Raw genomic sequence first — 69,304 nt, 5'->3', positions numbered from 1 at the left:
ATGGGGCAGGGTGGGGAGAGAAAGCTTACGAAGAACCTACTCTGCGCCGGGCACCTGGGATGCAGACAGCAGCAGCAAGCTTCGGTCTCTGCCCTCGAGAAATGAGGTAAGTCACTGCAAGGCAAACTGAAAAGGAAAAGAATATCTGATTTTATTGAACTCTTATTATGTGCCAGACACCGTTCTAAGCACTTTATATGGAGTAAATCATTTAATTATCTCTATATTGGGCTGCTATTCTCTTCACTTCTCTTATACAATCTGCCCAAAGTCATGCAGACGCCGACGGTGGACCAGAGGATTTGAACTCAGAGGAGCAGGCAGATGACATTAGCAACTAACTCTGCCTGTTTTAAGTTTGGGCCAGAGTTTCACTTTTCAATTTAAAGCTTTTCTGTTTTCCATCATCTCCAAAATACAAAATGCCTCTTCTCCCCAGGACACCCAAGCAGGTGGGAAGAGGCACAGTCCCGTGGCGCCATCTAGGGACAGATGCGTGCATTGCAGAGGTTTCAGTGCAGCAGCGCAAGACCATCTGGACCCAGAGGGACTGATGGGAAGAAAAAGATCCTGTTAGAATCCCAAACGCCCACCACCTCGCCCCCCACGAGCGTGCCGTTCGGTGCTCTACTGACTACTGCGCACCTGATCTGCTTTATAAAGTTACCAATCAGAATAGTGTCACTAAAACTTTTTTTGTTGGAAGGCCACAGTGCCTTTTTAGTAAGAACACAAGTGACTTTAAGAGCTCTGAAACCTGGTGGTCCAGCAGAAGGCTTCATACAGTCCCTGAGCACTGTTAAGTTGTACCTGTTCCTGGTGTCAGTGACCTTATGGGGACGTGCAAGGGAGGGATGTCACCCACAACGTTGGCAACGTTCTTTTTCTTAAGCTGAGTGGTGGGTACATGGATATTCATTTTATTATTTTTAAACCTTATATATAATGTTTTTATAAATATGACGTATAGTGCTTAAAGTTTATTAATTCTTTAAGTCAAACTTTGCAACATTTCAGACCAACTCTGTGTTACACAGTTGCACAGAGCACCCATGATGAACCACCTGTTGGAGAGAGAGGACCCTCAGGGAAATCTGTTTGTGCTCCCCACACCACCTGCCAGGAATAAAATCAAGCCCCGAGGTCAGGAAGCTGCCTGCGGCTCCATCCTTGAATCCCTGCCCCCTGAGCCAGTGGAGTTCAGTGTGCGAGAACTATAACAGGGGCTTTACTTATGTGAAAAATATTTAGTGAACACTCACTAGGTGCTAACCCCGTGTGAGGTGCCGGTAATCCAAAAGGGAGCTGGTCGTGGCTCCTGCCAACAGAGGATGCCCTCCATGTTGGAAACAAATCCTGTCCATAAACAGCAAAGGAACAAGAGAGAAAGTAGGAGGTGTCATAAGAGAGAGATGGGGGGTGCACGGTGGCTCACACCTGTAATCCTAGCACTCTGGGAGGCAGAGGCGGGAGGATGTGGTGGTGCACACCTGTAGTCCCAGGTACTTGGGAGGCTGAGGCAGAAGGATTGCTTGAGCCCGGGAGTTTTAGGTTGCTGTGAGCTAGGCTGACGCCATGGCACTCTAGCCAGGGCAATGAAGTGAGAATCTGTTTCAACGAAAGAAAGAAAAGAGAGAAAGAGAGAGAGAGAGAGAAGAGGAGAGGAGAGGAGAGGAGAGGAGAGGAGAGGAGAGGGAAAGGGAAAGGGAAAGGGAAAGGGAAAGGGAAAGGGAAAGGGAAAGGGAAAGGGAAAGGGAAAGGGAAAGGGAAAGAAAAAGAGAGATATGGGGGACAAAATGATCATGCCCACCTTGGGAAATCTGGAAAGGCTGCTTGGAGGAGGAGGCATAAAGCTTTAAAGACAGCCAGAATTTGGATTTACTAGAAGGAAGAGACTCATGTCAGAAAGAGGGAACAGCGTCATGAAAAGCCCAAAGGGAGAGGATCCAGGGGTAAGTTGAGGGAACTGTCATGGGGGAGGGATTTGAGAGAAGGAATCCTGAATTATTGGCTGGAGAAGTAGCCAAGTTTCCCATAATGGCAAACCTTGAAGGAGTTTAGACTTTACTCAGCAGGAGTGGGGAGCCATGGGAAGTGTTTGAGCAGAAGAGTGCCCCAATCAGAGTTGCAGCTGTGTACTGGATGGCCGAAGCAGGAAGCCCTAGTGCTGACCAGTGAGCTGACAGTGTGTGCCTATGCTGGGAGGGAGCTAGCAGAGGAAGAAAGGGGTCCCACCACGGACCTATCTCTGCCAGTCAGTCTGTCCAGGGTGAAGAGTGTTTCTTGGCAGACCCTCCCCAGTCAGAGCAGGTGGGAGCCCAAAGCCAAGGATGCCCATCCCTTCCCTGCCTGGCTGCATTCACCCCCATTCCTCAGTCATCTCTCAACACCTTTCTTGGCCCCCGACTTTATGCTTCCTCCAGCCCTCTGAGCACCCTCCAAGAGAGACAGACATTTCAGCATGCATTGAGTGCCTTGCGTGTGCACAGCACGCACTGGGCCCTGAGATAGCCGCAAGAGAAGCAGCAAGAGAAGCTTAGGCCCTGTCCTTAGGAGCTTGCATTGGAACGGGCCAGAGGCAGCTGTATGGGAAAACTACAATCTACAAGGTGATTTTAGGAGCCCACAACGCCCTCTTCTCCCACTCAAAAAAAATTCTCCCCACCCTTAAGAGATGCATTGCTTAGATTCAAAACTTTAGTCCTTGTACTGGGTTGATTCGTGGCCCCAAAAAGATATGTCCATATCCCAGAACCTGTGGATTTGACCTTATTTGGCAAAAGTGTCTTTGCAGATGTAATTAAGTTAAGGATCTTGAGGTGAGATCATCCTGGGTTATCCAAGTAGGCCCTAAATCCAGTGACAAGTGTCATTAAGAGACAGTAGAGAAGAAGACATGGACACATAGAGAGGAGAAGGTGATGTAAGACAGAGACAGAGGCCAGAGTGATGCGGCCACAAGCCAAGGAAAGCCTGCAGCCACTAGCAACTGGAAGAGGCAAAGAAGGATTCTCCTCCAGAGCCTTCAGAGGGGCACAGCCCTGCAGAGCCCTGGATTTGGGACTTCTGGCCTCTAGAACTAAGAGACTCAATTTCTGTTGGCTTTAATTTTGTTCTGTTTTTCAGTTTGTTTGTTTGTTTTGGGGGGGGGTGTTGGTTTTGTTTTGTTTTGCTTTTGAAACAAGGTTTTGCTCTGTTGCCTGGGCTAGAGTGCAGTGACGTTGTCACAGCAACCTGCAACTCCTGACCTCAAGCGATCCTCCCGAGTTGGCCTCCCAGAGTGCTAGGATTACAGGCGTGAGCCACCGTGCCCGGCCCATCCCAATTAACTTTTTTTTTTTTTTTTTTTTTTTTTTTTTAAGACAGTGTGTCACTCTGTTGCCTGGGCTAGAGTGCTGTGGCATCAGCCTGGCTCACAGCAACCTCAAACTCCTGGGCTCAAGCAATCCTCCGGCCTCAGCCTCCCGAGTAGCTGGGACTACAGGCATGGTCACCATGCCCGGATAATTTTTTGATATATATTTTTAGCTGTCCATATAATTTCTTTCTATTTTTGGTAGAGACGGGGTCTCGCTCTTGCTCAGGCTGGTCTCGAACTCCTGAGCTCAAATGATCCGCCCACCTCGGCCTCCCAGAGTGCTAGGATTACAGGCGTGAGCCACCACACCCGGCCCAATTAACTCTTCAATGAACTCCTTCTCAGACCTCAATCCAAGGCCACATCTCACTTCCCAGTTGCCTGTGCTCCCCTCTAAGTCTGTGCCTCTCCACTGTAGCTCTTGTCGCAATATTTCATCGTTTGAGGGATTAGTCAACTAATGTCCATCTCCCTGCCAGACTGTAAGTCCATGAGGGCAGGGACTGTTCCATTGTATCCTCGGTGCCTAGCAAGGTGTTGGGTGCACGAAATGTGCTCAAACAAGATTTGTTAAAGGAATGAACGAATGATCGAGCCAGCCAACAGCTGAATGGATGTTCTGGCCGAGAAGCACAGAGGCCGCAACTGGAAGTACACGGCAAAGCGGAAGCTGGCAGGGAGAAGCCTCAGGCTGCCTGGGCTCCTGAGCTGTCTGGGAGAAGGTGGCCTTCCAGGGTGTGTTTGCAGAGAGGCTGGAGGAGACGCGTTTGTGCAGGGCCACCTGAAACTCACACAGGGGCCAGGGAGGTGACCAGCATGGTGAATCAGAACTGGGCAGGCGTGTGGGGACACACTGAGGGCTGTGGGCCAGCCCAGCACTTGGATCCAGCCCCTCCCTCCCTGTGCCCCCCAGTGAGATACCAGACTGCTGAGTCCCCTTCTCCCAGAGAAAGGTGGGCAACTCCTCCCAGCCTCTCTCTTTTATGTACATATTTATATACATATATATGTATACACACATATATTTAAATTTGTTTATTTTTAACTTTTATTAAGAAGTATAGCAACATACAAAATATATATCTATAAACATATACACAAACACAAAAAGTAAATGTGCTTAATAAATTATAACAATGCAAATACCTGTGTAACCCCCACCCTGGTGAAGAAAAAGAGCAAAGTCACTGCCCCAAAAGTCTCACACCCACCCTCTATTTCTACATAGAAATTCCTCAAAATTGACTATTATTTGACTTCTAATGCTATGGTTTAGCTTTGCTTGATTTTGAACTTTATCTAACAAAAACCATACAATATTTTTTTGTGTGTCTGGTTTCTATTACCCATTCATCTTGTTAAATGTACCTGTAGTTCATAAATTTTCATTGCTGCATAATATTCCATTATCTGCATGCACCACAATTTATTCATGTATTTTACTATTGATGGGCACTTGGGTTGTTTCAGTTTGGGATATTACAAAGAAAGTTATGGACATCTTTGGCCATGTCTCTTGGGGCTCATACACATGCATTTCTGTTGGGTATGTGACATGTGCCTAGGTTATAGGATATGAGAACCTTCATCTTTAATGCTTAATGTCAAAATATTTTCCAGAGTGGCCGTACCAATTTCTGTACCCACCAGCAGTGTGTGAGAAATTCTGTTGCTCCAGATCTTTACCAGAACTAATTATTTTTAGTCTTTTTTAGCTCTAACCATGCTGGTGGAAATGTAGAGCTAGCTATGTCATTGTGGTTTTATTTTGCATTTCCTTGATAACTAGTGAAAGTGAACAACTTTTCATACTTATTGGCCATTTGGATATTATCCTCTCTAAAGTGTCTGTTCAAATCTCTTTCATATTTTCCTATTGGGATCTCTATTATTTTCTTACTGATGTGTAAGAGTTCTCTTTTCTTAACACCTTTCCTGAGGCATAACTGATGTACAAGAAAACTGCACATAATTGACATATACAATTGGATGAGTTTGGACATATGCATACAGCTGTGATATCGTCACCACAATTACGATAAAAAAATCCATCACCTCCAAAAGTTCTCGTGTCCCTTCTTCTCAGCCTCCCTTGATCTACTCCCTAACCTCTCTCCCACGGTCCCACACCTATCTCAAAGGTCTCAACATCTCTGATTTTTAGAGTTCCTGTTTGTGCCTCATGCCCAAATAATAATGGTCCAATAGTTGTACGTGGTGAACAGGGCAACCAGCCTTTTCCAGGCCCCACCCCAAAACCCTCTGGGAGGTCCTGGAGAAACTCTCCCATTCTCAGCCTGGGCTCACATCAAAAGCGCAGGCTACCTCCCTTTGGGACCACCCTCGGTCAGGGTCAGCCCCAGGCCCTCAAAGCCAGAGAGCCAGCACATACCCAACTCCCAGGAATCAAGACCTGCCTCCCAAGGAATCCAGAAGGTCCCCAGGGACACACCTCTGCTCACAGAGAGGGTAACCTTAGTCATGTCTGTGCAAAGCAGCCCGGCACCCACCCTGAATCCCTCCATCCCAGTGAATCCCAGTCTCCGCCTTCAGAGAGACAGAACAGCTGGCAGCTTTACATCAAGACTTAGTACACCCACACTCCACCTTCATGGTTTTGTTGGGTCCACTCCAAGCTAGAGGTCTCCATGATACTCACTCCTCCTTCTCCCCGTCCTTCCTCCACCCATACTGCACAAAATGCATGCTCATATTTATTGAGCTCTAAGTGCAGGCTCTATTCTGACCCTTTGCATGTATTAAAGTAAACACCCAACCCTCCCAGCAGCCCGTGTGGCAGTCACTATTGCTGTCCCAATGCACAGGGAGGTTAAGAGACTCTCCCGGGGCCACACAGCTCCTGAGTGGTAGCAATCAGTGCCCAGGTTCCCCGTCTGTCTGCACCCTGAACCCCTGCAGGGGCTTCTCCCGCAAGCTCGGGGCTGGCTGCTCTGCTTCTCTCACAGTATCGCTCCTTCCGAGACAGCCTTGCCACTCCTCCCTGTCTGCCCAGCCGCTGAGAAACTAGAGACTACACTGATACCCAAGAGCAGCGATGGTACCACCCCTCGTGGCCACCAGTTTTGTCTTCCTCCTAATTAGGGGGCCCTCGTGTTCTATTTTATCTGTAATGATAGCCTGCTTCTTTCCAGAGACAATGTGGGAGGCGACATGCTTCCAAGACGTAAAATGCTAGGCCACAGAAAACAGAGATTGTGAAAGGCTGACCTGAGCGGCAACAGATGCTGTGATTAAGCCTCAAGGCAGCCAGGGCGGAAGAAGACATCTGATCCGTTACTATCTGCAGGAAGCAGACTGTTTGTTCTGTGGGGACAAAGTTTTCCCTTACAATACATTCTAATAAACACTGCTCACTTGGGCCTTGATATAAGGAATGCTGGGTGATGCGATTGATTGGCCATGTCCTTAAGAAAACACTTCTGCAGCAAAAGGAAAGTCTATTTCATGTGACTGTTGACTAATGCTGAGGACACCACACCGACAACACTCAGGGACGCGAAGTCCTCCAGAAGAGACACCAGTGTGGTCCAAGGACAGGCTCTCCCGGGGCAGTGTGGCCCAGTCAGGGCCAGAACTCGCCGTACCCAGCAACTGGCTGGACAGCTCAGCCCTTCAGAGCCGTGCCCTAAACACCCTCCACCCGCTTTTATTTGCCCAGGAACTGGCTGTTCCTTGAGGACAGGGCCAAGTCTTTCCATCTCTGCGACTCAGCCCCTGGTCCCCTCCCCTGCCCTCAACAGCCGAGGTGACTGGAAAGGGAGGGTGGATGGAGGTCAAGGCCTCCCCTTCTCTGAGTGTGGCAGACACTTCTTTTGTCCCCTAGCATCTGCTCTCTCCTGCTGCAGAAGTCATGGAGCCCTCGTCTTTAGCTGGGCATGTGGCCACCCATGGTGTTTCCCCGCAGCTGCAGAGTGTGGCGATCATGCGAGGGAGCCCTGGGCAACAGGAAGTGAGTGGAAGTGATGAGGGTGGCACACCCTCTCCTCACTTTGTCCCCTCTCTCCAGAGGGCTGGGACATGGAGGTGGTGGCGGCTGGCCATCTTGGATCCAACTTGCCGGCAGCCTTCGGAGCAATGAGATGGGAAAAGCCCAAGACACTGACTCCGTGGAGTTGCTGTTCCAGTCCTGGACGGCTCCTGCCAGCACTGCTATGTGAGAGAAAACTAAGGCTCCATCTTGCTTAAGCCACTATTATTTTGAGTCTCCAATGCAATAGGCAAGTGTATAGATGAACCAATATCCCAAGAACTACCAATGACATGCCATTTCCTTCCCTCCCAGAAGCCACCTGGCCAGCACGTGGGCATCGTGTCCAACTGCACAGTCTTCCCCTGAGGCCATTTCACTATCAACAGTTCCCAAAGGGAGGACAGCACCCCTGCAAGGGACTTCACACTATCCCTGTTTTACAGATGGGGAAACTGAGGCTCGGAGATGTGACCAAACCTGCCCAAGGGCTGGGAGGCAGTAACTGGTGGAGCCAATCTCAGATCCAGGTCTGCCTGCCCCACGGGGTTTCCCTGAGGGAAAGGGCACTGTTGTTCACCTACTCATCCAGACACAGACTGCTTGTTCTCCTAGTGGGAGAGACCCGTGCATGTGGGGAAATGCTCTGATACATCTGCCTAGAGTTGAAGCTCTGGCCCCCAAGGTCTGTGTGACACACTGTGACAGCTATCAAAGGGAAGCTCCTCTGCATTATAGAGGGGGGACACGAGGGATGGAGAGGGAAAGAGGCTGGAAGGGAGAGAGGGACGGGGGAGATTGGGAAGACCAGTGAGGACAGTGGCAGGCTGCTGCCCACCCCACTACATCTCAGTAGGGTTGTCCCGAAAATCACAAAACACTGGCAGTCACGGGATTCCTCGTGGAGCTGGGCGAAGACACTGAGCCCTGTCATGGGGAAGACTTGGGCTCAGGAGGCCCCAGCTGTGCCATGTGAGGGCAGCACAGAGGATGTGCGCACAGGAATTGGCAGGTCTCGCAGAGTACACTGGGCTTTGGGACGCTAATGAGGGCTTGGCCCTGCCGCAGCCCTCTGAGTGCTAGACTTGACAACGATGCCCCTGGGCTTTTGCAGGGACAGGGACCCACTGAGCTGCTACTGTGTTTGGAACCCCTTCCAACTTGGTGGCATACAACAGCCACTGTTCCATTATGTTCAGGGTCTTTGGGGGTCTGGGGTTTGGGACAGGGTGTGACAGGGCTGGAGCTCGCAGCCTCAGCTGGGAGCACTTGAACGGCTGGTGGTGACTGGGATGTCTGGGGCTGGCTCATGCCTCCGGCTTCCTGACTCACAGATCTGTGCAGGATGATGGCTCAGACAGGACTGTCAGCAGGAGCATCCGCAGAGTCCTCTCCACGGGCCATGGCTTCTCATGGCTCACCAGGGGGGCTCCAGAGGGCGTGTCCAGAGGGCGACATCTGAGGAACAGCATTCCAAGAGACCCAGGCCAGAGCCGCCTGGCCTTTCATGACCTAAGAAGTCACATGGCCTTGCTTCCACTGTACTCTATTGGTGGCAGCAGTCACAGGTCTGCCCAGCTGCAAGGGGAAAGCACATAGACCCCACTTTCATGGGAGAAGAGTCAAAGAATGTGGGGCCTGTTTCAAACTGCCACACCCCATATCACCATAAATGACACCCCCTTGAGGTCTCTCCTCCACCAGCTTATACGATGTCAGGGTGTTCTAATATCAAAAAAGGACTCCCCTTCCCACCATTCATGCCTGGAATTCCCAGTGAGAGATCACTGATTTTAAGGGGACTTTCATTCTGAAACAGCTCCCCCAGCCCCTTCCCCGCCACCCGCCGGGACTGGCACTGCAGGCCTTGGGTGTCCTCCTCACCTGGGCCATCCTCACCCGATGCCTGGAAAGGCAGGGAGAGAAGGGGTGTCTGGGGTCCTGAAAGTCAACTTGGCCAATGTCACCATTTAGCCAAAGCCTGGTCTTTCCCAGGAGCTTCTGCTGCAGCCCAGGCCTACAGTCCCTGCCCCATCACACTGGCTTCTGCAGAACAGGACTCCACCCAGCCCTATGCCCTGAGGGGTCTTCCCCACCTGCCACCGCCCAATCTAGTGTGGCCCCTGTTAGAGCCAATGTCCCCAGAGATCTGTTTTAGAAGCAGATCCCACATTCTGTTTCGCCCATTCATGCCAGCGTTCACCGTGTGCCTACTGCACCAGCAGTGAGGAAACACCATTCTAGGTTTAAAAAAAAAAGGGACTCAACACAGGAAATCAGGTGCTTATAAAATCACGGGGGCGGGGGCGGTAGGCGGCAGTGGGGGCAGTAGGCGGCTTTCAGTGGGGCTGTCAAGCTCAAGGACACATGGACACACCACCACAGCTACCACTGGATGCCCAAGACGCCGGTGACCAGACATGGGAGCACAGAGTCCAAGCCACAGCCACGTCCCCCCGCCTCGCTGGTCCTCAGAACCAGTAGCGGGAAGACAGCCCCCACCCCCACACCTCCACCTCGCAAATCCTGCCAGGCACATGCGGTAGAAGAACGCAGTCCCCCCAGCTGCAGGGCGTTGGAGAAGCGCGGCGCGGCCTTTGGCTTTCTGGTCTGGACAGCACAGAAGGGCGCAGGGAAGGAGGAGATGGCCGCCCAGGGCCGGCGCACCGCACTCCGCACGGACGAATTCGGCAGGTGTTCGCTAGACCCTCTTCCCCGCACCGGGGGTGGGAGCCAGAGCTCTCTGGCCATTTGCCCCCTCTAGAGCCACCATCCCCCGAAACCTCTTGGCCTTTCAGCGGGCCGATACCTTCTCTGCTGGAAAGGAGAAAGAGATGGGAGAGGTTTCTTTGTCACCATATCCCTTAAATCTCCCCTCGGGCACATTTGCCATCTATGCAAATTTCTTTACTGAAGTGTTTATGAAATTTCAAAGGGAATTACCTCTTCTGAGAGGAAAATGCTGAAGTCCCAACTCACTTGGACTTTCCCTTGAGTTTCACAAAAGAATGTACCTAAATGTCTGGGCCTTTCCAAGGAAGGGACACCCCACACATGGTGTGCCCGCTCCCCCTGCTCTCTTGCCGCAGGGGTCCCAGCAAACCCCAACAACTCCTTCCCCCTCCCTCCCTCAGGAAACGTGCTCCAGCACCCCTCCCTCCACCCTCCTTCCTAGCGTGCCTCCGCTCCGAGTACCGAGTCCCGCCGCCCGAAATAGCATCCCCAGCGGGGCGCAGGGTGGGGAGGAGGCCACTCCCTGCCGCCCACCCTCGGGAGCCCCAGGGCTTGGAGGAGGCGGGTGCAGTCCCGTGGCCACAGTGAACCGGACCCTCCCGTTTGGTTCCTTTTCAGGACGCCCACTAGAGGGCGTGACAGCCCCGCAGGTTCCTCCTCAGGTGGCACGAGCCTCCAGGAACACCAGGGCATCTCCCGGGGACCAGCCATTCAGACTAATGAGATTGAGGAAAGAGCATTTCCACATCTGCAAGGCGCCTGTCCTGCTCCAGAGGGCCCCATTATTCTGTCTGGAATCCTGTATTTCTTCCTGGTCCCCCAGGGCCTGCTGGCATCAGAATGAGAGAAGGCTCTGCCCTGGATTGCCTCGGGAATTCAAAGCTTCCCGGTTAAGAATTTCGTGGTCTCTCCAACTCCCTTACCACACTGTCAGAGCGCCTTGAGCGTCTACATGGGCATGTTTATGCTGAGACAGATGCCTCCACATAAAAGCAAATAAGTGCAGTGTCTGAACGGAGCCTGAGGTGACCCAGGTGAAACGGTGTCAGGAGGTGCTCCAAGCTTCAGGACCAAGGGTGCCCACGCAGGAAGGTAGGGAGGGTCAGCACAGTCAGGGAGCCAGCGTGGCTGGAGCCAGGCTGCATGTGGGGACAGGATGGGAGTGGCAGCTGGAGGGGTGCAGTGGGGTGGGGTGTAAGCCAGCCCAGGGAGACCGGACTTCATCCGCAGGGAAATGACCACCTGAGAGGGCTTTGGGGAAGTAAGCATGATCACGGCAACACGGTCCAACACAATTTTCTACAGTAGGGGAAACGTTCTCTATCTGTGCTGTCCAATATGGAAGCCACTAGCCACATGTGGCTATTAAGGCTAGAAAGACTAAGGAACTGATTTTGAAGTGTCATTTGATTTTAATGCATTCGAATTTAAATAGCCATGGTGGCTAGCGGCTTCTGTATTGGCCAGCGCAGCTCTAGAGCAAAGACAGGAAAAGAAGGCTGGAGGCAGGAACACCAGTTGGAGGCCATGGAAATGGTCCAGGTGAGGGAGGCTGAGGGCCTGACGTCCGTGGGGAGGACGTGGAGAGGAGGACGGAGATGGCCGATTGCCAATAACTAGAACCAGGTAGTCGTGGAGACCCACTGAAAGTGGGGAGGGAAGGAGGGGCTCTAGGAGGACTCCCAGGTGTCTGGCCTGCTTTTTATATCCTCACTAAAATCAGGGACCCAGGACTGGCCAGCTTGGAGGAGGTGACAAGTGCAATTTTGGACACATGGAAACTGAGAGGCCTTGGGACATCCAGTGGAGACATCTGCACGTGGCTCTGAGGAGCAGGAGGGAACCCAAGCCAGCGTCAGAGGTGACTGACCCACGGGCCAGCTTCAGGTCACAGATGGAAGTTTAGATTGGCTCATACCATTTTTTTCTCATGGAGCCTACAATTTAAAATTAGTAGAATTTATGTAAAAACCTGGATTCCCATCGCCTCTTGAAAACTCAGAAGATCTTTAATCTTCAGTTCTCCATACCAACAAAAGAAAAAAACAGAAAAATCAGAAGATCTGACAACAGTGGGCCTGAATTTGCTCATGCGACAGTGGCCTAGATTTGCTTAGCAGCCCCTCCCCAGGCAGACGCGGCTTGTGGGCACGTGTTTGACGGCCCCCTTCATATATTTGGGAGTTGTGGTAGATTCTTTCAAAAGAGACAGTACCTACGCACACACTCGAGGGCCCCTTTACAGTGTGAGTTTGCCACTCATCAAAAGGTGCAGTCAGTGCTCCTGCCTCGAATCTGGGCTGGCCTCGTAACCTGCTTTGACCTATATATTGCATTGGAAGTGACACCGAGTAACTTCTTGGGACCCAGCGCCAAGTGCAGACACTCAAGCTAGACTATAAAATGAGAGACCAAGAGCAGAGAACGGAGCCCCAGCCTGCCCAGCTGCAGCGCCAACGTGGGAGCAAAGGCATCTTGGCTCCTCCAGCCGCAGGGGAGCCCCTGCGGAGCCCTGGCAGCCCATGACTGCAGAATCACAAGTGAATCAATGGCGGTGGTTGTTTCAAGACACCATGTCTGGGGGTGGTTTGTTATGCAGCAATAGAAACTGGAAATGTAGTTAAAAACATGGGCTGGGCAGGACCATCCAGGGAAAAGACGGAGGGTGAGGACAGCATGTGACCCGGCTCAGGTGGAGGCAAGTGAGGCAGAGTCATGCAAGTGCAGGGCCAGACTCTGTCTTTTTCCACCACTGATATGTGTTCATCGTGGGGGGTTTTGCATTAATTTTTATTTTTAAAAATACTGCATTAATATATTCTTTATCTTGATTAATGAGTATTTTCTGTACAAGGCAAGTTCTTTCTTCACTTCACCCAGGTCCCAGCTCTGGAAAGGGGACCACACTCTAAACCCAGAGAACACCTACACTGATTGACAGCAAAGGAGGTGGGGTCAGCAAAGAGCGCTGCAGGGGCCCAGCGGCAGAGCACAGAGCCCGGGAGGGAGGCGCATTCAAAGAGTGGGCAGTGTTCAACGCCACTCCCAAGCACCTTTGGAGGTCAAGCCATAGCACAACCAACATTCCAGGGGGTGGCAAAGGCACGGGTTACCTGGACGTGCTAGGGAGAGATCCCTCTTTGAGTGAACCTTAACTCAACAAGAAAAAAAGCTTTGAAGGAAATTTTCAAGTTAGATTTTTCCAAAAGGGTTACTCTTGTTTGGTAATGGCATGGTTTCATAAAGAAAATCTGTCAATTTACATTATGTAAATCCAGCAATAGAGCCAACATGACAACTTCCAGGCATAACTATAGAGGCCAGACTACAACTCAAAAATTAAAGTTCAGAATGTATAACATGATAAAACATACCGACGTTAAGTTCAATTAATTTAGTAAAACAGGCTGGTTGAGGTGGCTCATGTCTATAATCCTTGCACCCTGGGAGGCCGAGGCGGGTGGATTGTTTGCGCTCAGGAGTTCGAGCCCAGCCTGAGCAAGAGCGAGACTCCATCTCTACTAAAAATAGAAGGAAATTATCTGGACAACTAAAAATATATAGAAAAAATTAGCTGGGCATTGTGGCGCATGCCTGTAATCCCAGCTACTCGGGAGGCTGAGGCAGGAGGATCACTTGAGCCCAGGAGTTTGAGGTTGCTGTGAGCTAGGCTGATGCCATGGCACTCTAGCCCAGGCAACAGAATGAGACTCTGTCTCAAAAAAAAAAAAAAAATTTAGTAAAACATTACCCGTCTCTAAGCCAATGCAGCCAACTTCCCAGCAGAGCCGGCAAGTCAGGCTTTTGGGCTCCTTCGGCTTGGCCCGAGTCCCCACTCCTCAGCCAACAGCCTAGGCCACTGACCCCCGTCTCCGGGTCAATTCATCTCAGACAACAAGCTTGCCGGGCTGCCACAGAGATTAGCCAAACCAAAGCAAACAAAACAGCCCTGCGAGGAACGAGGAACGGGCTTTCTTTGTGATAACCACGCCAAAGGAAAACCAGCCAAGATCTACGTGCTGCCAGAACCACAGAGCACAATGAGCTTTGGGTAAAAGGGTTACGGCAGAAATGAAATCTGGGACTACATTTCCATCCTGTGTAAAATTCTTGAACATATTTGGCCATTGCTCCATGTAGAAGTTTGTTTCACATAAGTTGTAGTTATGAAATGTGTTTTTTAAATCACTCTTTGGGGGAAAAAATGTGCATTTAAATTTAGTAATGTGGCATTACAATCCTTGGAAATAAAATTAATTTTATACTGTCGTTCTGACGAAGTAAAGGAAATGCACTATCTCAAGCGGCATGATTTAATTTTTTTCTCCAATTCTTCTTCTCTTCCAAAGGGAATGTTTTAGAACGTGTCCAAAAGCATGTCTATTGGAATGGTGGTACCGTGAAATGTACCTTTTTAAAAAAGGAGGGAAGGGGGGGAGGAGGAAAAGAAAAAATTTCTTTGGTTAAATCTGTTTGAAAATCCTCTGTTCCTCTCGTTTGGATTCATAATATTGGCATAGTAATGCCTCTTAAAATCTGCAATAAAGAAGCCTTTTTTCTTTGCTTAACACAATAATCCCCAAATTTATTATATTAGGCCACGGAACCCTTTTTTCAAATAACACCCATTAAAGTCCCTTGGGGCTAGAGGGCCTTGGAACCCACCTAAAGAAACACTGCCTCAGCCTCCAGGGAAGAGTAAGTGGCACATCATCTCCTGCTTTCTGCCAAATGGTTTTGAAATGGTCCTCATTTTCTCAAAGGACAAAGGATGAAACATTGCTTCTACTGTTAATTCATTTCCCTTATGATTCTTGTAGCATCAGGTATATGATAAAGACATTTTAAGCAAAAAGATATTAATACATTCAATATTGGGAACCAACAGGCAGCAAACTGTTCTTCCATTCACCAGCTACCTGTGCATTTGAAGTGGTTGGTTCTGCTCCCAGCATTTCCGTAACTTCTGAAACCATCTCCCAGGTACAAGAGCATGCTGTTCAAATTTTCAACAAATTACACAGCTGTGTCCCTCTCCCCGCTACTTGCACACTAGAGGAGATGTGCTGATCAATTGCTGCAAATCCATGAGGAGTGGTGTCTAAAGAACTGACAGTATTGAAACACTTTGGAGTTATTTCCTCATAAAACTTCATTATTGCTAACTGTGAAATATGAGCACGACAATATCTCTAAGTCTACCAACTGTTCTTGAACTTTGCTGTGACATCTCTCTGAATCTTCTGTTCATGCCATCGGCGTATCATACAATCCACTCCAATGTGCCTCCGTTAGATTCTAGCACATTTCTGGGCGTTAACACGTTTCTTGTTTGAGAAAGCTGAGGGGCTATGATGCACTTACAGTTCCCCCTCCTCCCGCTGCATGATCAAAGCAGAAATTTAAGGGACAACACCATTTGTTCAAAAATATATTTCCTAATGGCCCTCTCTACATGTCGTGCAAAACAGCAAAAATCCCCATCTTAATGGAGTTGACATTTGAGCAGATGGCTCAGGCAGAGACGTTTCCAGCTGATGTAGTAGCTCTCATGAAAACCAGTCCAAGAAGGAGACATATCCATCTTGAGCCAAGTGGTTTTGCAAGGAATGGGTTCAAAGTCATGAAAATAGGAGGATTCCCATAGACTGTCATCTTCAAACCAAGAGTGGCTGTGGTGGGGGTGAGGAGGCTGAGGTTGCTCATGAAGAGAGAGACTCCGGTAGAGAAAGATGAGGCCGGAGTGGAAACAGCAGAGACCTAGGCCAAGGATGCCCCCCTGGATGGGTGCCTGAAGCCTGAGGAAGCAGATTTGCTCGAGGCAAAGTGACTTTGAGGGGACTTCAGAGGGGACAGTGAAGCAAAAGTGTTGGGAGCCTCATATGGTGGAAGGAATGGGCTGGCTGAGCCAAGCGGCCCCTCCCGCTCTGGAACTCTTACTTGATCCTTCACTAAAATACGTCTTACGTGTCCAGTGCAGTGTGTATTGGGCCAGGTGAGGATGGAAGCCAGGGATGGGGACAGCACTCAAGAAGGAGCTGCCCCATCCCCCATAGGCCATCTGTGGATTCCTGGGTGTGAGGGTCCCCAGCCAAAAGACACTCTGGCCCAAGAGCTCATGAGACCAGCTGCCCGGCCTTTCCTCCTCTCCTAGAGCATGAAGAGAGACCCAGGCCACCAGTTTACCCTCTGGTTTGGGTAGAGCACACTGTAGTGGCTTCCTGAGAAAACCGATGACAGAGGTCAATTTTCTAACTCTCCATGAAAGACTGGTTCCGACTGCAGGGGTCTCTAAGGGTCAGGTCTTTGCTCAAGTGCCACCTTCTTGGTGACAGCTTCCCTGATGACACCACTTAAAAATCCCAACCTTCCCCCTACTCTCTCCATGCCCCCTCCCCATTCCACCTTTCTGAATAGGTTGAATTGTGTCTCCCCCAAAAAAGAAAGGTTGAAGTTCTAACCCAGCACTTCAGAATGTGACCGTATTTGGAAGTAGGGTCACTGTGGTTGGAGTTAGTTAAATTCAGATGAGATCATACTGGGCTGGAGTGGCGTGGGCCCCTAAATCCAAAATGACTCCTGTAAGAAAGAAACCTGGAGACACAGACACACAAGGAGAATGTGACAAGGAGACAGATTGGAGGTGTGCAGCTGCAGACCAAATATTGCCAGCCACCACCAGAAGCTAGGAGGAGACAAGGAAGGATCCCCTACAAGTTTTAGAGGGTGCATGGCCCTGCGGACACCGGGACTTCCGACGTGTAGCCTCCAGAACTGTGAGAGAGCGAATTTCTGTTGTTTTAAGCCGCCCAGCTGACTCAGAGCTACAGTCTGCGGTATTTGTTATGGCAGCCCTAGGACACTAATACACCATCTGATATGCTCTATTTTTAAATTGCATATGCAGGTTCGCACCTGTCTCATTTCACAAGAAATCAAGCAGCACAGGGGCAGGGATCTGTCTGTCTGTTCTCTGCTACGTTCTCAGTGCCTGGAGCAGTGCCTGGCCCACGGTAAGTGCTTTCTAAATAGCAGAATGAATGAGGGAGTGAATGAATGAAGCCCCGTGTGCCTCCACAGCCACGGAAGACCCATACCTGGCTGACAGCCTCCTGCTCTCTGCCACTTCTAGGTCTGTCCGAGGAAGCATGGGTGACCCCCAACAACACACTGTGCTTCAGTGAGACGCCAGCCACTTTCCTCTCTGCTCGACCTCACCCCTTTGAACTTTGGCATCACCTGGAACTGGTCCACACGGGCCAGTACTGGGGCTGGACCCAGGACCTGGCTACCTTGGGTGCAGATGTCTCCCAGAGATGCTGGAGAGCAAACAGTAGTCACAGATAGAACCCAAGGCCTGTGCCAGGGAGCAGCGGATTCAATCCCGGGTCGGAAGGGCAGACAAAGACCCCTGGGGAACAGGAACAGGATGGGACTCAGAGCTACAGGGGACTTGAGCTGTAAAGAAATCCAGTGGACTGGTCTCATCTCATTGTGTGAGGGCTGATGAGCGTGGTGGGTGAGCCAGCTTCCAGGGGGCAGCGGCAGGCCAGGGAGACGCCTCTCCATCCTCCCCTCCCAGGGCCTCTCGGAAGAACTTGACCCTCTGTTCATTCAACACACGTTTACTGAGCACCTGCGATGTGCCCAGTGCCACCGGCGAGCACAGGGGCCTTACGTAGCTCAGAGAACAGACACCGGATGTGCACCTAAGCACTGCAGGGACACGCACAGGTGCAGCCCTGGGTGCCACAGTAATGCCCCACAGGGCCCATGAGTCTGGAGGGTGTCAGAAAAGGCTTCCCTGAGGAAGGGGCCTCTCAGACCCAGAGGGGGAGAGAGGGCCAGCCAGACAATGGGCAGAGGGGGCAGGAATAACATCCTCAAAGGCCCAGAGGACTTGAGATGGAGCACATGGGGACAGCCGTGAGAGCTGCAGAAGAGTAGGACCCAAGAGGGCAACAGCTTGGGGACCATCGGACAACGCTGGGCTCCATCCTGTGAGCAAAGGGAAGCCGTGTCGGGGGCGTGTCAAACAGGGAAGTGGCTCGACAGGATATTCCTTCCTCACAACTCTGACGACAGCGTGGAGAATGGGTGGGCTGAGAAGCACCAACAGACATGGGGAGCGGGTGACAGGTGAGGGTGGCAGCCGGGGAGGTGGAACAGAGCTTTCTAAGGACAGAATGGACCATATCTGGTGATGGGCTGGCACGGAGGGAATCGAGGAAGAGGCTGGGGAGGTGGTGGCTCCATTCGCTGGAGAGCATGCAAGGGAAGACATGCCGAACCAAAGCCGCTCGGGCCGTGGGTGTGCCCTGGCACCTTCCGCCCCGGCCGCGGCGTGGGCTCTCCCTCCCGCTCCGTGGGCCCCTGCCACGCTAGCCTCTCGGTGGCCCCTCGCACGCACCAGGCTCATGCCCACCGAGGGACCTTCTTGTCCCTGGGCTGGAACACCGTGCCCCAGCTCTTCCTGGCTAGATCCTCCTCACAGGTCAGGTCTCGACTCAAATGTCACCTTCTTGGAGAGGCTTTCCCTGGCCGCCTTCACAAGTCTTCATCCCATTATCCTGTTTTATCTTCTTGCGCACAGTCACTGTCTGCAATCACCACAGGCATCTGTTCCCAGGTCCCACCAGAATGTCCGTAGGCTCCTGGGGTAGGCACCTCTCTGCCTCACGCACAGTGTGCTCCCCAGTGCCTGGAACGGTGACCGCCCAGGGTGGCTGCCCAGTAAATCTTTGTAGAGTGGACGAATGAATGAACATGGCCTTCAGGGCCAGGTCAGGCTGGGGCTGCTGATTTCGGGACATGGAGGTGGCAGTTTCCGCTCCAGGAGAAGGGGAGAGCGACAGGGGAAGGCCTAGGACAGAACCCTGAGGAACTCAGCCCCTGAGTTTTGGGAGAGGAAAGAGGAGATGCTGGCACAGGACTCTCAAGCAGAGGGGGGGACAGGCAATTGGCAAAAGGCTGCCCAAGGGCACAGACCCTGAAGTGCACATCACCAAGTATCACCACGTGGGTGTTATCATTGCCCCATTTTCCTAATGAGGAAGACAATTCAGAGTACACAGTCGGTGGCAGACCCAGGGATGGGCCCAGACAGTATTGTTCATGCGCCCACAGTCTCAGCGTCTCCCGTCCACGTCACCAAGCATGTTCGAGAGCTGTTCGGAAGCGGGGTGGGGGAGAGCTGGGAGGAGGAGGGGTTGGTGACAGAAGTGGCCAGCGGGAGAGCAGCCTTGGAGCCCCTGGCCCAGGGGCTGCAGCAGGTGGAGACCAGGCTGGAGAGGACTGAGGCCTAAGTAGGAGGCAAGGAAGCAGGGCCGGCAGGCGTGGGGGACTCTTCTGAGAAGCTTGGCAGTAAAGACAAGCGAGACATAGGATAGTAACTGGAGGAGGCCGTGGGTGCAAAAGGGGGCTATTTTAAGGCGGCAGAAACCTGAGTGTGCTTCGCGGGAGTCAGCAGAGCCCAGCTGAGCACCGGCGGCGGCAGTGGCAGGGGCTGCAGGGTGGGGGCGCTCGTCCTCTCCTGCCTCCCTGCTGTGAGGAGGAGGCCGGGCACGGGAGCAGAGGTGGGGAGAGTGGAGGAGGCTTGCAGCAGCGCAGCAGCAGGGGCAGAGACAGCTGGCTGGAGTGCTGGCCAGGCAGTGCCCAGGGTCCAGTGGGGCCTGGTGACTACTCCTGGTGCCCTTGGTCTGCCCGGGGGTTGATGTTCTTTGGGGGCGCTTGGCAGCTCAGGTGCAAGCTCAGAGAACAAAGAGCTGCTGTCCCCCAGGGCTGAGGTTTCCCAGGACGGCTCTGTGGGAGGAGCGAAGTTAGAATAAGGGCAAGAAAGCAGCTGAGGCCATGGGCCCCGCCACCTGAAAGGAAGAGGACGAAAGGGGGGTGGGAAGGGTCTGGGCAGTGAGGAAGAGGAGGGCAAGAGACCACAGTGGAAGTGTCTGGAAGCAAAGAAGTCATGACCTGGAGCACAGAGTCACAAGTGGGGCTCTCAAGGATGGCAGTTCTGACCGGGGACAGGTAGACAGAGGCCCACGGCGGGGAGCATGTGGCTGACGGCTCCAAAGCACTCCAAAGCCTCGCGTGGCTTGGAAGGGAAGCCCGGCAGGCGTGGAGCAGGGAGTGGCTCCTTTTACGTGTTTGTCTCACTTTTTATTGTCTTGTGCACAGGCGAGACACGTGCATGGTAAAGCACTCACACCGTACAGAGGGGGGTGCGAGAAAAACCAACCTGCCCCTCTACCTACGACAGGTCTGCAGGCCCAGAGGGAGCCGTGTCACCACTTTCTTCTGCGTGGGGCTCCTTCTTTCTCGGGCTGAGGGGGAGTAGGGGGTAGCTCACACGGGCTAAGCCTCCCCCACGGTCTCCCTCCAAGGTCCAAGGCTGCGGGCCCCTTCCCAGCACCCCAGAACTGCCGGGGACACGGGTTCTCCTGGTCAACCCCTCAGTTTCCAAAATCCCTCCTCCCTGACTCCAGGAGAGCCCACCCCTCGGCCTCCCTCCCGGCTCTCCGCGTGCCCCCCTCCTGCCCTGCTTTAGGTGCTGGGGGCTACCAGGGCTGCATCCTCAGCTCCCACCTTCTTGCCTCATTCTGATCCATCCCCACAGCTTCATTTTTCCATCTCTTGCAACACCACGGCTCAGAGCACTCTCTCTGCAGAGCTCTGGCCCGACATACCGACTGTCCACCTGTCGGCTCCCCTCACGCTCTCATGCTCGGCGCACCACAGCTGCACTCACCGGCTGCCCGGCCCCGTCTGCAGCAGCCACGGGTTGGTCCATGGCCACCCCAGGACTGAACAGCCCTGCTTTGGGCCCTGTGGTTTGGGGTCGCCCCCCACCTCCACTCCCAACCCAAGTAGAGCATGTGCCCGAGACCCAGAACATTCTATACTGTCAGGATAACACTGCTTCAGAGCTAGCACAGAGTCAAACAGGCCCACTCAAGGTTTGGCCTGCATGACCTGGGGGGTGACCCCCTCTTTCCTAATAGATTTGAACCTGAGAAGCCATAAAGCCAATGTCCTGCCTTGTGTGGAGGCTGAGAACTGACAGCATCAACACTGTGCATTTGCTCTGTGCCAGGTGCTGGGCCGAGGACCCCACACGTGTGATCCTCACAGCCAACCGCACGAGCCACTGCTGCTTTTCCCCACTCTAAAGATGAGGGAACTGGGCCACAGAGAGGTTAAGGACCTTACTCGGGTCACACGGCTAATAGCTACGGGGGCAGAGTTCAAATCCGGGCAGTGTGATCCCAGAACCCTTGCCCTTGGCCAGAAGCTGACACAGTGGCAAGCAGAACAAAGCCAAAGAAGGGGGAGAAACTGAGGCTGCTGCCAGGCCTGCAGCCAGAACCACCCCTAGGCTTTTTAGTTCCATGGGCCAATAAATTCCCTTCGGCCTAAGCCAAATATAGTTGGGGTTTTCTGTAAAGTCAGACCAAAAAAAGTCCTCACTGATAACACATCCTCTCAGTGGGTGGCATTACCGCCAGTTAATCAGGCCAGAAAGCAGGACATCATCCTCCCCCTCCCTCTCCCTCCTCCCTCACGTCCCTCTAGTGACCAAAGCCTGTATTTCCAGCCTGGCCCCTCTCTTGGCCCCTAGTTCAGGTGACCATCATTTTTGCTGGGTTTTGACAACAGCCTCCTGGCTGACTCTTCCAACCTGCTCCCACCCACAGATTGACCCCCCAGTTCTCTAAGATCCAGAGCTTTCCATGTTACTGCCTGCTTGAAACCCTGCAGACACCTCACTACTCCCAGGGTAAGCGTCTGCTTCCAAAGGTCCCCTGCCCCGGTGCTCCGGGGGCTGCGAGAGTGCCCTTACTCCCTTCCACCAGGCGGACGCCCCCTGCTACGCCACCTCCTCTGTGGAGGTGCTGTGCCGACTCCCCAGCAGACTTCTCACTCTGCTCTTGGCTCTTTCCACCTGGGCACTTGTCATTGTCTAGTTTAACTTCAGTTTCACTCTTTCCTGGACTGTGAGCTCTTTGAGGGCAGGGGCTCTGTCCCGTTTATCTCCTCATCCCCACTTCCCAGGGTGTGCCTGGCACAGAGCAATCACTTAATACTCATGGAAAGACGAACAAATAGCGTTCCCAAGAACAGGGTGGGTAGTTCTATGCCCCTACGCCTCTCCTCCTCTCCCCTCTCCTCTTCTCTGGGGATGGTAAGATTCGGGGAAAATAATATGTCACGTGATAATTATAGTGTAGAAATCCTTTTATCGATGGACAAGCACATTACCTATTTGATCAATGACAAACCAACACTGACACCTGCATCTTATGAATGAAGAGACTGAGGTTTAGGAAGGTTTGCAATCTAGAATTCAGTGCATTCACTCACAAAATCCACTCTCCTCTCAAGGCCAGGGTTGCTGGACTCCGAATGAAGCGGTGCTCTTGCCCACACTGGCCACAGCGGGGCAGCCGAGTGCCAGCATGAGTCGCTTTCTGCCCCACCTCACACCGGCTCAGAAAGATCTGGATCTGTGGGTGGAAGAGGAATGGCCACAACCGAGGAGAGACGGGGAGAGGGGCCGTGCTAGGGCTGCTATTTCAGTGTCTGCTAGAAGCAGGTCAAACTGGAGGGGAGTGGGGCACAAACCACTAATTCCAAGAGTCAAGGGCTGGAAACAGACTGGACACTCGAAGCCTCTATCACCAGCATATTTAATAACAAGCCATAGAAAGCGATGGGACATTGCTGGATGGCTGGGGCACCCCAGGCCTCCACATGGGTGACACTGACCCACAGCCCTCAGCAGGGACAGGTAACTGGCCTGTCAGATCCTTGCTGCCCCGCACCAGATGGGAGAGAGGCCCAGCAGGCAGAGGGCACAGCCAGCATCTCTCCCTGCAGCCCCTGCCCCCCAAGCATGCAGGGTGGGGGGCCACTTCAGTGGCTAGGACATGCAGCAGTCACCAAGTGGGCTCCTTCCCTCTGGCAGCGTGGCCCTCCCAAGAGCCCCCCTCCCCCACAACAGGAGTACTCCAGGGTCGCATGGAGCAGGTCAGAGGCAAGAGCGGGGCGCGAGGATTCCAGGTTGAGGTCTCACACAATCCAGGTGTCTCCCAGTCTGTCATCTGCACCAAGAATGCATTGAAGGTGGCAGGGGTTCCCCGGTACGGCAGCTGGAGAGAGAGCTCTCTGGTAGGCAGATGATGCAAGGCCCAGGAATCTGTAAGAGATAGCGCCCCGTCTTTGCTGGAAAGCGAGTTGTGCTATGTGGACACCGAGGCACAGATTGGATAAACCCCTGACAGCCTTTTCCAGCTTAGGGTAAAATTCAAGGGCTGCAGGAAGGTTAAGACCTTAACCCCTCAGCAGCCCAGCACCCCCAGGGACAGTGCAGGCTAACGGAGCTGGGAGTCCTGCTGCCTGGCTTCTCTCCCCATCCCCCACCTCTCACTCCCAGCTGGAGCCTGAAAGGTGAAGAGACAACATCACCACTTCCCAATTTCCCAAATTCTTTCCTCCCCACTCAGTCTGACAGCCTTGACCAGGGTCAGAGTTCCATGGCAAACGTCTCAGTATCTTCCCAAGGAACACTGAGCTCCCCAGCACACCCCACACGCGGCTCTCCAAGCACAGGGCTGAAGGGACAGCAAAGGCAGGAAGTTGGATGACGAAAGCCTTTGCCTACCCCTCTACCCCACCCTGCGCTTCCTGGGTGTGAGCAGACCCGACAGTGCTGGGGGCACGGCCCTTCCCTCCACCAAACCACTCTACACCCCTAACTCCACCGGAACTTGAGCCCAAAGGCCAAGGTTGTCACCCTTCATCTCTGATCCCTCTGCTCTGAGCACTTGGATTTTTTTCCACAGATGGTTATTCCAGCTGACCCTCTGCAGCCCTCTCCACTCAGGGTCAGGCCAGGAACGCTGAGCCCAGCTGGCCGGAGAGCTGCTGCCCAGCATCTGGAAGATGCTGCTATTGCCAGGAGCAAGAAGGTATCTAATGAGGCTGCTGGGGAAGTGGGGACCGGAAGGGGACAGTGGCACAGGGCTTGGGGTTCGAGTCCCTGGCTTGACCTGTGAACTGCACAACAAATGCATCAGCATCTCAAGAGTGACGGGAAGGCAGAGGAAGGGAGGGTGGATGGAGCAAGATGGGAGACCCAAGCATGGCGGGAATGAGCCTGGACTTGGAATCAGAAGCCCCAGGGCCCATCCAGCTCTGTCACTCACTTGAGCATGTCACTTACTTTTCTCTGAGCTTCGCATTTGTGAAATGAAGGGGTTCAGAGTGATCCGGACACCCTCCATCCCAGCTGGGGAAGGGGAGGCGAGCACGGGGTGCAAAGGGTATCAGGGAGAGGGCTGGAGACCCTCAATGCTATAAGGGGAAGGAGTCCCCCCACCCTCAGGACACAGCAAAGTGGGGAGAATGCCCCTGGGCCCAGACCACCACCCTGTGCCAGGAGCAGTAACCACACACCCCCTCGCTGCCCTGGACAGCTTTCTCCAAGGGGGCAGGGGTGGCATCCCCGAGGTGAGAAGTCCGAAGCTCAGCAAGGCCTTTGTGGCACAGCCACCCGGGATTAGCGCCAAATCCTGGGCCGCTCAGCAGGGATCACACGTCGTAGTCGGCTTCACAGCTGCTTCGCTGCACCTGCCCACACCCTCCCCTGCCCATCACCAGCCCCTCCTCACACACACCCTGCCTGGCTCCCTCTCAGGGGAAATGGGTACCCTGCCTGTGCCCTCGGCAAGCAGGGGAGGGGCTCCCGAATGGGACGGTCAAGAGTGATCAGAGTCACCCTCAACAACACCCACCCCCAGAAACCCCCGGGAGCTCCTAGGTACAAAACTGAACAGAGGCGAGGGACAGTGGAGACTTCTCCCTGCCTCCCTGACCCAGCCCCTGTGGCTCTGCCCAGGAGGCCTTGGCCTGGAGTTACCTTGTCCTTGGGGCCACCCAGGCCCTTCCCTCCAGATGGTTCCTGTCCTTGGAGAGACAGAGGCAGGAGACCCAGACATTGTTAAAATGGCCCCACAGCTGGGAATCCTCAGCTCCACTCTTGGAGCAACGTGCTCCTAATGCCCCCAGCCGTCGGGAACCTTGCCATCGACACCCCCGACACACACCCCCACACAGCTCCTTGCTCTGAGCCACATCTGTCCCCCCAGCCTGAACAGGGGCACACCTTCCCCTTCCCCAGTGCCATCCAGGCCCCTGGCTCTGCCCCAAATGCAACCACACTCCCAAGCCTGCCTCAAAAGGGAGGCAACACTGTGGATCTCACTCGAGCTCCCTTCAGGGAAAAAGCTTCAGGAAGGAGAGGAAGCTGAAGCCAAAGGTTTATGGCCGTGCGTCTCAGCCTCCAGCGGAATGGGCAGTGCTGGGGCACCGCTGAGCTGGGCCTCAGCGCCGGTGGTGCTGGGGCAGGTGCCCAACGCAGGCAGAGAGCAGGCGCGGGGCTGAAGGGCTCCAAGGCACACTGTGGCCCCCCACGCTCCCTCCTCTTTGATCTGTCTGCCTCCCCCTTTCCCACAGTCACACAGTGACCCACTGTTCCTAGAAAAAGGACAGAAGGAGGGCCCGTAAGATGGGAAGAGGGGGGCCACTGCAGGAAGGCAGGAGGGACATCCTGGAAGCTGGGAGGGGCGTCCTCCTCCCTCTGATCCCTCACACCTGGGGTAGCTGCAGCCTCACCCCTGTGGATTTACATAGCTGGGAACCAGAGTCGCTGGAGAGCTGATTCTGCAAAGGCAGTTGCCCTGGCTGCGCCCAGAGAAGCCCCCTCAGTAGGGAGGTTACCGTCCTCAACCCCACCCCGTGCACGCGCCCCCACTCCCTCTACGTTGCCGCTCTCACCTGTGCCCTGTGCCGGGCGCGCCACATCGGGGGAAGATACAGGCTGGGCAATAGCTGTCTAGCTGTCGGGCGTGCTGCGGACGACACCGAGCGAAGCCCGGGACTGTTGGAGGCTGCAACCCTGAGCGCAGCCGGGCGCCTAGTTGTCGTTGTCGTCCTCGCTGTCGCCTCCACTGGCCCCGCCGGGCTCAGCCTCGTGGGACGCTCGCTGCTCGCGCGCCAGCAGCGCTGTGAGGCCCTGGGCCCGGAGGAGGAGGCCACCGCCCAGAAACAGGACACCGCAGAGCACCAGCAACGACAACACGCCCAGCACCGCCGCCTGCACCACGCGAGGCCCCTCAGGGGGCTCCAGCGGCTCCCGGGACTGGTTGCAGCAGGAGCTCAGCCAGGCGGCCCAAGCCGCGGCGCCCCCCTGAGAGCCGTTCATGCTCCAGCGCCGGCTGCCCAGATGTGCGTGGGACCGCCAGATGTGCGGGAGCCGGGCTGGCGGGCCGGCAGCGGTGCGCGGGGAGGGAAGCAAGGGGCGGATCCCAGGCGCCCTAGGCCCCCACCCCTTGGGCCGAGGGAGTGTTTGGCCTTCCAAGACAAAGAGCTCCTCCAGTGTGGACTATGACCCCTTTTCCACAGAATCGGACTCCTGGGCCCGGTTATTTCTTCTTGTCCGCAAAGCCCACACACCCACCCGTGAGAATCCAGCCAGGCAAACCTAGGAGCCCTGTCCCCAAGACTCTCCCTCTCACTTGGCCAAGAAGGCTGAGAGGTAGCACCTGTCAGAGCCCTGAAAAGATCCTCTGACTCCATCCTAGGTGCTAGCTCTGAGCAGGACACAGGACAAAAGTGACCCCCATTCTTGGGCTTTTTGTCCCTAGACCAAAGGTCTATACTGCTAGGTGGCCTGGCTGGCTGCTGGGACCAGGCAAATGGCAGCCTGAGGGATCTGAGGGATTCATACCCTTCCTCTTCCATCGCCCCCTTTGAGAGCCTCCTGGAGCTGGACAAGAAGGCCAGTGCCTCCTCCAGACCCCACAGCAGGGAGAGAAATCACAATGCCAAAAGGGATGGGGATGTTACTGTCCTGTCCACCAAGGCCAGCTGGCTACCAACTGGGTGTCCCACGGCCAAGCCAGGGTGGGAGAGTAGGGCAGAGTCTGCAGAAAAGTAAAGTCTGGGAACGCTGACATGGAACCAAGACCCTCCTGCCCAGGTATCCTGAAAACTTCTGCAGCAAACCTTGAGTCCTCTTTTTAAAAATAAAGTCACTGCCAACCAATCCCTATACCAGTCAACCCCTCACAAGGGATGAGATTAGCTGACCGTCAGCTGGGAAGAAAATAGGAAGACTCCTCAGACTGCAGCAGGCCAGATGGGGGTCACATGCTGTCAAGGGTTTGCTGGGAATGGGCCTTCCCCATCTACAACCCCCCTCCTGAGTCCTCAACTCTCTGATACCCCAGAGATCCAGTGGGATGTCACAAAACCTGTCATGGAATATCACGTGGCCAAGGGTGGCTTGGAATGGAGAACACATGAAAACACTTCCTGGCCATCCTGGCTACCTACCCTGCTCCAGGACCCTGGGCAAGACCCCCCCACCCCCCCTTCTCCCTTAGCACCCCTCCCTACACACCAGGTAGTCTGGTTAGAACTGCCCCAAACATAACCAAAACACATTATAAAATATGGAAAAACTCAATGAAAACACAGCACACAACAAACACTTGAGTACGCTTGTGTGAAAAGGAGTATGAGTTACCAAAGCAATGTCCTAACAACCACGTGAGGACCGGCCTGGAGGAAGTGTCACCAGATGCCAGTCTCCACCTGGCCATCCTCTCCAGAGAGAGACCCCATACCAAACGACCTTTCTGGTGCACATGGGACCTGTGTGTGTTCTATGAAGACACAGAAGGTACTCTCTGGGGCCAGCATGAAACAAGACCTGATAATATAAAGACAGCTTCCTTAGGAAGGGAGGAGAAATAACTCAGTCACATCCAAAAGCAACAGACCCTCACCCCCTGCCCTCATTCATGGGCTGGTCATGGTCATATCTGGGTGGGTAACACCTGCTTATGTGAATGTCCAAAGAAGTGCAAAATCTGTCAGTTTTAATCTATCTTAAATCCCATCCACCCACTCCCCTCACCTTGGAACAATACCTTCAACGCACACCTGTGTCTTCATGGGGACGCCAGGACACGTTAACGTTTCGGGGCAGAACACAGCCAAGGGAGAGATGGCTCAACCCAAACTCACATTCTCAACTTTATTCACCATCCTAGTGGTGGCTCTTCTGTACAGTGGAAAAGGAAGGGGGCCCTCCCCAGGGGTGTGGAGAGACAGTGTAGGCAGGACTTGACCGTCAATAAAGGTTAAGGGGATGACCAAAGGCTGGCAACCGCAAAACAAGGAAGCCAAGGGCTGTCCCTTCCAAGTCTCACCAAGGACCAGCTCCAGAGCCCCAAGGGCCTAACAGTACAATCCACAGAAGCCAAGGTCTGGGAGCCATCAAAGAGCTCCCATGGCTCCAGCAAGGCCTAGAGGGCAAGGGTGTCTTTGATCAGCCTGCGCATGGTGGTGGTGACCGAGGTGCCCAGGGCATCAGTGATTTGGAAGGAGATCTTGTAGAGGTAGGGCTGCACGTCCCGCAAGCCTGTGTCAAACACGTTATCCACCTCGGACTGCGTGGGCATCTTGGGCAGGTACTCATGCCGGTTCATCACCTCCACGATGTTGATGATCTTCTCGCAGAGTTTCTCGCCCACCTTCTCCCGGCAGATCTGCCGCTCCTGCTCTGTGGCCAGGGCTACCACGTGCACCTTGACTGTCCACACTTCCCATGGGATGCACTCGTCTGAAAAAGGCCAGCGAGACTTCTTCTTCTGGTAGAACTCCAAGGACATCTGGCCCAGCCCATCCCCACCGGAGTTGCGCAGTGCATCCTGGGGAACAAGGGGTAGGAGGTGAGCAAGCCCATGCCTCTGAAGAGTTCATGCCCCGTGAGGGCCTGCTTCCTATGCCCAGGAATTACTCTCAGCTCCATTAACCCTTTAGGGGTGGCAGGCAATGAGACCCACAGAGTAAAGGACTCGTGTGAAGTAATACAGCAAATTGCCAGCCTGAAATGGAACAGTTCGAGCAAACCAATGAAATCTGTCTCCAAGCCCAACTCCTCCAGCTTTGTTAAGAATTGATGCCATAATAACTACTGACCTGTGGGCACTTACTCTGTGCCAGGAACTTTACACACAACCCCACCGGCTCCCCTTAACAACGCCACGCCTGTGAACACTGCACCAGGCTTTGAATCCAGACTGTCTGATTTCACCTTTACATGAAGGGCCTTCTCCTTCCACAGCCCACCCCCTGACCCCTATCCCTCCAAATGTTCTCCCAAATCACCCCCTTGCCCACATCTCCTTCTTCTAGGTAAACCCTATTTGCCTTCTCCACTGCCAATTAAACAGGGTCCTACTTCATTCATTTTATGACAACCCAAATCCAGAGTCTCTTTTAAAAGAGTAAGAAGAGGAGACTATAAAGCCTAATGATCCTTGCTTAGAAAGAGGGAAAACTTTCAGACTTCCCAAGGGGTTAGCAAAAACAAAAAAAAAAGAAAGAAAGAGGGAAACCAAGGGAACAGAACAGAGACGGGAAGTCGAAGGACAGACCAGACCTGTCTGCTTCTCCTTCTCCTCCTCTGAGAAGCAAATGAGATGATCTAGCCCAGTGATTCTGCCCTTCCCACCCCATGGGCATGGGTGGCCCCATACTCCTCCTCTGAGGGCAGCTGGGACCCTGAAGCACCTCTCCCTCTGAGTCAGCGCCAACCCCGGGGTAAGGATGCCTCTTTCAAATCCTGACCTGCCCATCAGGTAATAGTCTCTCCTTTGTGGACAAACCAGGTCATGTGACCTCGAATGGCCAACACTGCTGTAATGCTTGCTGTGTGCCAGGCTCTGTTTCAAACACGGGACGCATCTGACTCATTTAGTCCTTGCAATACATACACTGTATGAGGAAGGTACAATTCTCATTCCAGTTTTACACACAGAGAAACTGAGGCCCAGATGAGTGGAGTCACTTGCCCCAGGTCACACACTTGCTAGGTGGTAGAGGCTGGCTCCAGAGTCCACACTCTTAACCACTCTGCTCTACCTACCTCTCACAGACATTGGAGGATAGAGAGCTGAATGCTACTGTCTCTCCTGAAGGCTGACTAGGAAACACCTCTTACGAATTTGCCCTTTCTGAGCTTGGAAGGGATGACGGAGAGTGGCTTTCTGAGTGCTGTGGTCTGGGAGAGGGCTCCCCCTGACACTAGGCAGCCCCCTGCAATGAGCACAGAGCACCTGGTACAGTGCACGGGCTCTGCAAACATCTGTGGAATGAAAGTCAGACGCATAGCCCTCTTGCTCTGACCAGAGCAGGCACCTTAAAAAAAGAAAAATTCCCTTTGTTACTTTAAAATTTAAAGATACCCACTCATTGAAATGGGGAAACACTGTGGCTCTGAATGAAGACAATATTAAAACCACACTGCCATTCCCACCACCTGAAGTGACCAACATCAGCAGTCTGGTGTGTCCCTTCCACATGTCTCTCCATGCCCACACATACACAAACACATGCCACACTGCCCAAAGGGACATTCCATCTTGAGCCAAGCAATCCTCCCTCTGAGGGAGTTTCCTGTGGGAAAGGCCAACTGGTGAAAAAAAAAAAATGGAAGCAGAAAGAAGGTGGCAGCAGAGAGAGCCGTGGAGCCAGAGCTGTGGTCAAGACCAAAGGAGAAACTGATCTTCCAAGAAGACCTGAGCACCCATGCCACAGGGGCTTGGGGTCTCCCTTCTTCCTCAGATATTTCCATGAGTGACCCCCGCCCCCGCCACCAACCTCCACACAGACACACACAAGCCCTCCTCCCCGAGGGGAGCTCTCAACACGCCTGTTCCTTAGAACTCAAAAGAACCTGACCCACACACTCGGGAAGAGTAGGCTGTTCCAACAGCAAGCCAGGGTGGAAGGGCATTCAAGGCCCACCTGCCACCTGCTGTGCCGCACCCCTACCTTGAATTCCCCGACAACCTTGCGCAGGGCACGGTCCAGTTCCTCAGAAGAGACACGCACGTAGGTGAAGTCGATGAAGTCACAGTCGACATCCTGGGTGCCCACGGTGCCGATGGAGTACGTGCCCTCCTTCTTGTAGTGGAACTTGCCTGTGCTCCGGTGCAGGAGCACCGTGTGCAGCACAGCCAGCATGGCCTCCTCCACCTGCCGCCCCTCCACCGACACCTCCAGCACCTCTGAGCGACAGTTCATCCTGCAGCCAGCGGCCCACACTAGGGTGAGGGACAAGGATACAGACAGGAGAGCTTCACCCCACCCAGGGGCCACCCTGTAAGAAGAGCCCAGGTCAGAATGATGACACCTTCTGAATGATGTGCAGCGTTACCTGTTTGCTTCCTTCTAGGCTCAGCTCGGCTTCTGCCTCCACTGGCCCTTCTCTACACTTCGGCAGCACATACTATCAGAGAATAACAAACTCTCAGCATCAGAAAGGGCAAGAGCTTCAAAGTTACCAGCCCAAACAACCAGCCAAGGCCAGGAGTCCATTTATGACATTCAGTGCAGTGTACAGCAAGTGCTCATTACGCAACATCTGTCAGGCCCTGGCCATTCAAAGGCAAGGATAGCCCCTGCCCTTGAGAAACTGATAGGATAAAAGAGAAACAGGCAAGTAAACATTTTCACAATGGTGACAGCACGAGGTAGGGGTAGGAAGAAAAGGAAGATTAGAATCTGATTTCCTGGGACCTTGAATGACCAGGTTAAGGCATTTGGACTCTGTCCTGAGGGCAGTGAAGTCAATGCATGACTGTGCCAAGATCAAACGTGGGCATCAGAAAGCTACCTCTGGCCAAAGGGCAAAAAATGGCTCTGAACTGTTTTGGGGTCAAATTGCTCTGAAAAGTCAATGAAGCTATGAAAGTTGGGCTTTAAAACCTGACACATGCATATACACATGAAATCTCACGTACTTCCAGAGCCATCCACAGACTCCAGGGTAAAAACTTGTGGATTTAAGGCACAAAGGCTGGGCAAGGAAACCAGTTAGAGGCCACTATAGTAGCGGCAGTGACAGAAGCAGCATAATTAGGTACGGGGGAGTGAAGTGCAGAGTGTGGGAGTTTTCACATCCAACAGCCTGGGTTTGAATCCCAGCTCTCCTACAGCTGGCTCTGTGACCTTAAGCAAATTACGCGACCTCTCTGAACCTCAGTTTTCTCATCTGTAAATTGGGATGGTAATGAGGACTAATTAAGGTAACACACATAAAGCACAGTAGAATAGTAGCTAAGAACGATGACTTGAGAGCCAGACAGCCTGGATTGGAGCCCCAGCTCTGCCATTTGCTGCCTGGATGATCTTGAGCAAGCTGCTTAACACCTATGTGCCTCAGTTTCCCCATATATAAAAAAAGATTATAATAGCTACCTTGGAAAGATTGTCTCAAGGAATGAATGAGTTAATATCTATAAAACACTTAAAGCAGTATCTGACAAGTAGTAAACATTCACTAAGTATGAGCTGCCATAATTCATTATTACATTGTTATTGTCGAGAGATGATGCAACCCTATACCACACTGGTGGAGGGAGTGGAGAGGGAACAGACTTGAGAACCAGAACTTAGTAAGTAACCAAATATGAGCCCAGAGGCAAACGGAAGAGTCAAGTTTCTTAGCTGAGTGTTCAGCTGGCAAACTTTCCTGAACAGGGAACTCACTACCTCTCACAGCAGACCATTTCATCTTGGGACAGTTGTATTCAGTTATTCCTTCTACTGAAGGAATCTGTCTCTTAACACTTCAAACCCCTGGTTTTGGTTTTGAGATCAAGCCACACAGAATAGGTTTCACCCCTTTTCCACAAGAGAGCTTTTATTTAGAGGCAGCCCTTCTGTCACCCCACACTCCTTCTACAAGGTAAAGGTTCTCAGTCCCCCATATACATGCCTGCTCCAAGTCACATCTTATCTCCTCGGGGTCCTCCTCTAAGTATATTTCAGTTTGCCTCTGCCCCTCTTAAACCCTGGTGCTCAGCACAAGACATGGAGCAGCAATCTGTGGACTGCTGAGAAATCAGGCTGGCTCTGCCTCTCGCCTGGCAACCAGCTCAGGTCTACCTGTACTATCAGGTTTTATTCTTGTCTCTCTTGCTAGACAAACAGTTCCTTGAGGAAAGGGACTACATTCTGCGCATCACTCTAAACTCAATTCCTAGTACCTAGTACAAAGTAACTGCTCAGTTCATCCTAACCCTTGAAAGGAATTCCAGGTCCTTTCAAGGGTTGCTGGATTAGTTTCTCCTACAGTCTTGGATCAAGGATGAGAAGGGATCTCTTGCTCAGTTCTGCCTTCTAGTTTAATTCCCTCCAGCAGTTTCCTACCTAAAGACTCCCAGCTCTGGTCCAGCTCTTTCTTACAGACTTTTCCCTCTCGTGTCTCCCCACCATCTTTCATACATGCCATACATGTCCTCACTTTTGCCCCAAGTTCAGGCTTTTCTCTAATTCTCAGTGCTATTCTAGGATCCCTCCTCCAGGCAGGCAGTCCTGACCAACTCCACTCTCTTTCCCATAGCAGCCACGTCTGGTCTATGATGAGCCTGTTGTCCCCCTCAACACCCCTACGGTGAGCAGGGGAGCTCGCCAGAATAGGGCCTGGAAAGTGTCATCCCTCTGGTCCCCCCAAGTAGCAGAGGTTAACTGACGCCTTCTCGGAGCCAGGCTGGAGATTAGGTCACTACTATTCCCACCTTATGCACAAGGGCTGGAGCACAGGTTACTCAGGCTCGGATCATGACCTTCCTCCTCTTCCTCCACCACCTCCTCACGCCCAGGTACGACCTCCGCAGGTACGACCTCTGCAAGCACGCTCCAATCTCGCACGGACGCTGAGCCACGAGAGACGGACTAAAAGCAAAAACAAAGCATCATGAGCCTGGAGCGGGACGCAGGAAGGACTTGCCGCCTGGGTCCCGTTTCTCCCACCGCCACCACGGGCGAACCTCCAGGGTCCCAGGAACAAGGTAGGAGCTGACTCCTCTCCTCGGATGTCTCGGGGGCGGCGCCCCGCGCCAAGCCTAGCCGGCCTGGGGAGTTCCAGGCGCGCCCTCACTCCCGCCGCCCCGGGGAGCGCCCGCGCTTGCACAGGGCAGAGGACAGACGGCTAGAACAGCGCTCTACCTCCCGGAGACCCGCCGGCGACCCGCCCACCACGCCGCCGCTCTCACCGCGGACGCCAGACCACCACGGCAGGAGGCGGCGCCGGACCCGGAAGTGCGTGCCCCCGCCCGCGGCCCGGGAGGGTCTATCTTTTCCGGCGGCCTCTGGCAGGGGGCCGTGCCCAGCGCGGCCGAGCCCGACACAAACGCAACTGCCCAGGTCGTCTGCAAACTTATATTTGCACACAAATGTAGTCACATATTGACATATAATTTGGGTTATGCTTTTTTCTTGATTATCGTTCGGACTTTAAGATTTGGTGGTGAGAAGTATCCCCCTCATTTGGACGAGTCCATTCGCTCCCACCACCGAGAACGCTGTTGCGCTTCGGCCGGGACAACTCACTTCCGCCATAGAGTCTCGAGGGAAGGAGCGGCCGGCAGGCGCTGCGCCGCCTCCTTAGGCGGAGAGGAGTCATCGGCTGCGAGCCCGGCCCGGGACCGAGACGTAGTCCCAGCTCCGCGCTGAGAGGCCTGGAAGGGGCACCGGTCCCCACAAGAGGAAGGGCATACCATTTGGGGACAGTTCCTGGAGAGGAGCCCACGCCAGTGTGCTGCAAGACGCCGAGTGGATGGCAAAACGTGAGCTTGTCCAGTGTGCATGTAGACAGGATCCCTGGCCTCGACCCACACAAAGATGCTGGAGAAAGGGCCTTAATCAGAATCTCTGAGTGTTACCTCCATACAGCAGCACCAGCGTTCTTGTAAGCCTTGTCATTCTGCCATAGTTTCTCTATGTGACCCTTGACATCACTCATCCTTTCCGATTTTCTCCCCTGTAAACAGGGAGCTGCTGTGAGGATCACCAGAGATGACTCACATACAAACCTTCGCGACCTGTAAAGTTTAGTATGAATATGAGTGCATTTTTAGTTCTGTATAACTTTCTGGGATCGTGTTTGGTTCTCCATGTAGATTGCAAGCCCAAGGCAGACGGGGGTTTGTCAGTTGCTCTGAGAATGCCTACAGAGCCTGGCGTGCACCCACCTCCAACAGGAGGCACTCCCGAGTCGTTACTTGGGGATTAAGATGCTCATTTTCCCAACACACACTTTATCTCCCAAACCAGTAAATGGATAACATTTACTGAGTGGAATGGAAAGGGCATGATTCTGAATGCCTTATATATATAAAAATTTTAACCTGATTCCAATCAATCCTATCACATAGATAAGAAATTGACACTAGGAGACGTTAAGTAACCTGCCAAAGTCACTCAGGAAATGGCAGACTGGGGTTCAAATCCAAGGCTCTTGACCACTACAGAAGCTCTCTCTCTGGCTTCTTCAGCCGCCCCTTTCCATGCACTACTGCTCTCCAGTAGCTGCACCCACCAGAGCAGTGCTGGTAAATGTCTAACACCTGCTCCCTGAACGGAAGTGCCTTGATTTGCCAATTTCCTACCACGGCTGTAGGACATCACTGAATGCAGACTCGGGAATGAATGAATGATTACATCTTGATGGTCGGGAGTACAATCGGCTGTTGAGTGCCAGTACCAGCTGGCTCCAGCACACCACCGTCACCTCCAGAGGAAGGGGTCCTCTGGCTAGCCTTCTTCCTCTTCATCTGTTCCCTCTCCCCTTTCTTTCCTCCCCACAGTTCTGCCCTTCTTCAACCCTTGCCTCTGTCCCAGTTGTGGGTGCCTTTCCCTGGGCAGCCTGGGAATATCCCCAAGGCCTGGGGAAAGAGGAAGCTGCCTGCCCTACAGACCAGCAACCTGTTCTGGAGCCTGCACAAAACCAGGAGGCGATCAGGGGAAAATATTGAGAGGAAGGGTCTTTGAGGAGTCAAAGGAGGGGGGTCCAGGAAGGTTGGAACCAGTCCTGGGGTGGGGGAGAAACCAGAGCCTAACCCCCAGAGCCTGCCAGTGAGTGAGGAGAGTGACTGACCTCTCTCCACCCCCAACACACTTCATCTCAGGGCCCTTTGCTGCCACTAGCCTGATATCATCATCATCATCATCATCATCACCATCACTACTACCAGGCATTGAGCCTTACCAGGAACCATACTAGAACTTCACAGGCACTACTATGCTGATTTTTCCAACTACCTTTCAAGGTAGATATAACACCCCCCCCCACCCTGCAACTTACAGATACTATAACTGAGGCTCAGTGATATGTAGTGGTTTGCTGTGACAGTTAATATTATGCGTCAACTAGAGTGGGACACGAGGTGCCCAAACATTTGATCAAACATTATTGTGAGGGTGTTTCTGATGAGATTAACATCTGAATTGGTAAGACCGAGTGAAACAGATTGCTCTTCCCAATGTGAGTGGGCTTTATCCAGTCAGTTGAAGGCCTGATAGAACAAGAAGGTTGGAACTCCTCCTGCCTAGTTGACTTAGAGCTGGGACATTGGTTTTTTCCCTGCCTTCAGACTCAAACTGCCTTCAGATACCTGCTTTTCCTGGATCTCACGCCCGCTGGCAGCATTCACACTGAAGCTACACCGTAAGCTCACCTGGGTCTCTGGCTTGCTAACTTCAGATCTGGGGACTTGTCAGCCTAATGTGAGCTGATTCCTTATAATAAATCTCCCTGTCCACAGATGTGTGTATGTGTGTGTGCACTGTTCTGTTTCTCTGGAGCACCCTGAGTATCACACTTACCAAGGCCACACAGCCCCCTTCCCTCCTCCCACCAGTCTTTCTACCTGCTCTAGGCCCTACTCCAGCTCATCCCCTCCACGGGGCCTTTCCTGCCTGAGGCTGAGGCTGAGTCCTCTCACCTCTTATCTCACATGCTGGCCAACCCTTGCCTCCCCAGACCTCCTTGAATTCTTACGGGGCAGTTCTCATTGCAGCTCAGACCCTGGGTCCCACCCCCATCTGAGTAGTGCCCTGTGGGGGTGGGGAGTGGGACTGTGTGGAGTGAATTCTCCCATCCTGTGCTGCTCCCCCAATGATCAAGATGTAACTGTTCCTTCATTCATTCATGCCACACATTTGTAACTGTCCACATGCCAGGCCCATGTAATACCTTGTAATACCAAGGGGGACAAGTCACAATTCTAGCCCTCTGGGAGGTCAGAGTCTTACAGAGGAGCTGGACCAGGAGACACACCTGAGCAAACGGAATGAAAGAAACGGCAGCAGAGTTTGTGGGGGCCAGAGGGGGCCAGGAGGGAGGCTGCTGCTGTCATCCCAGAGAGATGCTGGGAATAGAAAGTGACACATTCAGAGTGAAGAGGAGTCCCAAGCTCTGCTCTCAGCAAGCTGGGAAGAGACTGGGCACCAGGAGAAACCAGGACGGCTGCGGAGAGGTCAAGACAGCAACCTGAGGAGAGGGGGTGGTTCCAGGAAGGAGCAGGCTGCAGGGAAGTATTCTGAAAAGGCTTCCTGGACATGGGGGCAGAAAAAAGCTTGGGGGGAAGGTCTTGGTGATGGCTGAGGGTGGAAACTGATGGTTCTGGGGCAAGAGAGGTGAGGACCGAGAGGTCTGACTTCTCAGCCAGAGCCCAGAGCCCCGAGCCCCGGCCAGCCGGGCGGGCAGGCGACTAGCTGAGGCGCTGTGCACCATGCCTGCAGCAAAGGCCTGTGGAGGGACCTTGAAGGCCAATCCGAGACCTTGGGAGCAGGCAGCTGGCTTTGCTGGTGAGTGTGGCCTCAGATGGCCCCACTTCATCCTCACATGTGCCCAGGGGAGAGCTGAGCCCCAACACTGACCCTGTAGGCCACCCCAGCCGCTCCAGAGCTGACCCCGGTGGCGTCACAGGGAGTGACTCAAGCCCCAGCAACAACAATGAGTGGGACTGACGTCAGGCTGGGGGCTCCTGACGGTGGCCAGCCTGGCTGGATAGCCAGCACCCTGCCTGCTGACCCTCCTGCTGGGGCCAGGCTGCGGGGGCGAGGAGGACCAGCTGTCCCCTTCTGACATCTGCCCTCTGGGATCCTGGGCAGGGGCTCCTCCACCGCCCACCATTTCTGGGATGTCACTCCCAGCCCCCGCCCTCCGTGGCAGAGGAAATGGCTGGGCGGAGGAGAGAGTGGTGGAGAGCGTGAGAAAGAGGCGCCTCCCAGCCCCAACCTGCCAACCTCATCAGGCAGCCTGGAGACCTGGACCAGGCCGGGGAGGCATGTCTGCTGTCTGTTCTGGCAATCTGGTGATCCGTCCTTGTGTGCTGGAAAAGGCTTGTGTGCCTGGCCGAGTTGGGGTGGGGGTGGGGCTTTATTTCTGTGCATCCGTTCCTCAAGGGTGAGAGACTGTCTTTCCTTCCTACAAGATCGGTGTGTCTGTCATTCTTTGGGGAAGAGGATTCTGTGTGATTGTGCTTGCAAAAGGGGAGGGCTGCTCATCTTCCCCTGGTAAGGGAGTCTGTATCTTCTTCTGGGGGCTTGTCTTTCTGTCCCTGGCTTCTTGTTGGGCAGGGGGCATCTCTGTATCTATCCTCATGACATCCCAGCTACCTGGGCCCTGGGGTTGAAGTCCAGGTTTCCTGCTTAGCTACCTCAAGGCTGGGCTCCCTAGGTGGGGGCCTCTTCCCTCTGACGCTCCCCGGGCTAGGAGCGCAGCAACAGTCAGCACCCCGCCTGCCTGGCTTGCAGCTGGGCACAGCTCCCTGCTAACGCAGCATGTACCAGGACAGGCCCCCCCCCCCAGCACTCCCTTCCCCGTCCCAGCTGCCACCCCCGGCCCCTGCGGCCACGCCAGGCCTGATTTATGGTCCTGAGTTGGGGCTGGAGTGTGCCAGCGCCTGGGTCAGACCTTGAGGAGACCTGAAGTGGCACCTCTGGCCTGGCAGGATCAGGGCCCAGCAGGAGTCGAGGGGGAGCCAGGCTGGTGGGGAGGATGAGCAGAGTGAGGGCCCCGGAGTGGCAGCAGGAAGCAGAAACCAAGGCCAGAGCCTCCAGGGGCCCACAGGCCTCAGGCCAGCTGAGTCCAGCTGGGGACCCTGGAATGTGCCGCCTGCCCCATCTCTGGCTCGTGTGGGAAGGAGATGCAGGGGAGTAAGGGAGGTTTCCTCGGCCTCGCACTGACCCCTTTCTGTGCCCACCACAGAGGGCCACTGGGGCCTTAACCACACAGCCCCCAGCCTGGGGCCAAGGAAGGGCCTGGGCAGAGGCCTGAGACCGGAGCAGGGATGGAGGCAGAGGTTTGGGCGGAGACCACAGCCTGGGGCTGAGCGCTGGCTGCCCTGGGGAGGACAGAGCAGCTGCCAGCTGAGCTGAGGGCTGCAAGGCCAGGCCCACACAGGGCTGGATGCAGGTGGACAGGGCTCACCCCTTGAGCCTCATCCTCTGGGGAGGCCCCGCGGCCCTCTGCTCAGTCCCGGCTTTGTGGGCTCTTCCAGATGTCTGAGGTCACAGTCCCTGAGGTTCCCAGGCCTAGCTCTTACATGAGGGTGCCCCAGCACTGCCCTCGCCAAGGCGCGACTCTGACAGGCCTGGCAACCTGACTCGTGGCTGCAAAAGGATGTCACTGCTGACTGTCCAGTTACCACGCAGCAGCCACCCACCCCCGACAGGCTTCCGCTCTCCGTCTCAGGCTCCCCTGTGTAGCCACAGGGCTGGGCTGCCCCACGGCTGAGCGCGCTGGTGCTCAGAGTGTGCCGTGCCGTCAGCACAGGTCCACCGCAGCACGGTCACTCGTGACCTCCAGGAGCTCCCCACTTCCCTCCATCACCAAGACCTGGTGGCCAGAGCCCAGGTGTGGGGCAGCTCCCTCCACCCCAGGCCCCAGGGAAGGGCTATCAGGCACAGACCCCTGGGGTATAGAGCTCCCCTCTGTCCCTTGAGTCACAGTGGCACCTCAGGGCTGGGGAGGGGGCCAGGCTCCTGGGCATGGGGCCCAGTGTAGGTGGGGTGGGGGAGACAGGGAGGCAGGCTTCCTGGGTCTCCGTGTGAGGACAAACAGCAGGCTTTGAGGCCTTGGAAAATCCCGCCCGGGGTTCCAGGCCCTGCCGGCGTCACTGCCTTTTGACTATTGTCCCTGTCGGAAATGGGCCCAGCCCCCGGCCAGCCGGGACAGAGCAGCCATTGTGAGGCCCCACCAGGCTCAATGCCCCCTTGTTTGCCCTCCCAGCCCCTAGCAAGACTTGGAGGCCAGTTCTTCCAGTTGCTTAGTGGAAAGAAAGGGTCTGGCTCCAGGCTCCAGCCTTGGGTGGGGCAGGGCGGGGCAGGGTGGGGCTGGAGGCCTCAGCCCCTCACTCAGTCCCCCAATTGCCTGAGTCCTGGAAAGGAACAGCCATCAATGGAGCCTCTCTTATTTTCGGGGGCCTGGGCAGGGAGACCTAGTGGTTAAGTAGCCAGACACACCCAGCTCGGCTACTTACAAGCCAAGTGACCTTGGGAAAGTCATTTCCTTTCTCTGACATGAAGTGTCTTTTATAAAAACAATAGCTAATATTTATTGGGTACTTGCTACGTGCCAGGCACTCTTGGAAACTCTTTATATGTATTCTCTCCTGTAATCCCTACAGTAACTTTATAAAACAGGTACAATTGTTTTCCTCATTTATAGATGAAAACAGAGGCACAGAAAGGTTAAGTAACTTGCCAAAATAACACAGCTCTAAGAGCTGGAGCCAAGATTTAAACCCAGGAGGTCGGCTCCAATGTCCTTGCTCTTTACAACTCCATAGCGGTGCCCACCCGTGAGGGGGCGGGATCATGCTCTCATTGGACGGTAGCGAGGCTAGAAATAACATGTATCACATGGCAAGAATCTAGCCGGTGGTGACCATAATGCCCAGTCGCTACTATCATCACGACGGGGCTTAGAGATCTACAAGGACCAAGACTCTCCCTCTGCCCCACCCTGTTCCCAAGCATCTAAGGAGTCCTTTTGCCCTCCCCAGGGGCCTGCCTGCCCCTCATCTGTCTGTGCTAAAGGCAGGAATCTGGAGGAGGGTGACCCAAAAGAGGACTCAGTCCAGCCACAGCTGGTGGGATATTTCCCAGCAAGCTCTGTCTGCTCCTAACCAGAGCACCGCCACCAGACTCAGCTCCCCGCTGAATGGACAGGGACACTGAGGCTCAGTGAGGAAGGGGGTCTTCTGGGAGGGCAGCACGGAGTTGGAGGCAGGACTGGGGACAGAAGCCCATCTCTTGACTGCCCCGTACTGTCAGGTGCAGGTGCTGCTGACAGAGGCCCACTTGGGGGCTCTGGGGGTGGGGTGTCAGGGATGCGTGCTTGGAAGTCCACAGCACTGCTGGGGGTGGTGGTCACCCCCACCCAGCCCCACACAGGTGCTTCAGAAGGCCTGAGGCTGGACTGTGTTCCCAAAACCCAAGTGAAGGCATCGGCTGGGGGGCCCTTGGGGAGCCTGCAGGCTGTGGCTGGAGCACCACGAAGGCCCTTAAGTCTCCCTGCTCTGACCCACATCCAGCTGCCTCTCATCTGGCCAGTTCCCAGGGGCTATGGGGGTGGAGACTCAGGGGTCCTGGGCCAAGGGCTGTAAGCAATGGGTGTGAGGGCACAGCCTTCAGGGCTCCTATCAGGTCCCGGGGAAGGAAATGGCGAGGCTGGACGGGCACAGTGAAGGGTGCCAGGCCCTGCCTGGTGGCCAGCTACCTTGGGCCTCATGTTGGGTCCATCTAGGTTCGTGTGTCTCAAAAGGGTGGTGTCCAGACCACCTGCATCACAAGCACCCGGGCACTTTCTACAAGTACGGATACAAGGGCCCCACCCCTCGCCAAGTCTGAGTCTCTGGGGGTAGAGCCTAGAAATCTACTTCCTTTTTTTTTCTCCATTCTAGGAGGAATCTATATTTTAAGCCAGCTGACTAAACCACCAATGAGCCTGGGGGGCACAGGTAGGGACCTCGGTACAACCTTGCCACGAAGGCCAGGACTGCCAGCTCCCCGCATGCTGTTGCCGGGGTGGCAGGGCGTGGGAAGGAATGCTGAGGACAAGGATGGAAAAAACTTTAACTGGATACCAATAGCTACTGCCATTTAGGGCTTATCATACCCAACCCATGCGAAGCCCTACACAAACACACTCCTCTAGTCCTGAAAGCTCTATGAGGCTGGGCCGACTCCTCTTCCTGTTTTACAGATGTGGAAACCAAGAATCAGAGTAACTTGCCCAGGTTGGGAACTGCAAGTGGCAGCCCTGAGACCCGCAGCCAGGTCTGTCGCTAGAGCTGGTGCTGTAATCCCTGGGCCAGCTGCTGCCACTGAAGGCCCTAGCACAGGCCAGGCAAGCTTAGCGGAGGCTGCCCCGCGTTCGAGACCAGTCTAAGTGCTGTGCACAAGCCCGTGAAGCAGGTGTCATTATCATCCACCAAGTGAGTACACTGAGGCCTGTTGGCTCAGGCTGGTAAAATCCAGGATGGATCCAGAGCCACCCCTGTCTCCTATGTCATTATGGGGGCGGGGGGAAGGGTGTCAGAGAGAGACTAGATCCCAGTTTCAGCTACATGTCTATTTTTTATTCAATATATTAAATATATTAATCAGAAAAGTCACATACTATAAATCCAGGAAAATACACAAATATAAATGTCAGAATCTGTCATTTGTCTTCTTCCTAGAGTGACAGTTTATGTACACGTGGAAGGAGGGTGGGAAGAGAGCGCCAGCAGGAGAAGGCTGGAGAGGCCTGCCCAGGCTGGTGGGGGGCCCGTCCCTTCCTTCCAACCCTCACTCCCACCTCAACCTCTTCCTTCCTGTATTTACAGCGTCATCCAGCTTATGTACAGCATGGCAGTGTGTGTTAAAAACGGTTTACTTACAAAAAACATGAAGGCCAGGGCGGGGCTGGGGGGTAAGACAAATAGTGGGGTCACCCCCAGGAATGCACCCCCTCCCCCAGGGTTTGAGCTCCCTGCCAACCTCCTGCAGCAGGCGAGAAGGTGGGCCAGTCTGCGGCTCAGGCCTAGGCTTGGGGGTGCTCTGGGGGTCCGTGGGCTAAAGGCACGTGGGGTGGCAAATGAGAGTGCACACACGTGTGCACACGTGTTCCCGGGCTGGGGTCAGAAGGGCAGCGTGTCCATAAAGATCTTGTCAATGATGGGTGGAGGGGGCACCAGGTCCTCCAGCTTGAGGTAGAAGATGCGCTGCAGGCCCTGGGTGCACAGGGTCCGCAGCTCGGGCAGTTTGCCCAACAGGCGCGACAGGCAGCCGGCCGGCTGGGGCTCGCCGGCCATGGCGGACACGTGCTCCTTCAGGCAGCTGGCAATGCGGTTCTGCAGCTCCTCCACCCGCCTCGGCTCCTGCAGCCCGTGCCGCTCTGCGAGGAGGGCACAGGATTACCCACACATCTGAGGACCAGACCCCCGAGGCCCTGGCCTCCCCCCGGGCCTGTAAACTGCTGGCACTGGCCACCCCTCATGTTCCTCTGGCACGTCACTGAAGTACGAGCCCACGTGTAAGCCGCAGCACACGTCTGAGAGGGCAGTAACGCTCGTTAGCCTCGTTTTCCAAGTGAGAAACCCAGGCCCAGCCAGATTAAATGACTTGTCCGAGGTCACAAACAAAAAATAAAACTCTAATCCAGGACTTCTGGCTAGGCCTGTGGTTTTTCATCTAGACTGTTCTAAGAAGCCCTGGAGTGGGGCAGCAGTGTTTTAGGGGCTGCCTCCAAGGAGAGCCGATTTCAGAACTCACCACTCCCTCTGCAGCCCAGACCTCTGATTGTGTTCTAGATAGTTGCTTCCTCTGGGAAATTTAAGTGAAAAATGAGGTGGGGGCAGAGTCTGGTGCTTTGAAAAACAAACAAAAAGATGAGATCTGAAACCCTGTACGCTTAACACCAAAGTCCATGCTACATAACTATGTTACATGAAGTCCCAAACAGGCACAGCTAATCTGTGCTGTCAGCAGTCAGAGCAGTGGTTACCTTTGAGGGGACAGTGGCTGGAAGGGGGCACACGGAAGCACACTGGGGGGCTAGTCATGTCCTCTTTCTTGACCAACATGCTGGTTGTGCAAGCGTGGTTTGTGAGAATTTATCATTTGTGTACTTTTCTGTACACAATATAATTGACAGGAAAGCTTTAAAAACAAACCAAAACCCTAGGCCACGTACATGACACCTACAGTCTATCTCCCAGGCAGTCTGGGATCACCCAGAGGCCGGCTGGGGCTGTCGAGTCAGACGTAGCACAGCCCTCTCCCACTCCTGTCATCTCCACTTCACAGACGGGCACGAGCATGGGGCAGTGCAGGAGCCCAGGAAGTGCCAGCCCACCCAACGCCCTCCTGAAGACCAGTCAACTCCCTGACACCCACCCCCTTGGACCCAGCGTGGCGCTGGCCACTTACCGGTAATGAGGACGAGAGCAGAGAGGCAGGAGAAGGCAGGGACGTCGACAACCAGACTGTGCAGGGACCTCGAGAAGGCCAGGATGCTGTCGATCCAGTCGCCGAAGCCTCGGGCACACTGCAGCCGGTGCAGCACCAGGCCTGAGCAGAAGATGAGCTTCCCCTCGCCAGGCTTGGACCTGGTGGGAGGGGGGGCATGGAAAGTGGTCAGGGTGGCTCAAGGGTAAGGACAGAAGGCGGAGGGCCGAGCAGACAGCAGACAGCTCACCGGTAGGCCAGGCGGAGGATGAAGAGCTCCAGGAAGGCTGACTCCAATAACAGGTCCTGGTCACCTGGTGACAGCTCAGCAAAGCCGGGGATCTTCTCGGCCCACTTGCGGATAACCTCCAGGGAACTGGAGAGCAGGTCGTAGAACTGCTGCACGTCCCCGGCATCTTCCTTCCCAAAGCGGGGCAGCACCAGCTCCTGGAACTAACAGGGCAGTCCAGTGGGGTCAGCACCCCAGGCAGGGTCCTTCAGCGCCCCCACGTCCAGCTGTGCCCGACACGTGGAGGCCAGATCCTGGGAGCGAGAGTGCACCTGAGACTCGGCCTACGCTCTTACTTGCCAAGACTCACATGTTAACCCAGCGCCGCAGCTGCCACAAGGAACGTTTTTCTAACTGGCCACCTGCCTGACGGGGTGCATTTTCCCATCTGGTCAGCTTAGAGGGGCTCCTCTATTTCTGATTTGTCAGACTGGAGGGGGGCTTTTCTAACATGCCCAAAAGCACCGCACGTGCACCCATAGCCTTCCCAGGAGCAGCAGCAGGGAGGGGCGAGTGGGGCCTCACCTTGGAGTAGTCCAGTTTGGCAGTGCTGGGCCCGGAGTCCAGGTGCGCCCGGACCAGGGAGGTGAGGAGATTGGCAGGAGAGGCATCCGGGGACTGCTTGGGTTTTGAAGGTAATCGGCCCCGCCGCCCCTTCAGGCTGTCTGTGCGGACGACTGCAGAGGAACGGGCAGGGGTGAGGAAGGAAGGGACCCGAGGAAGGGACCCTCAGCCCAAGCTGTGCACACCACTGCTGCGATGAACCCCCCCACCCCAAGTCCCAAGGACCCACAGCCCCAGAGCCCCACTACAGGGACCTCCCCCTACCACCACTCTCACAATCCAGGCAGGTGGATGCTGCCTCCTATTCGGGCCCAGGGGTCTGGAGGTAGGAGTGGAAGAAAGTTCCAGGCATGCCCTCCCCTGTGGTCTCCGGGGCAGAAGCCTGGGGACTCTGTCTGCCCACCCTGCTCAGGCCCACCTCTGCCCTGCTGGGCCCCAACCCAGGCACACACCTTCCTTCACCATGCCCACAGCCAGGCACTTCTGGAAGCGGCAGAACTGGCAGCGGTTTCGCCGCCTCTTGTCCACAGGGCAGTCCTTGTTAGCCAGGCAGATGTACTTGGCGTTTTTCTGCACTGTGCGCTGAGTGGGGGGGGGCAACACGGAACAGGCTGTCAGAGGAGGGGAGCCCAGGGGAGGGGACCTTCCAGATCCTGCTGCCATTGCAGACAAAAGCGCTCTCTGTTCACAGCTATTTTTCTAACATTTGGGTGGCAGGGGAGGGAGAGACGGAAGGGGGTGTGGGGGAGAGAAAGTCTTAGAGACATTGGAGGTGGTTTCTGCCTCAGAAGGACCCAGGACACAGGTTAGGGGCCAGGGGCGCCCCAGCAGTCCAGACACCTGCACTTTCTAATGTGCCTGTGTCGGCTGCCCCTTCCCTGGGGCAGACAGGAGAGGGCCGAGGGGCTGGGGGTGGGAACAGGAAGCTAAGCAGGCACCCAGCACTGGGACAAACACACAGCCTGTTCCCGAGTCCACCCCCAGCCCTCAAGCACCAAACCCTCTGCCCAGATCCTTTCATCTCATGCCAGGAACACGAGAGCCTGGGGCGCCCCTTCCCACCAGGACCTTGAGTTGGGGGAGGAGGGGTAGGGAAAACCAGAGGCTGGCCGCTAGAACTTCCCTCCTGGGGACCCCCGCAGCCCGTGTCTCACCCCTCCCTCAAGCTCTCTGCAGTCCCATAGGCCCCTGCGTGTCCTGGCAAATCAGAAGTCCCAGCCCCTGCATCTAAGGGTCCCTAGGAATGTGGCCCACCTGACAGGCCTTCCCCCTTCCTGTGGGACACGACCAGCCAGGGAGGCTGCCACAGACCCCAGCGGGGGACAGATCAGCCCCACTTCCAACAAGCAGCCCCACCCAGGGTAGCACAATACCTTGAAGAAGCCCTTGCAGCCCTCGCAGGTGCGGACACCGTAATGCTGGCATGAAGCGCTGTCCCCACACACAGCACAGCGGCCCTCACTTCCACCTGGGGCCCCGCTCCGGGCCTTGGCTGAGGTCACGGGCGCATCCAGTATCCCTGATCCATCAAGGTGTGGGGAGGTGGGCGCCAGGCCCGGAAAAGCTGTGGGCATGGAATAGCTCTCTCCCTCCCCCAGCTGGTGGGCGGCCTGCGAGGGGAACAACTTCAGGGAGCTCTGGGCCAGGCTGGTGCTGGGGCCGGTGGGGGGACTGAAGGAGAAGAAGGCCGGAGGCTGTGGGGGCCCAGACACCTTGGGCAGCTGCTCTGTCCATGCTCGCAGGCCTTCGTAAGTCTGGCTGGGCGAGAAATGGCCGAATGAGCCATCCCAGGGAGAGAGCTGGGGAGGCTGGAAGCTGGGTGTGGACGGTGACGGGGCTGAGCAGGGGCTGCCATAGTAGTCAGAGCCGCTGGAGGACAGGGTCTCATCTAGTGGGCCGCTCAGGGGGCCAGGGTAGCAGCCGTACACCTGGAAGTCCTCGAACTTGAAGGAGGCAGAGGCAGGGGAGGTGGCCGAGGATGAGGATGTGGAAGAGGCGGAGGAGGAGGCCGAGGAGCATGGCTGGGCTGTTCCTGGCAGCTGGTAGAAGAAGGTGTCAAACTCCCCTGTGTAGCCGTCCATGAAGGTGCTGAAGCTGGGCAGGGCAGTCGGGGCAGCAGGAGCCGCCTCAGGGCTGGCCAGGTCCATAGTGGGCTTGCTGAACTCGGGGGTCAGGGGGTCACTTGCCAGATGGTCACGCGGTCCTGGGCTCGGTGCTGGCGTCCCATATTGGGCTTGGATACAGGGCATCTCTGGAAAGGGAGGAAACCCCAAGAAAGGGAGAGGAAGGGTCAGTGAGAAGAACTCGAAGCCTGGTCTCGAAGCATATAGGCCCCAGAGCAGCCAGGTGGCAGGAAGCCCAGCCCAGAAATGGGACACTGAGGCATCAGGACCATGCCTACCACAGAACCCAAGAATCCTGACCCCTGGCCGGAATACCATCCCGACCTACGTGCCACAAAGCCCCTGGGCAGTGGCCCAGCAAGAGTGGGCTCAGTCAGAAGGCCAGCCACACCCCAGTCGGCCTGGGAACCCTAGGGAAGGCATCCAGCCAGCATTTCTCTACTGGAACAGGGGGAAGCTGTGTTCCTCCAGCCCCCTGCCCCTCCCCCACTGGGGAAGGCGTGGGTCGGGGCTGGGAGAAGGGTGGGTGGGAGAGGCAGCCCAGCAAAGCCTCAGCCCAGCTCCCAGGAGCAGACATGTTGTTTCTCCAACCAGGCACTTCCTGGGAATACTCCCAGCATACCCCAGCCTCTGCAAAACCTTCTTCTGCTCCCCCCACAGTGCCTGGGAAGAAGGACATGCTGGACATGGAAGAGGAGCCTGGAATGAAGGCCCACCTGTCTAAGAAGGTGGCCTAAGTAGCAACGCAGGTGCCCCCAGCCTGTCCCCCTTCCTCACCCCCACCCTGCATACTGAGTAAAGGTGGCAGATCCCACGCACACTGCAGTCCTGCCATCTGGGGCCGGGAACACACTCTGCACTGTCTGGGAAGCTCCCAGAAGCAAAGAGGAAAGCGGCCTAGGCCTGCTCACAGGTAACCTGGCTCCAGACCTTTAAAGACCATTTGCTGGAGGGAGGGGTGCGGTGGAGGGAGGGGAGCACAGTCCTCTGCACTTCTGGGACAGTGGACAGTCCCTAAGAGGGATGTCTCTGCTACCACCAGTTATTTTTATAAGGGAACTCTCGGAGTCCAGCAGAAGACTTAAGGTGGCCATGTGGGAAGGAGGAGCCAGCTGGTGCATGGTAAGGACATCCTGCCCCTGCCTGGGCTTCTCCACTAGAGCTATGTCTGTGCCCTGAAGAACCCAGAGACTCAGGCAAAGGGGGTTACGCACCCCTAATCCTCAAGAGCCTCAAGGAACAGAGATAGCATCATTCAGGGGAGATCCCCAAATTCACAGACAGGTCAAAAAATACTGCAGAGGAGGCTCCAGAACACAGTCTCCCCTCCACCCTCCATGTCTGGGGTCTGCATAACTGGCTTCACCAGTCAGGGAGAAAATCTGAGTAAGAAATCAGGCTGGAACAGAGAGTACCACATAGGGGGTACAGCAGTGGGGGCAAAGACTGTCACCACCTCCTGGGCAAGAGCCCAGCAAGTCCTCTGGTCCTATTCTCTGTCCCAACTCCATGGGCCCTGAAGAGGGCACCTCCACCCCTGGCCTGACACACAAACGACCTACACAACAGAGCCCCTTGAAGCCCAGGCTCCACCCACCCAGGGGCACCAGTCCACAGGCATACAGCACCTGTGAGAGGTGAGGGTGGCCACATCTGCCCGCACTAGGACAGCCTGTGCAGGGATGGGCTGGGGGTGGAGGAGGAAAGACGGCAGCCACACAGAACTGGGCGTTCATTCCAGCCTTATTCAAATCCTGTTTCTCCACTTGGACATCCCACATCCGGATCAACCCCCATCAATCTGCCCCCCCCTTTCATGCAGGTACATAACAACACAAGATATGGACCTATATCTGGCCTCACGGTGGGGGGGGCAGTCCCACAAGGAGAAGGAAGAGGCGGGGCTGAAGGAGGGAGTGGGGAGAATCCGGCTTCAGGCAGGTCCTGGCAACAATGTGGTTTGCACCTGTTCTGCTGAACAGGCCTCAGGCTGCACCCTACCTGTAAGATCCAACAGGGCCTATGGGGGAGGGGGCACAGAGGTGACCGGCATGTGGAGCTGGAATGGTGGGTGGTAGTATCCTCCAGGTAGCACCACCGCCAAGACTCCAACATTAGCAACTTCCATCCGGGATCCCCAAGGACAGGGGTTTCCATCTCTCTCCCCAGCTTTTCTCTCTCTCTCTCTCTCTCTCTCTCACACACACACACACACACACTCCAAGTTCCAGCTAAAACAGTCCTCCTTGGCCTGACCCAAAGCAGTCTCCTTTATTCCAACACACAGCAAGCAGCCCTCCACAGATCAGCCACCAACTGAGCCATTTCCTTCGGTGATCCAGAGGACTCCTAATTTAGTTCAGGCAGAAAGTTCAGGGTGGGGAATCCCTGCGAACTAAGCTACAGTCTCTAAAGTGTTAAGAAAACAACTGGGGCAAGGGGAGGGAAGCTGACAGGCTGGGAGGAAGGAGACCCTTTTGGAAATCCAATCCTGGTTGGAGTGGATGGATCCCAGCAGCGCCAAAGTTCTGTTATTTTTTCCTCCACTGTGCTGAGACCCCCAAAGACCCTCAAGTACAGAGCAGCTTGTGCTCACTTGGGCACCCTGGGATACTGAACTAAGGCCAGCTGCCTGCTGGACAAGTCCCCAACTCCTGGCGCCAACCCCAACTCCCTGCTGCTTCCACCTTGCAGACAGTCCACCCCTCACCCCCAGTAGACTCCAGTCTGATCTGGGTCCTCGTCCCACACCAACCGCTACCCCTCAACCCCAGAACTGCACTCTACACCCGTCCTCCCGATGCCGACCCTACAACATCCTTTCTGCCCGCGCGTACAGCCACCTCCTTCATGCACCACCCCTAAAACAGATGCACGCTCCCCGAGGGGCACCTACCCGGCCGGCTCCTGCTCCCCCTGCCTGGGACCGGCGCCCCGAATCGCAGCCTGGCCCCGCGTGCGCTCCCGCAGTTCCTCCTGTGCACTCCCCCAACTTTCGCAGCCTCCGCCACTGGGGCTCCCCGGCGAGCCGGACCCTCCTCTTAAGCGCTCCGTGACGCACGGGGAGGGGCGGGGGCGCCACTGACGCACGCGGCCCGGCGAGCTTTGGCCATACAAGGGCGCGGGGGGCGGCGCGGTTCCGGCGGGAGGCGGCCAGGGGGAGGCGCGGGGACGGGGAGCCCGAGGGGGCGGGGCGAGGAGGGGGGCCTGGAATGTCTGCGCGCGTGACGCACGCGGGGTTCCATTGACGCAGGGAGCGCGGATTGTTTGATCTATAAATAGTCTCCTCGCGCCCGCCGCGCCGGCTAAAAATAGCAGCTCCCGGACCCGCTAGGCTCCCCACACCAGACCCGGGTCCCGGTCCGGGGACCCCCAGGTTTGAAGTAACGGGCTGGAGGGCCGGAGCCCGAGAAGAGGGCGCTGTAGAGCCGCGACCGCGGGGCTTCCCCGGACGAGATCTCCTCACCCTCCGGCTGCTCCGGGTAGCCAACCGTGCCCGGCCCCTCCAGCTCCCTCCGTGCCCGGCCCCGCCTTTGCACCCTCCCAGGTCCTTACTGGAGGCCTGGGGTTCGCCCCTGCAGCTGCGGGGCGGCCGGAGCAGGCCGAGGGCTGGGACGGGTAGGTCGGGGACACACCCTACCGAGCCTGCGCTCACACATCTGCCCAAGGCGCAGCTTGTGCACTTGACTCGTCTTCCCTAGCAGGCTCTGAGGCTGAGGCTGCCCCAGAGACAGTTAGAGCCCTCGCTTAGTCCCTCCTGGCAGTCTCCCTTGCAAAGTACCTTCCCAAGGTAGGGGTTTGCCAGGCCCAAGCTCAGCCAATGGGCTCTGCTCCACACGCTGAACTTAGTTTCTCACCAGTTCTCTCCCCAGCCCCTTACAGGGTGAGTGCACCCTAGCTGGGAAATCACCGAATTTCAGAACCGGGTGGAGCCTGAGAAATATTTTCAAACTTGTGCGAACTCTTCCCCATTTTATAAATAAACGCTCAGAGAAATAATGGCACTTGCTCAAGGTCACACAACGAGGTGGTGGCACACTGGGGCAGAACCCTGGACCACAGACTGCATCTCTAGGGGATCTTTTCATGCCCTTCTACCAACCTCTTCCCCCTGCCCACCGTCAGGGAGCACCCGCCCTCCCACCCCACCTCCAGCACCCCGTGGGGGAGAGCAGCTCTGACCAGTTATCACCTGCCCTGTGGAACAGGGAATAGCCTGCCAGGGCTGTGTCAGCACAGGCCAGGCTGCAGCCACCTGGAGCCTTCTCTGGCCTGGCTGTCACCTCTCCACCTCCATATCCCCAGAGCCTGGGGAGTACACCTGCTCCTCCCCAGAGCAAGGTAAGAGAGGAAGGAAGAAGGACTAACATTGAGGAGAGAGCCCCGTGCCCCCTGCCCCATTCCCCTTCTCCCATTTAAGTCAACATCCATAAGAGTTCTGCCTCCACTGAGCCTATACCCACGGACCCTGCTCTCACCTCTTCTGCTCACCCCACAGCACTTCCCTCTGCCCTGAGGCACTGCCTGCTCCTCACTTCCACCCTCACCTCCATCACAGGATTCCCACACCCTTGTCCCCAGCCCCCGCTTCTGCACACTCAAAGGTCCCACAAACACCTCAAACTTCATCTGTTCCAGGCAGAGCTTGTCATCTCTGCACCCTCTGCCTGCCACCTCATCCTCTGCTCCTGATGCCCCAATTGCAACTTTTCATTTTTTCCTGAAATTGTTTTTTGGAACATCTCTTGGACGCCCCCCACCCTTCCTACTGCCAGCCACAGCCACCACCTCACTGGTCCAGCAGACTAACCGGATATGCCCCTTGACCTCTCCTTTTCCTCTCTCACCCCCATTTAGAAAACTACCCCTTAGGCCGGGCGCAGTGGCTCATGCCTGTAATCCTAGCACTCTGGGAGGCCAAGGCGGGTGGATCATTTGAGCTCAGGAGTTCAAGACCAGCCTGAGCAAGAGTGAGACCCCGTCTCTACTAAAAATAGAAGGAAATTAGCTGGAAAACTAAAATATATAGAAAAAAAAAATTAGCCGGGCATGGTGGCGCACGCCTGTAGTCCCAGGTATTTGGGAGGCTGAGGCAGAAGGATCGCTTGAGGCCAGGAGTTTGAGGTTGCTGTGAGCTAGGCTGACGCCACGGCACTCTAGCCCCGGCAACAGAGTGAGACTCTGTCTCAAAAAAAAAAAAAAAGAAAACTACCCCTTAGCCAGCCTGTCTCCTCTTTCTAAATCCTCATGGTCCACCATGGATGGAGCAGTGTTCATATACAGTTGTTCCTTAACGCCAGTTTGAACTGCAAGGGTCTACTTATAAGTGGATTTTTTTTCAACCAAATGCATTGGCAGGATGCAAAGTCTGCATATATAGAGGGCCGACTTTTCCTATGTACGCAGGTTCCATAGGGCCGACTGCAGGACTTGAGTATGTGGAGATTTTGGTATATGCAGGGGTCCTGGAACCAATCCCCCACAAATACCGAGTGACGACTGTACTACCAATCTCATTCAGAGCTTCCCATCCCAACATACAATCGCAATGTGAATGAGCCTGCAGAGAGCTCTGGGTTGTCCCAAACCAACTCTCAGAGACCTTCAGGGCCAGCTGGGTGAAGAAGTATGTGCAGGATGGTGCAAATTGGACCACGATCCCCAGAATCCAGGATCCCCACCCCACTTCCACCAAAGTTTTGTTTTTCTTTCTCTTGGGCTTTTGCATAAGATTTTGGGGAATCCTTTTGTGGCAAATGGTTCTACAGCTAAAATAGGATTTGAAAACACTAGCAGAATTCAAGTCCTCCCATTTTGCAGATTAGGATGCAAGGGTTCCAAGAGGAGCTGCAGCTTGCTCAGGAGCACACAGGTTCCTGGTCTGAATCCAGCATCTCAGCATCTGGCCTCCAGATCTGGGCCTGCAGCCCAGGCCCCACCTCCCTGAGCTGTTGCAGGTTGTAGAGTCTGCAGTCCTGCTGCCCCCAAACCAGAAAAAAGGTGAGGAACTGCAGCTGCCACTTGGCCATGCTTGAGAAGGTCTGAAAATACCACACTCTGAAAATAAGTAAATAAGGAGAAAAAGGCAAAGTCCCTCTGTGGGAACACAGGAGGGGCCACTCATGCAGGTACCCATGTGGAACACCTAGCCCAGGACAGAGGAGAGAGAGCTGAAAGGGCTTGGAGACCCCAGACCTCAAGGGCCCTCCAGGGAGGGTGGAGGCCCTCCAGGGAGTGGAGCCCACCTAAGGCAGAACTCCAGCGAAAGGTATAACTGATGCAGACTTTGGGAGGCCTAGAGCAAAAGCTGGTTCCAGACTGGACAGAGACCCCCAGTGGACCTCCAAGTCCAGCCTTCAAAAGAACAAAGTCAGAGTCAACAGCTCATTGTGGGGGAGGTTAAGATGGGAAGGAACAGGTCACGATGGGAGAGGTATCTAAAACTAGAGACAAGAACCTGAAGGGAAGGCCAGGACGTATAACACAGGGAGGACAGGGAGAGGTCATGCTGGAGACCAGACAGCCCACCTAGTCAGGCCCCCGTAGCCAGCTCCCCAGTACCCCCACATAAGGACCTGGAGCTAAACCTTCCCAACACCCACTTTTGCACATATTGTTTGACCCACTGGGCACATTGTTTCTCCTCCTCCCTTCTACTCTATTCCTGCTCATCCCTAAGACTTGAGCTCACCGGCCACCCTCCTGGACCCACCCAACTCTGCCAAGCACCCTCTCAACAGGGGTGGGTCAGACCTTGGCTCAGGCACTTCACATGGATTCTCCCATTAACACCTTTCGGGTTTGGAATTACAATCTGCATTTTTTTTTTTTTTTTTTTTTTTTTTTTTTGAGACAGAGTCTCACTCTGTTGCCCAGGCTAGAGTAAGTGCCGTGGCGTCAGCCTAGCTCACAGCAACCTCAAACTCCTGAGCTCAAGGGATCCTCCTGTCTCAGCCTCCCGAGTAGCTGGGACTACAGGCATGCACCACCATGCCCGGCTAATTTTTTCTATATATATTTTTAGCTGTCCATATAATTTCTTTCTATTTTTAGTAGAGATGGGGTCTCGCTCTTGCTCAGGCTGGTCATGAACTCCTGAGCTCAAACGATCCGCCCACCTCGGCCTCCCAGAGTGCTAGGATTACAGGCGTGAGCCACCGCGCCCGGCCTACAATCTGCATTTTATAAATGAGGAAACAGAGGCTCGGGGGCAGGACTCGAACTAAGGTTCCCTAAATCCCAGTTTTGTGCTGGACCGACTGCCCTTGACTCTGAATTCCTGGGGCTGTGGCTTCTGCCCATTGGCCTTGTTTCTCATGAGTGCATCATGAAACGAGACACACACACACTGCCTGGAAATTGGAAATGGGGGTGCCTATGAGGGGTCTTTGGTGGGGCTGGGGGCATTCTGGTCCTCGATCTGCACGATGGATACACATGGGTGTTCACTCTGGAAAAGTCATCAAACTATGCTCTTAAGATTATACACCTATGATTTGTGCACTTTTCTGTATGTATGTTATGCTGTGTCCAAAAAAAAGTTTATTTAAAAAACAGCCATGCCTAAACAGGAGACACATATTTATTCCAGTGGATGCAGATGCAGCTGGAATTTACTGAGAACAAATTCACTGAAGTATGTGTTTCTGAAATCATAGTGGCTGTTTCTCATTATGTATTTGTTCTATCAACAGAGTACAAGTACAATTAGGAGAGGCTGCAATATCTGGTCCTCGTGCTGACAACACAATATGTTGTCTGAACTGTTCACCAGGCCCTTAGCCCTCCTCATCAAACCTTATGAGGCCCGAGGACTTATCACGTGCTCAGACCCATCCCTCCCCGCCAGTATGTGAACACCACAAGGGCAAAGGCACTGTCTCCCACACCTTGGCAGGAGGACCCATCGTACATCCTCATACTTACATAGTAAGTAGCCCAGGGCAGTATGGGCAGCCAATGTCCACTATCATCCCCCAGTCAAGACAGTGGGTGTGGAATTGGGTAATAGGAAACAGAGGAAGTGGAATTACACGGCCCCTTTCCCACGCTGCACCCCCCCCCCAACCTTGGGCTGGGCCCCGGCCCCGCTGAGCAGAGGGCAGGAACTGCCCTACTTTCACTGAGACCATTCCCACCCCCAGGCCCCACGCCCTTCCCCTGGGGTGGGCAGAAGGCGTGAGCTTTGCCTTCCAGCTGGGAAGTGGTCCAGGGAGCTTCCCCTCCTCAACCCCAAGGCCTATTGCCAGCCCTAACCTGGCCACTTCCTCTTCCTGCCCTGGCATCGGGCAGGGGGATTTGTGCTGTGGGCAGGGAAGCATTGCCCACTGCCCCGGGGGCTTCCCATGGGCAGCTCTGGGATCCAGGGGTGAAGGGTCAGGCCCGGGCCTCCAGCTCTGATCTGGCCCCTGCCCTGGCCCTGCCATATGACCACATGTATCATTACCTCCCCAAAACAGGCTCCCAAGGATGCAGACAGATCAGCCAGTTCCCCTCTCTCTCCCCCCAGTCCTCAGCAGGGGCAAAGGATGGAAGAGCTATCAGGGCATCTTTGACCAGGAGCCAGCAAGCCTGGTGTGTGGCCTGGGGCCAGTCCCTTGCCCTCTCCGAGACTGTTTCCTCATCTCCCCAATGCAGACAAGTCACAAGCCCTGGTGCTGAGAGAATTCAACTCACTAATGGAAGGGAGAGGCTCAATACTGAAATTGAGCACTGGTGCCTGGACTCTAGGGGCCTGCAGCAGAATCCTGGGGCTGGCAGAGTTGGTGGGGAGGGTGACAGCAGCAGGTGGGGACAGCAGACACCAGGGTCCACAGCTGGACTGGGGAGCCAGCAGCCCTCCTTCTCCGAGAACTAGAGATAAACAGTAACCCCATCCCCACTTCCCCCTACTCCAGGGCTGAGTGAGAAGAAATAAGACTGTGCCCAGAGATGTGGTTCTACCCAACTCTGGGAAAATTCCAGACTCTGCGTGCAGCAAGTGTTCGATTAATACTCTGGAGAAAGCTGGTTAATTAAGGAAGTCAAGCTATGGCCACAGAAACTATCTTCAGTCCAGTGATTCCTCTGCACCCATCACCCTCTCAGGCCAGAAGAAATGACAGCATTAAGGAATAAGATCAGACTTTAGGCCAGGCACAGTAGCTCACGCCTGTAATCCCAGCACTTTGGGAGGCTGAGGCAGGAGGATCATTCGAGGCCAGGAGTTGGAGACCAACCTGAGCAACATTGCGAGACCCTGTCTCTCCAAAAAATAGAAAATTAGCCAGACATGGTGACACACACCTATAGTCCCAGCTATTTGAGAGGCTGAGGCAGGAGGACCGCTTGAGCCCAGGGGTTTGAGATAGCTGTGAGCTATGATGGTGCCGCTGAACTGGGCAAAAGAGTGAGATTCTGTCTCAAAAAAAAAAAGGATCAGACTTCAGGAAGAACAGCCAGACAGGGCTGGAAAACACAGACAAGATCATGGAGTTCCTCTGGGAAAGGTCGGCCCACACCTCAAGTCTCCCTCCAGGACCCCTTGGTCTGTTGAGCTCCTGGCCAGCTCCTCTCTCCTCCCACCTTGGAGAGTCTCCCACCACCTTGCAGAACACTGACACCCACCAAATGCCCCCCTGCCCCTGCCCAAGGTCTCCACCCAGCCTCCACAGGCCAAATTTCAAATTCCAAAATAAAAACCCTGTGATAACGAGCCCCGGCCGGAAAGACTGATGCACTTTCCTATTGTTAAAGTATTTTTAGACACAGGCTCTGGATTCATTTAGAGACTCACGTTCAGAAAGGGAAAAAAATTTTTTTGAGAACTGGGAAGGAGAGCACAAGAGCCTCCCACGTAAGGAGCTGCCACTTATTCCATGCCGGGCCAAAGTCCCTGGCACGGTTCCCGGGAGCGTGTTTGTGGCAAGCTGGCTGGCGGACTTGCCAGACCTCGCTCCAGCCCTGCTCCTTCGGCACCAAAAGCAGCCGGGAGGCCCGGCACGCAAGGCAGGCAAAGGGCTGAGGGCTTCGCAGGACGCCAAGGGCCTGGCCAGCCACCTAGTCCCGACCAATGGGGCCTCAGGGACTCCGCTCAGAGACCAATCTTGAGGGACCCTGGTGGACACCACAGTCACTGCAGCGTCACTCTCATGCCTGAGCAGAGCAGCGCCTGGTCCGGGCCGGGGCCACAGGAGAGGAGGATTGAGACCCTGTAGGCAACCTCTGAGGAAGAGACAGGCAGCATCACCCGCCTAATTCCGCCTCTCCAGTTCTCAGTCACAGTGTTCCCAAGTCCAACTCCCATCATCCAGCTGTGGCCAAGCCACACGCATTCCTCAGGACGGTCGGCCACACTTGCTTCCTCCTCCTCCCGCTCCTCCTTGAGACCAAAGGGTTTGGCCTGATGGGCACACTGGGAAAAAATCCAAACATCCCAGCCCCTGCCTCAGTGTCCTCATCCCAAAACTCACCAGCTTCTCCTCACGATCTGCTTTGACCCTCAGCAATCCCGGACGACCACACGAAGGGAGGACCCCAGGCTTGGTTGGGGGCTCTTCCTGGCGGCCTCAGGGAGCCCTGCGGGGTGAGACGTGACTGCCCAGTCAGCCTATCGTCGCAGCTGAGGCTGTGCACCGGCTGAGTAGGCTCTGGATGTGGAGCTGCCTCCAAGGCAGCGTGCTCTCCTCTGTTTATATAGCAGAAACCAGAGCCGGCCTCTGGGGATGGGGGGAGCTGCTTTGGGCCCTCTTGGCTGGACCTGACTTTGGCCCAGGTCAGCAGGAGCCCAAAATAGTCAGCTGATGGGAGCCCCGGCGTGAGCGTGACCCTGGGCCCATGCCCGGGCCTGGCAGACAGGTGCCCACGTCACAAGACCAGCAGCCCCAGCACTCATGGGGCCCCGGCTGGCAGCCCCTCAGGGTGGCCTTGGCAGTGTGTCTGGCATGGGAGTTCCACCCAATCACCACCATCACCCAGACAACAAGATAAACACAAGGAATTCTGCCCACCAGGGCTGCTGTGTACCCAGAGGGAAGGCCCGGCACGCGAGAAGCCAGGTCTGGGCTGGGGGCAGAGGTGGGGGCCGAGTGAAGGGAAGGACACCTGGCCACTGCTGTCACTCACGTGCTTCCCAAGTCCAGATCTCCAGCTGACCAGAGAACACCTGCTTCTCCCACTTACAGTAATTTCCTCTCCCTGTCCCCGGCCCAAGGTTGGTGGCACAGAGCCTGCTGCCAGCAAGAAGCCAGGTGCATACCCAGCCCAGCCCCTGGAACAGGAGGCCCTGCTTCCCAGGGCTTCCCCCCTTCCATGCAGGCTCGGAAGGGACAACCCATCCTCCCCATCCCAGTCCTCTGGGATTCTTCGCACCCTGAACGCTAAGCCCATGTGAGTCCACTGTGTGGACTGCCAGGGAGACGCTGGGCCAGCTCCTGCTCCGTGCGGGCTATCTCAAGGCCTGGGGGTTCTGCTGCTCAGAGATGGCCCGCTGTCTTGGGACAGGAAGAAGGGACTCACAGGGCCCCTGTCCAGATGCCAGGTTGAGCTCCAGCTCCCCAGGCACAGTAACCAGGACTACGGCGCCCTTAGCCCCATCCCAGTATCTCTGGTGCCCTGAGGAAGGCCTGGCGGAAACCCCATTCCCGCCCTCTACCCCTCACCACAGATCAGCTTGAGCCTTCTCTGCAAACACCTCAGACAAGGAAGGCGTGTCCTCCACCATGAGACCAGGCCGCTGGGCTGGCCGGGAACCCAGGAGACCTGGATCCTAGGCTTGGCTCTACACGTCCCCACTGCAGACCTTGAAAAGTCACTTCTCCCCTCTGTAGCTCCATGTCCTCATCTGTAAGAGGGGATACGCTAGATGACCAAGGATCCCGCTGGCCACAGTCGCAAGTCGGGATTTTCCCTCTCAAGAATGCCGGACAGAGATAGTGGAAGGTCTGTCCCTGCTTCCCAGTCACAGAAGCCACCTCCCCATACCACAGACTCCACAGAACCTACAGGCTTGCCGTGGTGAGGAGGGTGGTCACCGCCCTTTCAGGGAGAGAGGGGTGGTCCAGGCCTTCCCTTTGTGCACTCCCCTGTGCAGTGTCTACATCTGGACACAGGCCAGCTCCCTCCTGCCACACCTGCCCCTCGATACTCCCAGCCCAGCCCCAAGCTACCCTACCCCACCCCACCAGCTTCGTGCTGTCTTGGGAGCAGCTGTCATCTTCCCTCCCCCCATCAGCCCTTGTCACCTGGGCCCAGAGCCCTCTAGCCCATCCTGCTGAGAACATAAGGCTTCCCTCATCCTGTCCCCACATTACCCCCACCTCTGAAGAAATCAGATCTCCCCATGCTGAGCAGCACCACGCCTGCCACCTCTGCAGGGCTTCCCCCTTCAGCCCCCAAACCACATCCGTTTTTAGGCAGCTCCACACCCACCTCTGCCCCCAACCCCACCTGCTTGGAGGCCCCAGGGGAGTTCAAAGGGCAACAGCAGAGCACTTACCTCTCTGGATGGACCAACAGGCCTTGGCCACCACTCACACTACCTCTCAGCCTTCAGGGCCAGGCAGAAGGAGCCAGGATGCCAGGGAGGGGCAGGAGCTGGCCTCTGTCCATGGTGGAGGCCTACAGGGGGAGAGACAGTGTGAGCAAGAGAAACTGGCCAGCAGAGACCTATCCTGGAGACAGCACAGCCAGGAAACAAGCAGGAGCAGGACCCAGGCCACAAGAGGGGGACAAGCCAGCCCATGGACCTCCCTGGGCTGGGCATCACAGCCTAGGGGCCCATATCGCAGGCAAACAGCTCTAGAGTGTAGGGTGTGGCCAGGAGCTGCAGGCAGCATCTGGGGCATCCCAGAGCCACTGAGACACATACCAGCACTCAGCCTCCCGGCTCCCAGCCCTTGACATGCACAAAAGGGCATTTTGCAGGCAGAGAGAAGGGAGCTAGTGTGAGGACAGAGCAGAACACCCCTCTCTCCTTAAGGGGCTCCAGCTCAGGGCCAGGGCTCCACGCCCCTGTCTCAGGAGCCCAGCTTTCAAACAAGAGCAAAGGGGATTCTCAGAGACCCTCTGTGGTGGAACTCCAGTCCCAAACCAGGAAGGCCCAACTTAGAGCAGAGCAGGCAGGGGCACAGATGCCAGATGCCGGCTCCATCCCTTATCGCCTTGAGCAAAAACATAACCTCTCTGTGCCTCACGTTCCTCATCTGTAAAAATGATGGCATCTCTAAAATTAACAATTATAGGAAGCCAGGCACAGTGGCACGTGCCTATAGTCCAGCTACTCAGGAGGCTGAGGCAGGAGGATCACTTGAGCCCAGGAGTTCCAGCCTACAGTAAACTATGATGACGCCCCTGCACTACAGCCTGGGCAACAAAGCAAGATCCTGTCTCAAAAAAAAAAATTATGGGGTATCATCAGGCTTAAAACGAGTTAATGTGTAAAGGACTTAGAATAGTGGTGGACACACATAGCTGCTACATATCATTATTAGGAGAAATTACATGAGGATACATAAAAACCTAACCCGAGACCCTGGTTTCTCATCTAAGCCACTTCTGGGTTCCTGGCCTCTCCTGGCTGGAAGCCATTGTGTGCCCCACCCCACCCCGGGCCTCTTCAGCTCTCTCCTGCCCCACTGGGGCCAAAGCCCCCTTCAGAGCACCCCAACCCACATCTCCCCTTCTCTCTTCCCACTCTCATTCAGTGCGCGCGCGCGCGCGCGCGCGCGCGCTCTCTCTCTCTCTCTCTCTCTCTCTCTCTCTCGACTGCGCCCAGAGTGAGGGCAGGACCAGCCACGGCTCGGCCCTCACTGGCTACTGGACTGCCACATGCAGAAAGGAGGCCTGGGAAAGAAGTAGATGTTTCCATGTTGGGAGACAGAGAAAGCAAGAAGCAGGGCCCCAGAGGTGGGTGATGGGCGTCCTCACCCTGTCACCCTCTCGACCTCTGCTCCAGGGTCCACAGGCCAAGGGGAGCTCCTCTGGCCCATGGTACCCAGCCTCTCCCCTTTTAGAGCTACCAGCACCTCTCATGTTTCTGTGGCTATTATGGGGAGCAGGAAGTGAAGGCCACAGGAGAGAAGGAGAGAAGGGAGGAGCATCTGGAGCACTTCCAACTCCAAACGGAAGGCAAAATGAGGCTTCAAACCTGCCCCAGCCCACAGACTACACCTGCTTCCCAGAATGACAGTGCCATCCTCCCATACCCCGGAAATGGGTCTGCAGGTGCCCCCAGCCTTCCCTGTTCTCCCTACCAGCCCACAGCTGAGGAGGAAGGGGAGGGAGGGCCAAATTCCTCCTACCACAGTCAGGCCCAAGCTGAGCACCCAGGCCCTCCCCATCTGTGTCTGAGAACAGGGGCCAGACTCTGGCTCCTAGGTGGTGCCTAGAAAGTGATCCATGATATCTTCAAACAGGTATCTGATCAAAATACCCCCCTCAACAGTCACACCACAGGCATTTACTGAAGACCCACCGGGGCTGGGCAGCGTGCCCCGAACAATGGGCGAGCCAAAATGAGCCCACCAAGATCCCTGGGCCCCAGGAGCTCATGGTGGGGGATGAACCACAGGGAACTAGCCAGCACTGTGCAGAGGGCAGCCCAAGGGCTGAGCGGGCTTGGAGGAAGAGAAAGTGATCCCTCCAAAATGGGTGGAGCACCAGGCCCGACAGACTGCAGTACCCAGCTCCTGCTCCCCTCCTCACCTCATCTCCCCCACTCACTGTGCCCCAGCCTCACGGGCCTTCTTTTCCCACTCAAGGCCTTTGCACTGGCTATTCCCTCTGCCCAGAAAGTCACTGCCCTACGTCTGGCTGGCTGGCTCCTCCTCAGCAATCAAGTTCCCATTCCCATGTCACCTCCTCAAACAGCCTGCACCCCCACCCCACCACATCAGCCCACTTTAGTTCCCTCCATAGGTTTAACGTTCATCTGCTCACTTGTTTATCACCTATCTACCCAAATAGAACATAACGACATTGTCTGTCTCCACCCCTGCAGTCTTCAGTCTCTAGGCCCTGCTCGGCACTAGCAGGTGCATGGTAAGGGTGTGTGGGATGTGGGGGACCCACACACGCCTGCATGGGACCTGGGCTGAGAGGAGGTCAGCTAGGTGAGGAGAGCCTTTCCATCTGAGGGGCTGTCCCTTCCCCCTAGGGGCATGCAACACTCAGAGGGTTCTTCTTTATGGTGAGTCACAACCCTGACTCCAAAAAACCCCAGAAACCTCATGGGCCCACCAGAAACCTTCTAGTCCTATCAAGTATCTGAGTCTCTTTTTAATTAAACTCCTGCTCGCAACAGGACATGGCTGACAGATTCTCTGCAACCCTGGTGGCCTCCTGGGCACAAGCTCTGTATTGGCCAATGTCCCCACCCAAAAATGGGCATATTACTATTACCAGCAATACCAACAGCAGCTAATACTTGTTGCACAACATGTGCTAGACACATTACTAAGCACTTTACATGAATTTTCTCTTTTCGGCCTCACAATGCTATGAGGAAGGAATTATTATTATGTACATGTTTTACCAATGAGGAAACTAAGGCCCAGAAATGTTAAGCAACTTGCCCAAGGTCACAAAGCTAGGAACTGGCAACACTGGGATTAGAACCCAGGGAGCCCAACCAGAGAACCCAGAACCAGGCATCCTCCCCCAGCCCCCTGGGACCTGTATAGTGGGTAGAGGCCTCAGAGTGCACAGAGGAGTCTGACTTGCCCCCACCCAGGGAGCAGGTGAGAAGCTGGTGTCCTGGGTTACTGGGCCTTTGAGCCAGGCACAGGGCCTAACTCCTGAGCTGGTCTTAACTCCAGCACAGGCCTTAATATTTATCATCTATCTCATTCATCTTGTTAGTCTTGGCCCACCCTTCTGCCCTGTCGCCTTCATTTAGAATCTTGATTTTATCATACTGTACACTTGTCATTCCTCTCAGCTCTGGGTCACTACAAAGTCGGCTGGCTTCCTTTTCCGAGTCTTCATCCAAGTCACTGATGTAAATGTTCACTTGGAGTAACATCTAGGGTCAAGTCTTGTAGCCAGCACCAGGCCCAAGGCCAGGCGACAGCAGCCCCTAATCCATCAGCACCCTTTGGGTATAACTGCTGTGAACGTACCTACCTCTGCGCAGCCTGCGTCTTCCCAGCATGCCCCTAATACTAGCCCCAACCCCAAATTAACAATTCACTCTAAACCACCGCCGCTGCATGTGTCTCGTCCACCAGGTCACCTATCAAAAATGGAGACGTACAAAGGGAATGTCCCGAAGTCAAGAACTGCGCCCTGCGTTCCCCACAACCACGGGGAGGGGGGTCTGGAAATACCGCTCTCCCCCAGGTACAAGGCCATTATCAGGAGAGAAGACGCTGTGGCAAAAAAACACGCCCGGGAGACACAGGACTCAAGTCCGAATCCCAGCTCCGCGCCTGACTCCATGAGACCCCCTCCAGGTTCGGTGTCTGGACGCAGTCCCACGAAGGGCTTGCGTCGCGCTATGCCGGTCCCTCCCGGCCGGGTCTCCTGGAAGCCGGGCTCCCGAGCTCCTGGAACCCGTTCCCCGCAGCCGGCGGGGAAATGGAAGGAATTTCTCTGGCCTGGCCACCTCCAGCGCCCCTCGCGGGCCAAACCCCACCCTTGGCGGGCTGGGGAGAGAAAGCGTTGGCCGTCGCACTTGGGGGCTGACTCGGAGCCAGCAGGCTCCGCTGGGAACCCAGTCCCTCCCCCACCGCCCAGGTTCCAAGCAGGACTCCCGGCGTGGCCCCGAGCCCTCCCCAAGGCATCCGCAGGGGCCCCCCGACTCGCCTGCCTCTCCAGGGGACCACCTCACACCCTCCCCGGAGGCCCCCTCACCTGGCCCGGCGGGCTCGGCTCGCCTCTCCACCCCTGCTTTCCGGGGCCGCGCACCCGCCGGCCCCGCGCCGCTCTGCACCGCAGGGGCGCCCATGCCGGGAGGCCGGGGGTCGCGGGCGCCGCGCGGGGGCCCCGCCAGTTCCGCCGCCGCCGCCTCCTGCTCCTGCAACCGCGCGGCCGCGGCTCCGCGCCCCCAGCCCCGGGGAGCCCCCCGCCCCGCAGTTCCGGCCGCGGCCGCGCCCCCCGCCCCCGCCCCCGCCCCCGCGGCCGCCCGCGCGCCGTCCCAGTCCCGGCGCGCCTCCCCCGGCGGGCGGGCGGGGACCGTGACGCCTGCCCATTGACGTCTCCGGAATCCCGGCGGCGGCGGCCGACGCAGCCTCATCAATGGGGCTAAAAATAGCGGCGCCCGGAATAGCCGCGAGCGCCCCGCCCCGCAGCCCCCCCAGCTCACCGCCGCACCCTGTTACATAACCCGCCCCGCTGCGGCGGATGGGGAGGCTGTTTTCCAGGTGAGGGTTCCGAGGTGGCACCTCACGGAGGCAGCAGACCCGAGCTCGGTTATAAATTTACCCGGGGCTTCCCCTGAGAAAGAAGTGGAAAGAGTGAGGCCCAGAGAGGCTCAGCGCGGGCCCCAAAATTACACAGCAATTAGGCTGCTTGAGAGGACAGGGTTCCCGGCCTCTGAGCCTGTGGTCGCTCCCACCGGCATTGCTCGGCCTACATGCCACCCCAAGGCAAGGAACCCAGGCAGCAGGGCAGCCGGCTTCCACATGAGAAGGCAGCTTACAGAGAAAGAGGACTTCAGGGAAGGGTGAAATTTCTCCTGAAGAGAAGCACTCCCAGAGGCAGGGGTGCAGGTAGGGGCAAAGCCCAGGTGATGGATTCACTAATTGTGGCTGCTCCCATATTACTATGTGACCTAGGACAAGTCACTTAACCTCTCTGAACCTCAGTTTCCTCACCTATGACATGAAGATGGAATATTATCCACCTTTTCTGGCTACTAGGGCAATGGAACGGCTGTGGAGGTGCCTTGTACACAGTAGGCACTCAGTTAGTTCTCGTCCTTGCTTCCCCCTAGGGTTCTGACTTCCCCAATCCACAGGAGTGCTCAGAGACCCACCACAGAGGCCAGGAAGCCCTGGGAGGCCCACCCTCCGCTGACCAGACTCTCCAAGCACAGGCTTCCCAATACTCCCTGGGAGTAGGGGTACTTGGGAGGTTCCTCTTTCCCACGTGTCTGGAGCCCTCTTTGGAAATGAGAGAACCACCTTGTCCTAAGCAAATCCTGCTCCCCCAACAGCCGCCCACTCAGGAGTGGCTGATCAGGAGGCGACTATTCAGGAAGGCCAGGCCAAGGTCGGAGCAATGGGGCTGGGGTCTGGCTGGGTGGGATTTGGGGCTATCATGTCTGTTCCTGTACTGCCAGACAGGCAAGGCCACGGGGGAACACATCCATTAGGGAGGGTCCAGGCCTGTGCCCTGCTGCACCAGCCACAAGCCCCCTGCTCATTTTTGGAGCCACCTTAAATTATGAGCATGCTATACAATCCCCAGCACCCAGGCCAGGCCCCACGCAGCAAAGAATCTCCTGCATTCAAAATTCTCCAAAAGAGGCCCCACATCCCCACTCAGTCCTCATTCCAGGGGCTAAATTCCTCTCCCCACCCCCCTGCCCACCTCCAGAAATCCTTGTCTGGACCTATCCTAAACTCCTGATACAACTAGGAATTCCCTTCCTCTCGTTCTTCATAATGATCCCAAGAACCTCTGGTTTGTCTCAAAATCACCCTCTCAGAACATGTAAATCTCTCTCCCAGATTCAAGCATTAGGTCAATTTACAGAAAAAGAAACTGAGGCTTCAGAAATGGGAAGGTGTGGGGTGGAGGGCATGGGACTGGCTTTTCCTCACTCGCCTCACTCTCCCCTCCTTCCTAGCCCAAATGGGCTTCTTTTTTTTTTTTTTTTTTTTTTTTTGAGACAGAGTCTCACTCTGTTGCCCGGGCTAGAGTGAGTGCCGTGGCGTCAGCCTAGCTCACAGCAACCTCAAACTCCTGGGCTCAAGCGATCCTCCTGTCTCAGCCTCCCGAGTAGCTGGGACTACAGGCATGCACCACCATGCCCGGCTAATTTTTTCTATATATATTTTTAGCTGTCCATATAATTCTTTCTATTTTTAGTAGAGATGGGGTCTCGCTCTTGCTCAGGCTGGTCTCGAACTCCTGAGCTCAAACGATCCGCCCACCTCGGCCTCCCAGAGAGCTAGGATTACAGGCGTGAGCCACTGCGCCCGGCCTCAAATGGGCTTCTTAAGGAAACAGCTACCCCACCTCCTCTTTTTCTTTCTTGTTCCATAAGTCTAACTTTTGAAATACATTTTAAAATATTTGCCTGTGTAGGAGAAATACATTTATTTAGACAGGAAGGGAAAAAAAAGGCTCAGTTACCAGTTTTTCCATGAAGGCTTCCAGCCCACAGAGGTCTCTCCTTTCCATAAATTCTTTTAGCACAACTTGTCTTTATTATATACTCTCCTATTTATAATTGAATAAAATGTATATTAAACTGTGTAATTCTAAAACACATACACTTTGGGTGGCCTGTGCAGGCAGCGTGACATGGTGGGAGAAGCACAGGCTCAAGAGGCCTGGGCTTGCCGCTGGTTATAGGGAGGGTGCACAGCTGTGGAGGTGCCTTATCCACAGCAGGCACTCAGAGGTCATTCCCCTCCTTGCTGTCCCCTAGGAATCTGACTTCCCCTATCCACAAGGCATTCCATCTCTGAGCAGCTGTGTGAATTCAGGGAAGTTACTTGCCCTCCCTGGGCTTCAGTTTCCTCATCAGAAACATGAAGATGATAACATATCTATCTCACAGGGTTGTCATTAAGAGTGCATCTTTGATAGTAGAAATAAAGAATGAAACAAGGAGTGTGGCATATAGTGACAGATCTGCCATTTCCCTATAGGTGGACTTGGGGGAGAGCCAGGGCTGGGACTTTGTCTTCAAGCTGTACATCCAAGGTGTTTACCCTAGCTTTGTCCAGCTGGTATGTTTATTTTGGGGGTCGGGGACTGCACATATAGGGGCAATGTCACCTCTTAGTGTCATTACAAATGTCCAGTAAATCTCAGCCCCATTGTTGTCTCCTTGACTAGGTCACTCAGCTAGTCAGTGTCCAAACCAGAGCCACAGCTCCGGCCTTCTGATTCCCAGATCAGTGCTCTTTCTACCCACAATCTTGTTCCTTCATACCTGGCCCCTTCTCTTTCTACACAAATTCCAGGAACTACTTCACAGCCCCTATGGCAAATAGGAAGGCTGAGAAGGGAGAAAAGCGAGCTACTTTTGTGGCTCAGGGGCTAGGAGTAGAGGGGAAACAGGTACCCTGGCCAGTGCTGTCCCACATTCTGGAAAATTCCAAAGAGGACATGGTCCTGCAGTAGAAAGCTGCTTCCTAGTCTGGTGGGGAGGCAGGACACAAGAAGAGGTATGAAACATTGCTGGAAGATCCACGAAGTGGCCTCCAAGAGGCATCGAGCTGGCATGTGGGTGGAATCTAGAGGGTTAATCTCAGAGGTCTCCCTGGAGGAAAAGAATGTGGGGCAGAGAGTGAGAGACAGGACCAGGCAGGGTATGGAGAGGGGAGAGCATCCCATGGAGGAGAGCTCATAGGTATGGGGCAGGGACATGGCCTAGGTTCTGAGGGAGGAAGCAGGAAGCCAAAGGGAGCCACAGGAGCCAGGACAACCAGCCAGACTCTTGGGGGTCTTCCCCATGAGTCCCTCCATCCTGCAGTAGCAGAGCCCCTCGATTGCACTCCACCTCCTTCCTGGAACACTGAGGGCGGGCATAAAGCATGTCAAGGCGGTTCTCTAGCCCACGAGGCCCAGAAGGGGCTCCCCTGCTCAGGCCCTGGCCCTGAGTAAGGAGAGGGGCTGTGGAGGGGATTCCCTTCATGGTGTCCCTCCTCATCTTGAGGATCAAGAACTACCTGGCTGGGGTGCCCCTCCTTCCCCCAGGTTTAAGAGCAACTCAAGGGCAAAAAAATGGGGACACAAAGACAGGGCTTTCCTGGGGCTCTTCCAGGGATCAGGGGCCGTCCAGGGACACCAACCACCCAGATGGGGTTTCATACTCCAAATTACATAAGGCTGAGGAGGCCCCACTTGGTGCCTTTCGAAGTGCCTTCACATTTGCTCTCTGGTTGCCATGGGAGGCCGTCAGGGCCAGCAACAGAAAGGGGCCAAGGCCACCAGACTGGAAATGGCAAAACTGGAATCAATGCAAGATTTCCCCTAAATCCACGCCAGGACTCTTTATTAAAAACAAGTAAAAATCCTCTAACTTTATTTTTTATATTACAAAATCAAACATGCTCGTTGTAAACAAATGCAAACGTTACAGAACCGCCTGATTTACGAAGTGAGAAGCCCGTAATCCCACTCCCAGAGGAGCAGGAGTTTGGTAATCCTCGGGCGTCTGCTTCCAGATTTCTCTCAGCTTCGCCAGAGATCCGATCTGGCCCGACGGGCCCTCCCTGAGGGGCCTGCGACCGCAACGCCGGGCCGGAAGGAACAGGGCCGGGCCACATCGCTGCGAGGCGGCCTCGGCCGAGCCCCAGGCCGTGCTCCCGGGGGCGGCCGCGCTGCGCCGCGCCAGGCCGGCTGGGCCGGGTGGGGCCGGGGAAGCCGCTACGTCAGGAGGCCTTCCGCAGGGAGCCCGCCGGGCCCAGCCAGGATTCCATTACATCACCCGGCGGCTCTCAGCGGGGCCGCGGCTCCGTAAACACCGCTGCGAACCATTGGCTAGCGTGCCGCCCCTGCAACCAATAGCACGAGAGTATGCAAATAAGCCGTGGAGCCAAAGCTTCCTTCGGGGCTGGTGTATGCAAATAGACGTCATTGCGAGGAGGGGGGCGCCCGGGGATAAGAGAGGTAAGAGGGGTCCCGAAATCTGTAGGGGGCTAGTTTGGGGAATTACCATCTCAAATCAGTTCCAGACAGTGCTGAGGAGAATGGAGTGTAATTAGGGGTGATCATCCTTAATTCTTGAGTTGTCT

At 55.3% G+C, this 69,304-nt stretch overlaps 3 protein-coding genes across 5 annotated transcripts; all 3 read right to left on the bottom strand.

Moving 5' to 3' along the window:
* Positions 1 to 26,049: 26,049 nt before the first annotated feature.
* Positions 26,050 to 26,337, bottom strand: SMIM41 (small integral membrane protein 41). The gene has a single exon (XM_069491224.1). It carries the CDS (start codon positions 26,335 to 26,337, stop codon positions 26,050 to 26,052), a length of 288 nt encoding a protein of 95 aa, XP_069347325.1.
* Positions 26,338 to 28,161: 1,824 nt separating this feature from the next.
* ATG101 (autophagy related 101) lies at positions 28,162 to 34,247 on the bottom strand. 2 transcript variants are annotated; one of them, XM_069490143.1, is made up of 4 exons: positions 34,208 to 34,247; positions 33,731 to 33,887; positions 30,981 to 31,308; positions 28,162 to 28,852 (listed from the first exon to the last, which is right to left on the bottom strand). In XM_069490143.1, the coding sequence occupies exons 3-4, from the start codon at positions 31,230 to 31,232 to the stop codon at positions 28,448 to 28,450; spliced, it is 657 nt and encodes a 218-aa protein (XP_069346244.1). In that variant the 5' UTR covers positions 31,233 to 31,308; positions 33,731 to 33,887; positions 34,208 to 34,247; the 3' UTR covers positions 28,162 to 28,447. The 2 variants fall into 2 exon arrangements, with proteins under 2 accessions (XP_069346244.1, XP_069346245.1); XM_069490144.1 differs by lacking the exon at positions 34,208 to 34,247 and adding an exon at positions 33,983 to 34,201.
* Positions 34,248 to 42,961: 8,714 nt separating this feature from the next.
* On the bottom strand, positions 42,962 to 63,651 carry NR4A1 (nuclear receptor subfamily 4 group A member 1). Of its 2 annotated transcripts, XM_069490232.1 has the most exons (8): positions 63,276 to 63,651; positions 59,887 to 60,008; positions 46,662 to 47,539; positions 45,741 to 45,870; positions 45,250 to 45,401; positions 44,686 to 44,888; positions 44,418 to 44,596; positions 42,962 to 43,383 (listed from the first exon to the last, which is right to left on the bottom strand). In XM_069490232.1, exons 3-8 carry the CDS (start codon positions 47,535 to 47,537, stop codon positions 43,127 to 43,129), a joined length of 1,797 nt encoding a protein of 598 aa, XP_069346333.1. In that variant the 5' UTR covers positions 47,538 to 47,539; positions 59,887 to 60,008; positions 63,276 to 63,651; the 3' UTR covers positions 42,962 to 43,126. The 2 variants fall into 2 exon arrangements, with proteins under 2 accessions (XP_069346333.1, XP_069346332.1); XM_069490231.1 differs by lacking the exons at positions 59,887 to 60,008; positions 63,276 to 63,651 and adding an exon at positions 50,308 to 50,429.
* Between the last annotated feature and the right edge of the window lie 5,653 nt (positions 63,652 to 69,304).

This window comes from Eulemur rufifrons, chromosome 16 (genome assembly GCF_041146395.1).
Source record: "Eulemur rufifrons isolate Redbay chromosome 16, OSU_ERuf_1, whole genome shotgun sequence".
NCBI lineage: Eukaryota > Metazoa > Chordata > Mammalia > Primates > Lemuridae > Eulemur > Eulemur rufifrons.
Note: the sequence above shows the minus strand (reverse complement) of the source record. Positions and strands in the feature narration are given on the sequence as shown.

Coding starts and splice junctions, on each gene's coding strand:
- NR4A1 (XM_069490232.1), bottom strand. CDS start 47,537: ATGCCCTGTATCCAAGCCCAATATGGGACGCCAGCACCGAGCCCAGGA. Junction 45,871..46,661: donor GCTGCAAGGGCTTCTTCAAG/GTATTGTGCTAC, acceptor CCCCCCACTCAG/CGCACAGTGCAGAAAAACGC. Junction 43,384..44,417: donor TGCTCTCGTCCTCATTACCG/GTAAGTGGCCAG, acceptor CCCTCCTCGCAG/AGCGGCACGGGCTGCAGGAG.
- SMIM41 (XM_069491224.1), bottom strand. CDS start 26,337: ATGAACGGCTCTCAGGGGGGCGCCGCGGCTTGGGCCGCCTGGCTGAGC.
- ATG101 (XM_069490143.1), bottom strand. CDS start 31,232: ATGAACTGTCGCTCAGAGGTGCTGGAGGTGTCGGTGGAGGGGCGGCAG. Junction 28,853..30,980: donor AGGTTGTCGGGGAATTCAAG/GTAGGGGTGCGG, acceptor CTTGTTCCCCAG/GATGCACTGCGCAACTCCGG.